The following is a 70,480-nucleotide window of genomic DNA, read 5'->3' as shown; positions in this document are numbered from 1 at the left end:
TTGAAACATACAAACTAGATATCCATTTACATTGTTGTCTTGTGCTTATACTCTTATCACTATCATGAGCTTCTATGATTGACTTGAACTAAATTGATTTGCCTAAGCTTTCAAGTCCGGTTTGAACCAATGACAAGCTTCTTCACACCTCTTGCAAGGGTTATCTTGCCAATGTTGTACTTGTCACTTGTTAGCAATCCAAATTAGATCAAGTACTTGGGATCACTAGCTCATGAACAAATTCATATGCTAACCACTAAATCAAGTAATCATTCAAACAATAGTGGTAGGCTATGAATTTAAATATTTCATTTGTTATGCATGATCCTATGAAGCATGTACTATATGCACTAACCGCATACTAGTAAGGGATGAAATGATCATGCACATTACAATGATACCTTTGCTATGTTGGAGTAGAGGATAGTCACATAGATTCCAATTCATTACTCTAATAGCAATGTAAAGTCCAATTATAAGCTTGGTGAAGACCAATAGATACCATATTGAATTTCATTCTTCACCCATATGAAATGAATACCACTTATGATCAAGTGCACTTTCTTGTTGTGGTTGACTTGCTTTATCTTTTGATCTTTGCTTGCATGAGAGTATCAATTTGAGAATACCACTTGAAATATCATGATTAGCTCTCTTTTGGGTGTTGCTTGTTTTTCTTGATCAACCCTTTTTATTGCTTCAACTAAGCATCTCAAATGTTCCTCGGATCACCACTTCCATGTTAGCCTTCCAAGTACCACACTTGGTTTGCCTAAACATAAGCGGCAAGCCCCTACACTAGGGAGAAGTGACCTTTCTCCAAGAATCATTCTTGATACTCACTTGAAATGACTTGATTGATTGATCCAAGTGATGGACTTAACTTGATGAGTAACCTTGATTCCTTCTTTAAGTCTTTTTCTTTCTTCTTGTTTAAGTTCTTTTCTTTCTACCAAATGATTTACAATAGTCACTAGAACTTAACCTTCAACTTCATCTTGAGTTTGATCTTGATCTTCCAATTTGAGTATCTAATATGTGCAAAGTACACTCCACAATCAAATAGCTTTATACTCGTATCTCGTCATGCTTCTAGATAATCTCAAAACCAAACTTAGGTACCTCAAACACTTATAAACATGTTTCTAACTTGAGGACCTTTCAATCAAAGTGACTCTAGATCAATCCAACATTTGTCACTTTTCTGACAGATTTTGTACCCTTCAAAGAAATAGGCATATCTCCCAAAGTATAAATCCAAATACCACGAAATTTGGTGGAGATGTTCTTTATTAAGTTGTCTAGCAGCTGTAAAAATTTGAGCTTCATTTGACTTCTAGATTGCTGCCATATTTCAATTCTTCCACCACTGCTACATGCTGAAAACTGCTGCACTATAGCTGACAAGATCCACTCCAAAATTGAAGCATTTTTTATCCAATTCTCATGAAAATTGTACATCATATTATACCATAAGTCTAGAGCATGTACACCAATTTTTATGCCAATCCAACAAGTTTTGATCACTCAAACATGGCTAAGATCACAGCTCACTCAGATTCTCAATTATAGGACGGATTTCAACAATTGAGCTATACTTCATCAAATATGAATCAAACTTGAAACTAACTTGTTTGAATACTTTCATAAGACATATATCCATTCAAACCACTTACTAAAAGTCATCTCATGAATTTATCCAACACAAATGAATCCAAACTTGATTACTAAGCAATTATCCATTCAATCAACTTATAGCAAGTAACTTTGCATATTTATCCAATTCAATCAACTCATATGCACCCAAATGAAATGATCAACAGAGATATACCTTGGTTAGCTTATGATCATCCAACTAGCAAGCTTCAACTCAATTATTTGCAAGTCATCAAATATATCCAATGAATCACCAACAACTTGAATTATAGCACTTGTATATTGGTAGCATTTGAACTTCACTCAATTTTCACTTGGCATTGGGTTTGTATGTGCACTAGGCTTCATAACTTGATTCAACATATGATGAACAATGTGAGATCAATTGAATCAAGTCTCCAATGCCGATGGTACCTACAAACAATCATCCACTTTTTGATGGTACCCAAATAAGTTTGGGTCCTCTCAAGTTAGGAGCAACATACTTAGGCAATACCTTAGTATGAGTAGCGGGATGTTTTGCAATAGCAACCATAGAGGTACCATTACCATCCTTTCTAAACACATTATTATCAACAATTGAAATAGGCTTAGAAATATCACCTAGGAGACATGAATGTGCCATGTGTCCCCTTTCCCGGCATGAGTAGCACTTTCTCTTTGATTGAGCCTTCTCTTCCTTGCTCATGTGGTACTTCTCATTGCCTTGCCTCTCATGAATTGCTTGAGCCTTCTTCTCAAGCTTGGTAGGACACTTAGAGGCAAAGTGTCCCATATTTCCACACTTGAAGCACTTGATGTGAGCATAATCTTTCTTCTCATCTTCATTCTTGCTCATCATCTTGGCATCTTGAGTTTGCATTGGATACCTTGCCTTTCCACCCCTTCTTGTTTTCTTCTTCTTTATCATCAAATCACCACCATCTTTATGGTTGATCTTGATTTGCTCTTGAAGTGTCTTCTCTTGCTCAACTTGTGGCTTTGGTTGAGGCTTCACTTGTTGCTTCACCAATTGCTTGGTTGGGCACATTGAGGTAAGATGACCCCAAGTGCGGCACTTGAAGTACTTCACATGTCTTAGCCTCTCTTCTTCTTTCTTCAACTTGAGCTTTTCTTCATTGGGGCAACCATTTGCAAGATGTCCCACTTCATGGCACTTGAAGCACATGAAATGAGAGAGCTTCTCTTGTTCTTGCTTCTTCATCTCTCTTTCATATATTCTCTTGCCCCATCTTTTGCCCTTGATCTTGCTCTTGTTGAAGCCAATGCCACTTATGTCATTGCGGCTTTCTTGATGATTGACTTTGCTAGTCTTGAAGCCGACTCCACTCTTGTCACCAAAGTTTCTTTGAGTCTTCAATATATGCTCAAAGGTGACTTGAGAGTTGTAGCACCTCTCTAACTTGTTGCTCAATTTCTTCACTTGTTTATTTAGCTCATTGTTCTCCTTCAAAAGGTTAGTCTCACAAGACATAGAAGTAGAACAAGCATCTAATTGTGAAGAGCATGACATATCTAATAAATCATCACAAGAGGTGGATATATGCTTCTTGCCTACATCACAAGGGTTAGCAACATTTTGCAATTTATCATTTGATCCATGTGATGAGCTCTCATTATTTTTAAGTTTCTTTGTAAACATTTTAATGAGAGAAGCATGTTGTTTTAATAATTCATCATGAGATGCAAGTAGTGTCTCATGATTCAATTTTAGCTCATCATGTGAAGATTTATAAGCATCAAGTAATTTCTTATGTTCTTCACAAGGGTTCTTTAGAAATGAGTTTTCACTTTCTAATTTCAATGTTTTAGCTTTCTCATTTTCTAAAGACATGATCATGCTAGCAAGTCTACTAACAAGCTCATCATATGAATCAACATGATCAACCACATTATCATTTGATACCTTGGTGTCACCTTATGACATGAAGCAATGTGATGATGTAGTTGGAGAGCTTGTAGTAGCATCTTCATCAAGGCTTGAGCATGAACCATCATCACCATCAAGTGTGCATGGGATAGCATCATCACTTGCAACACTTGTGGCATCATCATCAACCTTGTCAAGTGAACTTATAGTAGATCGATCATCATCATCATCACTTGACCATGAGGTGGAGCAATCTTCCACAATCACCAAATTATGGTTATGCTCAACACACTTATGCACCTCCTTCTTGGGCTCATCCTCCTTCTTGAATTTACCATCATCCCATGTGAAGGAGTCACCATAAAAGGCTTGGAGTGCTAGCCACATATCATGAGCACTCTCCAAGTCCCACACACGTCTAAAAATATCATCATGTATAGCACACGTTAGATAATAAAGAGCACGATGATCAAGTTGTAAGCAATCCTCTTGCGCTTGGGTGAGGTTATCCTTATCCAAGGCATCACGAGAAAAAACAAGAACAATGATCCACCATGCCTTGGGACCCAATTCACAGAAATGATCAAGCATATGACGTTTCCACCGTGCATAGTGTGTGCCATCAAAAATGTGTGTCACAAACAACTTCTAGCCCAAAGTTCGCCATCCTCTCGGGTCGGTGAAGACCACAAATGAGAGATCAGGCTCTGATACCACTTGAAGGGTCGAGATGGCGGACTAGAGGGGGGTGAATAGTCTTTTCTAAAATTAATTGCGTCAGCTAACCGAAACAAGTGCGGAATTATAACTATCGGTCTAGCCAAGACTATACCCTTCTATCTATGTTTTCTAGCACCTTCCGAACATACTAATCAACCAACAAAGGTGTCGGGCTAGCTAAAGCTCACCTAACCAATTCTAGGAGCAAGGTCACATAAACCTATGCCACTAGTACTTTAAGCAACAAGGGAGCTCCTACACATGCTAGTAAGCAAAAGCACAAAGCCAACTAAGCTCACTAGCAATACTCAATAACAAGACAACTAATACCAAATTAGAGAGCGCAATTACTGTCGATACGGGACCCACAGGATACCCCACAAAGGAAAGAGAAGATCTAGTCTAACTAGGATTCTTTCCTTGTAATCCTAGTAGTAGTACTATTTAGTAATCCTACTAGTAACTCTCATTATAAACCGACTAGGACTCTGACCTCCTGACTATATAAAGGAAGGCAGGGTTCCTGGTCGAGGAGACGACAATTGTACAACACAACATATCACAATCAATCCAACGCAAAGGCTAACGCCGACTGGACATAAGGTTATTACTTGATCCACGATCGAGGGCCTGAACCAGGATAAATCGACTGTCTCTTGCGTTAACCTTCGAGTTCAGCATACGCCGAAGCCCGAACATACTGCCTCGGGTACCCCCATGGCAGGCTATCGGTGGTAAAACATCGACAGCTGGCGCGCCAGGTAGGGGCTTTCGGCGACTTTGCATCCGAAAGCTCGATGGACCTCGATAACATGATCTTCCCGACGGGATCAACTTTCATCTTCGGCTCATGGATCTATGAGGTGGACAACTACGACAGGCTTCAAATCCATCTCCTCAAAGATCCGGATCATCATGAAGAATTTCCTATTTCGACAACTATGACGGATCAGCTCACCAGAAGATTTGCGCAGCTCATAATATCCGATTCGAATAAGATTTCATGGCTACACGCATTCGACTCGAATTCAAGCTCTGTGTCCAAGATGAAGTTTTATTCGAGTGCTTTCAAGAAACTGAGTTCTCTTTTGGCAGGATTCCAAAGCATAACCCAAAACAACTCGGATTACCCTCAGAGTTCTTTCAAAAAGTTGAGTTTTTTTTCATTTGGGCTCGACAACACGGTAAAATCCTATCAGGGACAGATCGAAAGGTCTTTCAATCCAATGCTTGGGATACCACTAACAGGAGCCTAGGAGGGTCTTGTGCTAACAATAACATCGCAAGACTGTATCATCCACTAGCCAGGTTCCGTTCCTGAAGATAGCGGAACCCAACTAGTCGGCACAACAACAACAGCTATTCTACCTTACCAAGAAGGAGACTCGATCTGTGACATCGAGGCGTCTACTGAAGTCATCAGCAACTCTGATAGTATGAAAACTAACACCAATAACAGAATGGCTCATGCACGGGAAGTGCTCATGGTTCGACGTCCTCGGTCACCATTAAACCCCCTAGAAGCACCCGATGTCAGGTCATCAGATGAATCAGAATCCAACATATCACCCTTTGCCTAGGGCTACGATGGGGAAACCAAGAGTCAGAGACAGGCTAGAGAAAGGAAAAACAAGTTGAAGCAAGGGCGCCAACACCACGCTAGGTAGCGCAGAGAAGCCTGGATCAGATATGAGTTAGATTTGGCTGAATACGATAAAAGAAAATCACAACAAGAAGCCGAAGAAAGACGCACGGTGAATACACCTTACGATAAGATTCAAGAAGCATTAGAAGAACTCAGGGCAACTTCACATCATGGAGAGAAGTATGAACAGCTCTAGGACTTGCTCCGATCGACGATCCCAAGAATGCATGAAGAGAGAGCCTGATCGAGACTACCCGCCAGATCAACAACCCACAGGCAAGAAGATCAAAATCAAAGGAAGTCCGCTTTCGAAAGACTTGGGCCAAGTGGAAGCCATAATGGAGAAAGTAGGAAGGAACATAATCAAGGCCACCAATTTGAACAACCAAGGAAGACTAGGAGTAGGGTGCCTACCCAGATAGCCTCACAGATTTATTCCCATCAAAACAACACTTGGCCAGAAGAAGGAGCCGAATCTGAATTCAAAGAAGCCAGAACGCACGACAAATTCCCCTATTTCGCGAATAGGTTGGCATCAGTACGATTACCTCACAAATTCAAACCATCTAACCACTCCAAGTATGATGGCAAAACCGAACCAAGGCAATGGCTCAGAATATATTCATAATCAATTGAACTAGCCGGAGGAGACAACGATATCAAAACCTTGTTCTTTCCCATGGCACTAGAAACTATGCCCCTCCAATGGTTCGACAAGTTAAATCCAGGATCTATCAGAAATTGGGAGGACTTGCAAAGAGCTTTTTGTGAAAATTTTGCAGGAATCATTACACACCCAATCACTCATGCAGAACTGAAAGGACTCAAGCAAAAGGGAGGCAAAAGTCTCAGAAATTACTATCGACGATTCGGCGAACTACGGGCTCAAGTGCATGACATCACCGAACGAGAAGTAATTGAAGCTTTCTCTCACGGAATCATGGCTACGTGGCAATTTCAAGATTTCTGCAAAGAAAATCCGAGAAACAATGAAGAATTTAGGCGAATAGTGGAAAAGATGATTATTGCAGAAGAAAAAACACGAGAGAGGTTTCCGGATAGAAGCAACCAGGACAACCCGGACAAGCAAAATCATCGAAATAGCAGACATCAAGAAAGGAAACGTAGACCAGACAATACCGTGGCAATGGCCGACAAATCAAAGAAGTTTTCCAAACCCAGAAGATATGATGACATTGAAAACATACGTTGCCCATTGCACCCTAATGGGAGGCACACCATCGGAAATTGTTACACTTTCAATGATCGATACGCAAGAAAAGATAGTAAGGAGAACACCAAAGAGGACAATCAGAAAAAAGACGAAGACAACCACGAGGACAAAGGATTCCAAAAACCTAGGGGAACGGTAGCAGTGATCTTCTCAGGGGCTCCAGATTGCAGAAGCAAACATCAAGAAAAACTAGCACTATGGACTATCATGACAGCAGAACCAGCTACACCAAGATATCTCAATTGGTCACAGTATCCTATCCAATTTACCAGAGAAGACCAATGGACTAGCGTCGGAAACGTAGGCCATTATCCACTGGTGCTAGATCCAACTATTGCTGGTATGACTGTCACCAAAGTATTAATCGACAGGGGAGCCGGACTCAACATCGTCTTTTCGGAAACACTAAGGAAGATGGGACTACAACTCGCCGGGATGATCACACCAACAAGCACACCTTTTTACGGAATAGTACCCGGCAAAGCAGCCATGCTGCTCGGACAAATTACTCTACCAGTCACTTTTAGAACACCCTCAAACTACCAAACGGAATTCATCAAATTTGAGGTGGCGGACTTTGAGTCATCATACCACACGATTCTCGGACGGCCAGCACTAGCGAAATTTATGGCGATACCGCATTACCCGTATTTGCTGCTCAAGATGCCAGGACCTAATGGAGTACTTTCCCTTCGAAGTGACTTGAAACGCACCTTTGACTGCGATGTTCAAGCAATCCAGATTGCAGCCAGAGCACAAGATGACCAAAGTAGAAAAGAAATAGCCACAATTGCTGCAGAGATAAGCCCAGAAGAATTAGAAATACCGGCTAAAAAGCCCAGCATCATCACGCCACCGAAAGAAGCCGACGTCAAGCAGATCGACCTGGGTACTGGCGATGCCTCTAAGACGGCCACTATTAGTGCTCACCTCTCGGCAAAATAGGAACGTGCGCTCACCAACTTTCTTCGGGACACAAAGATATCTTCGCTTGGAAGCCGGCCGACATGCTAGGTGTCCTAAGAAAGTTGGCTGAGCACAAAATTGATGTTAATGAAAGCTCCAAGCCTATAAAGCAACGACTATGATGATTCTCACCCGACAAAAAGGCAGCGATTCAAAAGGAAATCACAAAACTGATGGTAGCCGGATTCATCAGAGAAATCCTTCATCCAGACTGGCTAGCAAACCCGGTCCTTGTGTAGAAGAAGAACACAAACGAGTGGCGTATGTGCATCGACTACACAGATCTCAACAAACATTGCCCAAAAGATCCGTTCGGGCTACCACGCATTGACCAGATAGTCGACTCAACAGCAGGGTCTACACTATTATCCTTTCTCGATTGCTATTCAGGATATCACCAGATCGCATTAAAAGAACAAGACCAGAGCAAGACATCTTTTATTACTCGGTTCGGTGCTTACTGTTACAAGACCATGTCATTTGGACTAAAGAACGCCGGTGCCACATACCAAAGAGCTATCCAAACTTGCCTTGGGGATCAAATCGGTGAAAATGTGGAGGCATATGTGGATGATGTAGTGGTGAAAACAAAGAACCCAGACACTATGATTGAAGATTTAGAGCAAACATTCGAAAACTTGAAGAGATGGAGATGGAAGTTGAACCCAAATAAATGTGTATTTGGAGTTCCTTCAGGACAACTACTCGGATTTTTGGTCAGCCAGCGCGGGATTGAAGCCAGCACCAAGCAAATTCGAGCTATAACAGAAATGGGTCCACCTAGAAGTATCAAAGATGTGTAGAAACTAACAGGATGCATGGTGGCCCTCAACCGTTTCATATCAAGACTCGGCGAAAAGGGGTTACCTTTCTTTAAACTACTAAAGAAGACAGACAAGTTTGAATGGACAAAGGAGGCCGACGAAGCCTTCAAGAAACTTAAGGCATACCTCACATCCTCACCAATTCTCACACCCCCAAGGAAAGACGAAGACATGATGTTATACATTGCGGCGACTACTGCTGTGGTCAGCACGGCAGTAGTCGTAGAAAGAGAAGAAGACGAACACATGTATAAAGTGCAATGACCCATATACTACATCAGCGAAGTATTATCTAAATCAAAAATATGGTACCCGCATGTACAAAAACTACTCTACGCCCTATAGATCACTTCATGCAAGCTTCGCCACTATTTTCAAAGCCACCAGATCACAGTAGTGACAGACTTCCCGCTCGGAGACATCTTACACAACAGAGATGCAACGGGACGCATATCAAAGTGGGCAGTCGAACTCAGAGCTCTTAACATCAATTTCACCCTGTGGAAGGCAATCAAATCTCAAGCCCTTGCTGATTTTGTGGCCGAGTGGATAGAGATTCAACAGTCTTTATCAGATACAATCCTTGACCACTGGAAGATGTACTTTGATGGGTCACTCAAACTAGGCGGAGCCAGTGCAGGCGTCCTCCTCATTTCTCCAAAAGGAAAACAACTCAAGTACGTCCTTCAGATATTATGGCAAGCTACAAATAACGAAGCAGAATATGAAGCCCTCATCCATGGGCTACGAGTGGCAATTACCCTCGGAATAAAAAGATTACTCGTATACAACAATTCAATAGTAGTCATCAACCAAGTCAACAAAGATTGGGATTGCACCAAAGAAAACATGGGTGCCTACTATGCTGAAATATGGAAACTTGAAAAACATTTCTAAGGATTAGAAATTTTACACATCCTACGCGATTCCAACATTGCAGCAGATGTCCTTGCCAAGCTCGGATCAGACAGAGCGAACGTTCCACCCGGCGTATTCATAGAAGAGCTATCAGTTCCCTCTATCAAACAACCCGGTGAAACAACACATGAAATTCAGGCTAAAAGCGTTCAGATCTTGGTAATCAACACTTTATGGAGCCAAGTTTTCATCGACTATATCAAAGAAAATAAATTGCCAGCAGATAAAGTAGAAGCCACCCAAGTTGTTCGCAGAAGCAAAAACTACGTTCTAGTAGGAGATAGACTTTACAGAAGAGTAGCATCATCAGGAGTACTCCTAAAATGTGTCTTATTTGAAGAAGGCAAAGAGATCCTAGACGAAATACACTCAGGTTGCTGTGGAAATCATGCCGCCTCAAGGACATTGGTTGGCAAAGCATTTCGCACCGGATTTTACTCACCAATCGCTTTGAAAGACGCAGAAGAACTTGTTAGAAAATGCAAAGGTTACCAAATGTTTGCAAGACAAGCCCATGTATCAGCTCACAATCTTATCTGCATCCCACCCACTTGGCCTTTTTCCTGTTGCGGGCTGGATCAAGTAGGACCCCTGAAGAAAGCAAAAGGCGGTTTCGAGTACATCTTTGTAGCTATCGACAAGTTCACCAAGTGGATTGAATACAAACCACTCGCGAAATACAGCGCAACCAAAGCAGTCGAGTTCATCCAAGACATTACGCACTGCTTCGGCATGCCTAATCGAATCATCACAGATCTAGGCTCCCCCTTCACAGCTACAAAATTCAAGAGCTGGGCACAAGACTATGGTTTCAGTATAGACTATGCGTTGTTGCACATCCAAAAGCTAATAGACAAGTAGAAAGTGCTAATGGACTCATACTAGCCGGATTAAAACCAAGGCTATATGAAGAACTAGTGGACTATGGGTCCAAATGGATTGAAGAATTACCGAAAGTAGTATGGGGGCTACGAACTCAAATAAGCAGAGCAACAGGCTACTCACCCTTCTTCCTAGTTTACGGGTCAGAGGCCGTATTGCCTGCCGACTTGATCTGGACATCACCAAAGATAGAACAATATGATGAAGGAGAAGCAGAACACACAAGAAGATTAGAACTCGACAGCTCAAAAGAAGTCAGAGTAAACGCTACCCTCCAATCAGCCAGATACCTACAAGGTTTAAGACGACACTACAACAAGAGTACCCATCCTCGATCACTACAAGTCAGAGACTTAGTGCTAAGAAGGATACAAAAGACTGACGGACGACATAAGCTACTCAGTCCATGGGAAGGTCCGTTCATTGTCACAAAAGTCATCGGACCAGGCACATACAAGTTAATAACCGAAGATGGAAAAGAAGTCAGCAATACATGGCACATCAGCCAGCTAAGAAGATTCTACGCGTAAAAACAACTCAAGAAAAAACAGATATGCAAGCCACAAGGGACCAACGTTCACAATTGACGAAGGATAATATTCTTCAACAACATATGTATTAGTTTATATTCATGATCAATAAAGATGATATTCATCCACAGCATGTCTTGTCATGACTTCCAACGAGTTGTTTTCCTAAAACAAAAAGCAAAATGGCTGAAAACATTCCTGAGCATCCCGGCCGAGAGCAAATAGCTGAAAACACGCTTGAGCCCACTGATGAGGGTAGCTAAAAGCTAACACCCGAAACAAAAAGCAAAATGGCTGAAAACATGCCTGAGCATCCCGGCCGAGAGCAAAATAGCTAAAAACATGCTTGAGCCCGCCGATGAGGGTAGCTAAAAGCTAACACCCGAAACAAAAAGCAAAATGGCTGAAAACATGTCTGAGCATCCCGGCCGAGAGCAAAATAGCTGAAAACACGCTTGAGCCCACCGATAAGGGTAGCTAAAAGCTAACACCCGAAACAAAAAGCGAAATGGCTGAAAACATGCCTGAGCATCCCAGCCGAGAGCAAAATAACTGAAAACACGCTTGAGCCCGCCGATGAGGGTAGCTAAAAGCTAACACCCGAAACAAAAAGCAAAATGGCTGAAAACATGCCTGAGCATCCCGGCCGAGAGCAAAATAGCTAAAAACACGCTTGAGCCCGCCGATGAGGGTAGCTAAAAGCTAACACCCAAAACAAAAAGCAAAATGGCCTGAAAAGACGCTTGAGTACACCGATGAGGGTAGCTAAAAGCTAACACCTAAAACTAGTCGACCGAAATTGAACTTCAAAAGACCCTCTAGCTCTTCGTTCTGAAAAGCAAGAGGCTCGGGGGCTACATCCAGATAGGAATACTTTTTCCTCAGAAAAGCACAAGCGCCACTCAAAAAAGCATTCGGATGCCGAAGTTCATCAAGGCAACATTCTATGCCGAGTCATTTTTACATAGCGCGGACGAAAGGTTGTCAACACAAAGATTTACATCTAACAAGTCATAGCGTGGACAAAGCACTCGACGGATCACAAAAGAGGAAGAAAAGAAAGGTACTCGACAAATCGAGGGGTCTCGTCAGGATAACGCACAGAGTTGTTTTGCGGAGCAGAGACAAAAATGGGACAAAGTACTCAGCAAGTCAAGTAACTTCGACCACACCCAGGCAAAGAATACATCAATGAAAATAAAGAATCTTCATTTAAAGAGGAGTGTAATATTACAAGGGGCTGGTCAATCGGATCAGGCATTGTCATCAGGAAGGGAAATGTCAATATTTAGACTATCTACAACCCTACTGGCTAAACCTTCGACCTCAGGCTCCATCCTCTCAACGGCGTCAAGGTATTCTTGGCTTTCAGCTTCCTCTGCTATCTTGGACAGAGGCGCCTCTGGAGCAAGGACCCAGACCTGGGCCAGCACATTCTTGGTACATACTTGAGCACACTTCTTTGCGAACTCTTGGAAACGAGTTGGAATCTGGGGAATGAACTGCGCCCAAGATTGCCCATCATCCGCTGGAGTCCAGAGAACATCGGCTACTGAACGATAAGATTTCCACAAAACGTTCCAATTTTCAGTAGCTGTCGCCAGCTTCCCGGACAAGCCTTCAATAGTTTTTTGGGCCTGCACAAGATCTCTGTCAGCTCCGTGCCTAATCAGCTTAGCAAGGGCGAGTTCTTCCTCAGCATGAGTAATTACCTCCTCAGCCTTATTATGACTAGAGCGGACAAGAGCCTTCATTTCATCGATACTCTCCGAGAGCTTCTCCTTCTCAACTCGGAGAACTAGACAAGACACCCAAGAACAAGTCAGCAAAAAAAAGAAGTCAAAATACAAGAAGAAACAGGCAGAACCCGCGGCACCTTTGCATTCATTCTTCGCAGACTCCACCGTGGCATCTCTCTGCTTCTCCGTCTCCACTACCCAGGCACAAAGGGTTTTCTCCTCCTTTTGGTGCATTTGACGCTCTGTCTCTAACTCAGCCCGGAGAAGGTCGAGATCAGCTTTCAGAGCGTCCACCTCAGAAGACAACTTTCTCTCATTTTTAGATGAGAAAAAGAAGCCAGAATGATCACGAGAGAAAGACTTAGCAAAAAGAGGCAAAGAGAAACAAGGCGTAAGGATAGAAGAAAAACAAGCATGCAAAAAAGGAGTGGCAGTAAAACCTACCTGGAGATTTTCACCAAAAGAAGTCGCAAGGGTCGGCAAGCTCCCCCAGGCTATGGTCAGTTCCGATAACTGATGGGTGGCATCGAACTGTTGCACCACGTCACTAGAAAAAGAGGGACCGCCGGAAGCAAGAGAAGGGGAAGGAGAGGCCGGCTGGGGCGAAGAAGGAGTGACCAAAGCAACCTCGAGGGAAGTTGGAGCCAAACCCTCAGAAGGACCCGGCACGACGGCCACAGTCACCTCCGGAGCGGCCAAGTCCGCAACTTCGCCAGGTAGCTCTGAAGCCCCCGCAGCAACTTCATCAACAGAATGTTGTGAGTCCTGAGGCTCGGAACTCGTTGGCACGGCAGGAGGCAGAGAAGAAGTCGATGAAGAAACGAGAGAAGATGAAACACTGAAAAGTGATAAAAGGAAGCACCGATAAGAACCAGAAGAAGGAAGATAGAAGCCAAAAAGATAAAAGCCAGAATTTACTCACACGACCACTTTCTTCTTCGTGAATCCAAAAGAAGGCCTCGCAGGGGGAACCACGACGGGGAAAACGTCCCCGCCACCCAGCGACGGGAGCGGGATAGCTGACAACGGAGCCACGGAAGAAGCTGGGACTGGAGCCGTGGAAGAACTCCACACTAGAGGAGCGGTAGAGCTCGGGACCGAGGCTACCAAAGAACTCAACACCGGAGCTTCAGAAGAAGTCGGCGCGGGAGCCTCGGAAGAACTCACACCCGACCTCCGATTACTTCAAAAAGTTCAAGACTAAAAGTCAAGACAAAGAAGAGAAATTCAATGCAACAGGAATATGAAAAACAACTCATCGCCGCATGATGAGGGGTACTTCATCATCCTCTTCTCCCTCAGCCAAGAAAACCAGAGCACCTGCTAAAAAAAGGATAAAAAGTACTCGGTTTAAGAGGGAAACAGGAAAACAAAGGAACAAAGAGTATTAAATGTGCTCACCTAAGAGCATGCTAGCAACAACTGGAGTACCTGAGGGAGTACTTGGTTTGCGAGGCTTCTTGGAGACAGGCAGGCCAGATGAAGACCCATCCGTTCGCCCCCTCTTCGGGACACTGCGAGGACCGCGAGGGACTAGACGAGGAACATATTCTTCATATACATCAACAAATCCAGAAGAAACCCTAGGAAGGGCGGTAGAGGTTTGGGACTTACTAGTTGCAGGAGTTCCAGCAAATTTATCCCCAGTCTCCACCACGGTGGGGAGAACATCAAGAGGGATCGGGTCGACAAAGTTCCACCCAAGCTCCTACAAAAAAGGATAAAACACCAAGACAAAGAAAAGCTAAGCAAAAACGGATGCAGCAAGAGTACATAAAGTACTCAAACAAAAAGATAGACAACTCACAGCTAGGGGCGGGTTGTTGGCTGAGAACTCGGAGACAGCAGGAGGAATGACGCTCACTCCTTTCAGCATCTTCTGGAGATGCTCAAGTACCTCCTCACTGGTCAGCTCAAGAGCTGGGACCATGCGTGAAGGATCCTTGGCCCCAGAATACTCAAAGCCAAGATGCTCCCGCTCTTTCAAAGGCTGAACCCGGCGACGAAGAAAGCTCAAAACAATACCAAAGCCGGTCAAACCCTGCTGTTTCAGCATGCTAATCCTATCAAGGAGTGGCTGGATCACTTGAATCTCAGCCGGTGACTCAAGCTTTTTGTCCCATCGGTCATTCACCACAGGACTAGATCCAGAGTGGACGATAAGGGAAGGGATCAAATTGGCAGCGTAAAACCACTCGGCAGGCCAATCTTTTACAGAATTGACCAGGTCATAGTCAAAAAACTTAATCTTGAGACCCTGGCGAAACTGAATCCCGCAACCGCCAAGAACGCTGGTTTCTTCACAGCGGGGTTGAGGTTTCAGACAAAAGAAAAAGCGAAAAAGAGATAGAGAAGGAGGGATTCCAAGGAAAGCTTCACAAAGATGAACGAAAACAGAAAGATGGAGAACGGCATTGGGGGTTAGATGGTTCAGACTAACCCCGAAATAACCAAGAAACTGATGAAGGAAGGCGGAAGTAGGAAGGCAAAGTCCGGCACGGACAAAGGAAACGAAGAGGACAATCTCACCAGGACCCGGAGCTGGAACCCGATGCTTGCTCGGAACTCTCCATTCAGCAATGACTTTGCTTTGGATCAAGCCGTCGCTAACGAGCTCACGCAGCTGGTCTTCGCTTGTTGTTGGAGCTGGCCAAACCTTCTGAGCAACCCTCATGGCCACGAACTCCTGATTTTTGATCAAAGAAAGGGATGACTCCTCGTCCACGAAGGTCGCCTAGGACTTGCTTGCGGTTTTCTTCTTTCCCATGAATTGGTAGAAGCAAAAAAGGCACTAGGGAAGATGAAGCTAGGATGATGGTGCTCGGGTGACAGCGACGATGACGGCGGTGGATTTCTGAAAGATAGGGTTTAAAGGCAAGAGCTAGGCAGTAAGGGAAAGGAAGATAAAAGGTCTTTAAATAGATTTTTCAGTAATAAAAACGGCCCACAAGGCCCGTTAAAACACAGTGTGAGAACGCAACGGTCCATTTACCGACGCAGCTAAAACGACGGAGGGCACAAATCCACACAATTGTACAAACCAACGGGCAGATTTCAGACTTATCTGTCCGACACCACGGTAGGGCTATCAGATCGCTACAAGAACAACTCGTCGAACCAAGAAGAAAGAAAGGGCTACCTCACAAGGAACAAAGGAACCTGGTTATTTAAGAAAGAACTCGGTAATCTTATGAACGAACAGGGATCACAGCAGAAAAGTAAAAGACAACTCAGAAGACAAGATTCGTTCCATTACAAGTGACTTCAAAAATAGAAGATTATAAATCTTACAAGACCCAACGAACTCGGTACCACGAAAAGCAAAGTAGCAAAGAGGAACACGGACACGGCTAGGCTCTGGAACGACTACGTGTCCCAAATTGCTACTCGGAAGGACAAACCGCCATTAGCTACACTGTTTTCTTCAAAGGACGGACACAGTGCATCCAAGGCGGAAATCGGCAGCACGGCAGGACAACATGGAGTAGAGAAGGCCGGCGGGCATCTGTCTACCCAAGACCGATGTGATGCTGGATATGGTGTTGATCTGTACTGGACAGTCTCAAGACAGGCGACGAGGATCAACCTAGAACTGCCAGATGAAGGAACGAAGCCCACATCACAAGACTTCCTCCAACTACCGCCACGTACATCCTGGCACAATGCTGTCGCGGGATTAGCCTACCTCTAATCCCTATCACAAGACTTCCTCCAACTACGACAAGACGTAAAGGAACTACAAAATATGCCCGGGAGCTGCTCTACTTCACAAACTACCATGTTTATGACCACGAAGGTTTAAACAGAATGTCCAATGGATGAAAACAAGCACTCCGGGACAGTATTTATAGATCAAAGGAGCAGCGCACATGGACTAGGAGTACCAATGAAATAAGCCTAACAAAGGACACAGTGAAAAGACAGGACTCAATAATGGATGACTCAGGCGAGAGGGAACAGTACTCGAAGACGAGCATATTCGGAAGAATATACCAGCACAGTACAACCTGTGAATAAAAGGCATTTACACTCAACCACCACCATACAACTACCTCTGACAACAGCAGACTATCAAAGAATACACCAAGACCTCGTATCCGAGTTCTTCCAGAACAAAACAGCAAGAAGGTAACTAGCAAGCTACACAAACTAACTAATTACAAAAGCAACAACACAAGCTTAATGTATATGAAAATAATCATAAGCTTGTGTAACGGGGATGCAATCCAACGGGAAGAACAATGTTGACACGATAATTTTCCTCTCGAGGTTCACGTGTTTGCCAACACGCTAGTCCCCGTTGTGTCGACCGCTCACTTGGTGGTTCGGCGGCTAATTGGCATCACCCGCCAAGCCTGCACGTCGGGCACCGTAAGAACCTACCCCAAAAGTGAGGGTAGCTCAATGACACGCTTTACTAAAGTTGCTCTTCGCGGCTCCCGCGGGGCGAGCACAATGCCCCTTACAAAGCACTTCTTCGGAGTGCCGCACAAGCTTCTTGCGGGCTTCGACGGAGACCACCACCAAGCCATCTAGGAGGTGGCAACCTCCAAGAGTAACAAGCACCGCCGGCTTGCAACTCGATCACCTAGTGCCACTCGATGCAACCTCACGATGCAATCACACTAGAATCGCTCACTCACACAATCGGATGATCACTATCAAGTATGTGTGAGATGGAGGGCTCCCAAGCACTACCACACAAGCCACCAAGGCTCTAGTGTGCTCAGCTCTCGGCCAAAGGCGGACCATGACTTTTATTTATAACCCCATGAACAAATAGAGCCGTTACCCCTTCACTGGGCGTTTTTCGGGTCAATCGGACGCAGCACCGGACACAGCACCGGACGCACCGATCGTGAATACCGAACATGTCCGGTCGCTATACCGGACATGTCCGGTAGCTGTCTGACCGCCACGTGTCCTACCATTGCTTCCAACAGCTCACTGACAAGACGACCGGACGCTCAGCCGCTGTGTTCGGTCGAGTCCAGTAAGCCTCCAGGGCCGACCGGACGCATCTGTTAGAAACTGACCGAACGCTGAGCCTCAGCGTCCGGTCGAGTACAGTAAGCACCCACGGACGACCGGACGCGTCCGGTCACACCGGACCGGGCGCAGCCAGCGTCCGATCAACTGTTCCACTGAACATCAATTTTGCTGATTCACACCGAACGCGTCCGGTCGCTGAGTACGTCGCCAAATACCGGACGTGTCCGGTCACCATACCGGACGCGTTCGGTAGCTCTGTAACCAGCGCGACTAACTCGTTTTCAACTCTATCTTCTTCACCCTTGCTCAAATGTGTCAACCACCAAGTGTATCACCTTGTGCACATATGTTAGCATATTTTCATAAACATTTTCAAGGGTGTTAGCACTCAACTTGCCACGCCACTCGATCCTAGCGACGATGCAAAGTTAGATCACTCGAGTGGTACTAAATGACCGATATGCAAACAAGTTTGCCCCTCTTGATAGTATGGCCATCTATCCTAAATCCGGTCATAAACTTCTCTACACACCTATGACCGGTGAAATGAAATGCCTTAGGTTATACCTTTGCCTTGCGCATTCCATTTTATCTCCTCCAATGTTGATGCAACACATGCATCAATACGATCAACAATGATATGATCCACTTTATATCATCACGTGATCATATTGGTTCATCGATCTTGACTTCACTTGCTTTTCACCGTTGCCTTCGTCCATCGGCGCCAAGTCTTGCTCAAGCTTCACCGCCACGCGGTCCATCGCTCCAAAGCCTCCGACTTGCCCTTCACGCTTGCAACCGGTCCATCAAGCCAAGTCTTGTCTTGATCTTCTCCACCTTTGATCACATGACTCAATGTCATGTCTCATGTGCAATGAGCTCCTTCATCTTCACATGTGTGAGCTTTGCAACATCTCCAAGACATTTTTCACTTTCATGGCATATGTTGCTCACACACATGTACCTGTGGACTAATTATCTGTGTATCTCACATAAACACAATTAGTCCACCTAGGTTGTCACTCAATTACCAAAACCACGCAAGAACCTTTCAATCAACCAACAAATCTTCACTATATCGGGTGATGTTACAAACATTGGGGATTTATAACTTTTCTTATCCCAAGACGACGGCTTACAGAAAGTATATATGGAGATGGAAAAACCCTATTCGGCCCAAGCCTCCCGGCGACGGGCCTCACTTCGCTCCGTCAGAAGTTGGCCTTTATCTTGTACATAACTGAATTTGGATCACAACTCAACAGCTCGACTGTATGGCGTTCATGCTAGAGATGCGCTGAAGGAGGAAGAGAGGAGACAAGGGTACTTTGGTTTGTACAAAATGATCTAGTGCTGTAGGTGGGCCTGATGAGGTCATAAAAGACGTATAAAATGACAGATTTGAGAAAACATCTGAATTATAATAGCGCATCTCAAAATTATAATGGTACCGATCCAAATAACCCTAAAGAATTACAGTAGTATAGGCTTGCTAGGGCAGGGCCCGTTCGATTTTGGGGCTTGGAGCAATGGCCCGCTCACCCCCACCTCCTCCGAGGCCAACACTAAAATAAAAAAAAAAGACAGCAACAATAGGTCTGAAAATAATTTGATTTCCAATAGTACAAAATCATTTATTAGATTTTTATTATTTTTAAAAAATAATCAAATCAGCTTAAGCTTGTATAAAATCAATAATAAATCATATACATATTAAAAAAAGTGAAACAATCTTTTTTTAATTTCTATAAGATAGATCTAATATGTAACTAGATTTGTAGATTTCCTTATATGTTGGTCTACAAACCACGTGTGTCCTATAGGCGTGAGAAAAAACTTGTAGCCTCCGTGCAATGCACGGGCATATATCTAGTAGATATAGATAAAGTAATATATTAAGTTAATCACAACCGTTACCACTTACAATCAATTGCGCCGATATATTTTTTTCACCACCACAGTCATCCATAACATTATCTTATTCAGAAATGCTATACAACACACGTGTGTTTTTAGTAAAAAAACACATGGATTTCACCCGAGTGATATCTGGGCATCCGTCACTTGATTTTTCCAGCCATTTGGTCGTCGGTCTGATATCGTGCATCCTTATGCCAGTGGAGTCTGACATTGTGCCGTGTTGGAGACCGCGCCTGCATGCGCCCTTGGATCCAGTGTAGCAGACTACTCTATGGCTACGGTCCCCCACAGGAGAAACGCTGGTCCATCGTGGCCACAGAGGATCCTGAGCGGGGATCCCCATGAAGGGACCAGCCTGCATGCACGGCGCCATTCATGGATGTCAGCCAGGGCGTCGGCGGCGGCTAGCTGCAGCGACCGCGATCTGTGCTTGTTGTGGCTGCGGATCTGTGATTTGTCCTTCCATAGAAAAAAAAAATTATTTGTGTGATCTGTGATACGTGATCTTGTGTCTAAAGGTACAAGAAGACTGGAGGTAGAAGAAAGGTGGAGGCTGTTGGATCTTAATCTTATGGTGTAAAAAAATTCATGTGTTAAAATTACATAAAATTGAGGTAGACAGACTCTGGTACAGTATAGATACAGTCATGCATCGCCGGCGCCAGCCTGCATGCATCGCGAGGTCCTCAGCGCAAGATGCCGGGGCTGCAGTAGGTGCCCTTGAGCCACCCATCCGCGATGGAACGGTAGGCGGCTTCCGTGAGATGGATGCCGTCCCACACCAGGTGCATCTCCGGGTCGCCGCACGCGCTCGACCCGGACATTCCGCACTGCGCATTGTTGTTGTAGTTGTAGGAGCCCTGCCCGCCGGCGCCGCAGCACACTTTCAGCCCGTATTTCAGCCCGAAGGTCTCCGGTGACCGGACCATGTCCACGACCTGCGCGTAGAAGTCGGCGTACATGAGCCGGACGCCGGCGTGCTTGCTCTGCAGGCCGGACACCGCCTGCTTCAGCAGCTCGTTGTGGTAGCTGGACAGGTTGTTGTAGCTCTTGAGGCAGCCGATCTCGTCGTAGTCGTCTTTGCTCGAGCTCTGGTACAGCGTCAGGTACAGCGGGAAACACCCGATCGGCAGCACCCCCGGCACCACCACGTCCACCGCGCCCAGCCCGATCAGCGTCTGCAAAGCGTACGTGCCTGCGCGTTCAAATCGGCCGGCGGTGACGACGACATGTTGTGTTGCTGTTGCAGATGATACGTACCTCCACGCCGCTTGCGATCCGGTCGACGATCTGGGGCACGTAGCTTCTGACCTCGGCCATGGCCTTGCCGCCGAAGAGCGGCGCGTTGTAGTCGTTGCCCCCGAACTCGCCGACGACGAACAGGGAATTGTTGAAGTAGCTCTGGCAATCTACACGGCACGTTCACGGTTCAGCATTATTCACTAATAATCACTGGATCTTAGTGACGAAACGATCGAGAGTGAGACGGTCGTCACCGGCACCGGTGCCGCAGATGGAGGGCATGAGCTGCTGGAACCACTGGATCTGGGTACCCAAGGGGCCGTTGTTCCAAATGTTGTTGCCGAGGCCGTGCTTCTTCAAGAATTCGAAGTCCATGGTGGTGGCGCCGATGATGGCCATGTTCGCGCCCTTCTTGACGTCGCCGGCGCCGATCGCCTTGGACGGCGGAAGAAGCGGCAAGACAAAGTGATCAGCTGCGTATGCGCGACATGTCAGTATATATATCGGTGCACGACATGCATGCCACGCATGCATATAGCTGTGGATAAAGCACAGTGCACACACCGAGGAAGTCAACGATGACACGGCCGTCGGTGCACCGGCCGGTGGGGTGCCCGAAGTGGGTGTTGCCGTAGGGTGGCTGCCCGGTGGTGAGCCACGACGGGCAGCCGCCGGAGCCCGTGCAGAGGTTGCCGGTGTCGGCGATGGAGTCCCCGAAGCTGTAGATCGCGTTGTATCTCTGCGAACACCCGTAGTGCCGGGTGACGGAGAGGAGGAAGAAGATGAACACCACCGCCCTCAGCATTGCTGGTCAGATGCGTGACGCCCGGAATGGCTGCAACTCTGACACTCTGTGCTTGGTTGCAACGTTCAGCGAACAGACGCTGCCATTTATAGGCGTGAGACTGCGAGCCATCGTCACTGTGGCCATCGGCTGAGGTGTCATCTTTGGATGGTTGCTCTGGTCTTCAGGAGTCAACTCTCATGCATGAGCAGAGCACTTCTTTAATCTATTGATGGGAATTCTGTGTACAATAACAATACAGTGAGAGGACCTGAAAAAGAACAGAAAACAATAGTGTGTACAGGAATTGGTCCTCTTTTTTAACATAAAAATGCGCATGAAAAAAAAAACATTTTGGAGCGAAACTGGAAGACAATACAGTTTATCTCGTTTCGTGCATGTATCTGTCGGTTTGTTTCTTATGTTACTATTAGTGCGTCGATGATACACGGCACAGACTGAAAATTTGAGCAAGCTGATTGGAAAACCAGATGTCATAACAGTGCATGTTTGATACTGAACATACAGTTATTAAATGTGTTGACCATGTGTCCTGCTCTTAGAGATGAACAGGTGGCAAGGATGGCCATTATCGCTCAAAGTCATACCCAAAGCATGGTAAAGGCATGATACTTCTAGAAAAAGGTCTCAACTGCAGTTGAGTGAGCCTACAATATGCAGTCCTGATTACTTGCACAGTGAATTATTTAGCCTTGCACCAGTTATGATATAGTGGCCTGAAACAGAGTAAACCATATACGTTGTAAGGATAGGAGAGCAAGGAAGTTAGTGTTTTAAGCATTAAGGGTCCATCAACGCATTATAGAAGGCATTAGTGGTAAGAGATGAAGAGCAGAAAGCAATGAGAATGACAAGCATTAAGGGTCCATCAACGCATTATAGAAGGCATTAGTGGTAAGAGGTGAAGAGCAGATAGCAATGAGAATGACACGCAGCATAGGACCGGTGCATGCTTTGATGGAGTGGATGGGATGTTAATGGGAATGGTGGCGCTTCTGAATTTGATAATGGAAACGTAGCAGGTTAGTTTGCAATGAGATAGAACTGTAAGAACTGAAGTACCAGAGCAAACTCTGTCGTCCAAACTCTTCATGGAGAAAGATCTCTGACGAAACTGGTGCGGTTTTTTTAAGGGGGACTGGTGTGAAATTTGAATGACTCTGCAATGAACTTTGTATCAACCTACACTACACACTACAAGCTTATAACACTAGACCTTCAGACCGACCTATTTGGCCGTGTGCTGCTAAAAAGTATTCTGCACTAGCAGTACTGCGAGATCAGTCTTGTTGGCTTTTAAGCTGTAACCACGTCAGCGGAAATAAGGTCAACACAATTGTAGGCCTGAATCTGAATTGCTAAACCGAAACGCGGTTACTATGACAGGTAAATCTGACATAACATTTCCATGTAGCATGCGACGATGGAGCTGAGCCAGTGATCGATCCTGAAGAGCTACCAAACTGTACGACATCAGAGGAAGTATATGAACTAAACGGCAAAAACTCTGTCATAGCTCGCCAAGCACCAAATTCTTGCCTCTCCCTGCCACAACATTCTTTGCAGTGGAGCTTTGATGCCAGAAATTTCTTAACTTGTGCTCTTTCAAAATCTCTCAAATTACTATAACATCATGGACCTAAACGCCTCCACGGGTCATTGTACGGGCCCTTTTACCACGACTTCCGAGAAGAAAGGAAAAAGTCTATTTTACCTGCTTGGAATGTCGTCGTAGTTTGAATTTCCTCTTAAAACTTCTAAATCAGACATCACACATACCGAACTATCAAAACCCTTAAAATCACCCATTGCCCTGGTTTGGAGTGGTTTTAAGGCGGTCTTGTCTTTTTTTAGTTAAAAAATCTGGTTAATATTTTTACAAGGTTATTAAACTACAGAAAATGTCTCAAGCTTCTAAAAATTCTAAGAAAAATCCTAGAGATAGATTGGGATACAACGAACCCCAAATAGAATATTTAGAGCTCAAGAAAATATCTCTAGAAGTTGAACTGCAAGACATTTATGTGTTTTTAAGTTATAGATATTTCTAGATACTTTGCTATTTTCCAAGGGCTAAATCTATTTTTGAAGCTTCTAGATATATTTTTCATGAGCTTTAAATATTTTATTCGTATCCTTCACATCCAATATCTCTATGATTTTTCTTGAGTTTTTTAAGAAGTTTAGAGATGTTATTTTGTTGTTCTTAAAACCTTATTATGTATTTATTGCATTTTTGAAATAAAAAAAGACAAAACTACCTTTAGAACCACTTCAAACCAAGGCATAGAGGTAATTTAAATGTTTTTGAGAACTCCGAGGATGTAATATATGGTTTTAGGCCCTATCTTTTTCTACTTATAATCGATTCGCTTATAATTGTTGTAGCATGGGGATTTTTGGATCCTTGTTCAAAGTTCTAAAGCGACGGTTAGAAGAATCAGAAATAATCGAAATGCTTGGTGGAATTCTCGTTTTTTCATTGAGAATCCGATCATAAGTAGAAACAAACAGGGCATTAGAATTAACAAGAAAATTGAAACTACTGTTTAAAATGGACTTTTAATGGGAAGGAAAGAAGGCACCTAGCCCGGCCCCGGCGGCACGTCGGGCAGTTGAACACTGTGGAGCAGTTGCTTAAACCCAACTACCCAAGCGACCCCGAGGCCCACTCGGCGCCGGCACCCCGCCGCCGCCGCGGAAGCGCAAGTGGAAGGCAACCGGCTGACCGCCTGGAACCGCCCGCCCCGCTCGTGTTACCCTCGCAATTTCAGACGATTTTCTTGCGGATTCCCTGGGCTAGGACTGGGAAACACACGCAAAGACTTGCGAGCCGTAACCAAAGTCAGTGTGTGTGCCGATCGTCATAGTCAGGGCACTGGTACTCCATGCATTCAATTCAAGAACAAGAAGTTGTGCTACTGGTACTTTATCACAAGGTCACAGTCACCAAATCTGTGGAAAAATCAATCGCAGATCCCAAAGTACTAGGATGAACCAACCGACGACGAAACGAAACGAATGTACAGCAATCTCTCCGGCTAAAGCAAGAACGTATGATCGGGGACAGCTACTGGGACTGGGATGAACTGAATCGGCACTCAGCAGGGTATCTTGGAGGTGAACCAGGTCATCACATGGAGCGGCGCCTTGACGAGCTCCACGGCCACCTCCAGCAGCACCGTCACGCAGAGGCAGCAGGGGCAGATGCACGAGATGGGCAGCCTGCAATTGCATGGATGCGCATCACAGAACAAACAAATTAAAGTTAGTTAATTTACTTTAATGGCGGCGCCGATCGATCCAGACGAGAGAAGAAAAGGGGAGCAAGAAGATGAAGAAGGAACCCAGGCTGCGAGGCCAGGGCACGCACGCACCCGATGATCCAGATGATGGCGCCGACGAAGGAGACGAGGACGGCGAGCAGCGCGAAGGGCAGGCCCAGGAGCCACCCGAGCGGCCGGCAATCCCCGTCGCAGCAGCACATCGCCTCCCCTCCGACCTGCTGCGGCGTGGATGTCAGATGAACCAACCCGGTGACGGTCCGCCGCGTTGCTGCTTTGCTGGTGTTGGGCTGGTTGCGACTCGCGAGTACCAAGGCAGACAAGAAGCCCAACACGCTTTCTCGTCTGACTTTCCAAGCGTACTAGACGCGGCCGTGTGGCAATCAGGCAGCCGCCGGCAGCGGCAGGGCGGTTTCCGTCAGGATGGCTGGGGTGTTTAGTTGGGTGAAGTTTAGGATTTTTTTTTTTTTTACGGTAGCACTTTCGTTTTTATTTAATAATTAGTATTCAATCATAAATTAATTAGGCATAAAATGTTCGTCTCGTGATTTTTAATTAAACTGTGTAATTAGTTTTTTTTATCTATATTTAATGTTTTATACACGTATCGTAAGATTTGATGTGATGACTACTGTAGTATTTTTTGGGAAAAATTTTTGGAAGTAAACATGGGAGCTCCCAACGCAATCGGTCACGTTGCGGGAGTTGGTGACCGGACTTTGACTGGTGGCACACATGAATTGATGCCGGCGCGGCGCCAGGGGGCGCGTGGCGTCGCGCGGTTTGGCCGCGGGGGTTTCGGCATTTCGCTGGCCAGCCGCCACCGGCTGCCTCCTCTCCTGCCACGTTCTCGTTGAATTCTAACAAACCCAGGTCCACCAGGTGCTACAACTGCCAGATCATCCAACCAACCTCAATGATTTCACAATCACCAAGCGCAGAAAAGTATATAATACTCAACTATATAAATCCCCCGTGGCGCATACGTGCAACCAAGAATGGTTTTATTATGATGCTGAATCCCATCAAGGGGTAACCATCATGCCCAGCAGTGTAATGCTCATTCAGCAGGGACGTTTACACAGCTGAGACATCCTGTCAGCTCACTGAGCTGGCAGGCAGAGGCAGGCAGCAGGCAGCATCAGGCTGATGAACAATCAGTCCTTTTCCCGATCTAGCAATCTCTGCGCCCTCTTCGTTAGTGTGATAAGTCAGGACTGAAAGTACTGTTGGCTGATTTGTTGTGAGAGAAAATACTATTCGTTGACTGAAAAAATATGTCTTATAAGCCCAGCGAACAAGACGCTGACTGATACATAGGTGGTGATCTTCCAAGTTCCAAGTGATCCGGCATTCTTACAAAGCCTGGTCCACACTTGACAGCCGCACTAGTACTGATGGTAACTATAACATACAGGGCTACTCTCTACGGTTACATGGAGAAGGAGTGACGGGGAAGCAACCTGCAAGCTAGCGACACCACTGCCACCAGCCTAGGGAAACAATCACACAAGCACGGTTACATGGAGGTGAAAACGGAGATACTAGATGCTCAACAGCATGTGTTTGGTTGCTAGCCTCCACTGAAGCCTTGTGGCTAAGCTAACGCTATTTACAGAAAGTGTGTGTGTGTGTGTGGGGTGGGGGGGGGGGGGGGGGGGGGGGGGGGGGGGGGGGCACTGCAAGCTGGATTGGCATGATTGCAGCACCTTCACTGCAAACTACTCCAGCAGATGGTACTAGTAGTTAACCCATACAAGCCGGACATGCTCCTCCGACAGAACCACCGTCCACGTCGTCCCGAAATTTTATGGCCGTCCGATCTGCTGATCAACGGTCCAAAACGCTTGAAGCGGGTTCCGTCGGAAGCAGCTTCTCCTGCTTTATCCGGCTTCTCAGCTGCTTCGTCTCGGCTTTCCTGGCTTCTCATCCGAATCCGGCCTGGCAAATATATACTTGGCCTTCCGCTTCTCATTCCAGAGTCTTCTCCCAACTTCCTCTCTCCCTCACCCGGCGGTCTCTCCCTCTCCCTCTTCCTCTCAATCTCCACGCGGACAGGGGCGGCGACGGCACGGGCGGGCACGGCGGCTGCGGCCGGCCTCCTCCTCCTCCTCGTCCTCCTCTCCCCCTCCTCCTCTTCCCCTGGCCTCGCGCCGTGCCGGCCGTGCTCGCACCGCCTGCTCACGGCGCGAGGCGCTGCCAGGGCGCGGGGCTGCGATGCCCGTCCCCGGCCACGGCGCGGCGCAAGCGGGCGAGCCGGTGGCCGCAGGCGTGGCTGCCCCTCGGTGGTGCCTCCTCCCTCTGCTCTGTGTGTGCTCGTGTGCTACAGGAAACCCTAGCTGTCCGTGCTGGAGGTCGCGGGCGCCTAGCGCCGACCCCACCCCTGGCGGTGGTGCCCTGCTTCCGCGTGGAGACGCTCGCCAACGACGGCAGCGGCGGCTGCGTGGACGACGAGGTAAGCTCCCAGCTCTCCTCTCTCTTGCCCTCACTTTCTCTATCTTGATGAAGCTCACATCTCGCAGCATAGACCTTGTTTGTGCAAATATGGCTTCAAACTGGCCCAGGGAAAAAAGTTCTGGGAGTTTGGCTCTGTTTAGCACGAGCTAATACAGCTGTTTTCAGTGCCTGATCTACGTGATTGTTTTCAATGTGTGCACAGATTGTGCTAAATCTCCTTTCTTTGGTGTGCAGTTGTATGAACTATGAAATACCTGGCTCCTCGCTTATTGATATGTTGAGCCTCAGTTTTCCAATGGAATCATTAGTTGGCGCTATTTGTATGTTGTCTTCTAAGCACCTTACTTTCAGAGCTAAACTAACTGGTTATGGTCTTGCCTTCTCTCAGGACTACACTGAAGATTATACTTCCTGTATTAACAATTACATGCTTTAGTTTCCTTTCTCAGTTTTATCTTTTATGTTAGAAATGTGTTTGTTGATTTTCATGTCACTTACAGGTGTAATAGTTTATCTGTCATTCTACTCTACTGCTCCAGGCTTCTACAGGCAGATCTTGTGAAGTTATGGAAGAGCTCTTTTTTTTTTGGCAACTAACTTCTCCCGTGCACGTGTCTTATGTATGAAACCGCTTGAGGCTTTCTTCAGCTAATAGCAGATGTCGCTTGGTAACCGGCTGTCCAAAGATTAATTTTCTTTACTGTTTTTTTATTTACTTCAGTATATGTGTCTTTTGTTGTAAATTTGGAGGTCTTTAATTTACTTGCTTACCTCATAATTCTGATTGCTATTTCTGCTTCCTCTCCAAAAATGATGTAGATCAAGGAATTTAGCGATAAATGATCCAGAGCTGAATTTAACAGTTCCATAACAAGACCATTTGTTCTCTCAGTTGGAGCTCAGCCCCACATTTTTTTTCCAGATGCAGCTAGGCGCACACACTGAGGGCTTTAGTTGTATACCCACCTTTTATTTACTTCAATTTCTCCTCGATTGCAGCTTCAAATAACTTGGAACGAATTAACGATGCCCAAGTTTTTGTGAATTTGGGAACAACACTTTAGCTCCATATGTCACTATCTTATTTATTTTTTAAAGATTCACACTGAGGCCTTTAGTTGTATACCCACCTTTTGTTTACTTCTGTTTCTTCTCTATTGCAGCTTCAAAAAACTTGAAACAAATTAACGGTGCCCAAGTTTTTTGAATTTAGGAACAGCACTTTAGCTACATAGGTTACTATCTTTTTTTAAAAGATTTTGTTTAGGGTCTCTTTAGTTATATACCCACGGTTTACTAACTTCTGTTTCTTCTGAACTGCTGCTTGAAACTACCTGGAAATCATTGAATATGCCCAAGTTATGGTGAATTCGGGATCAAAACTTTTACTACGTAAGTTACTATCTTTTTTCTTTCTTTTTCCTAGATTTCCTTTTCGTTCTCTTTCTGGAGTAACACACAAAAGCCTTTAATCTTCAGTGCTTGAAATGCAAGGGTGATTTTGCGAATGTAAGGTCCGATAAAACATTTCGATCATTATGGAGTAGTCATTCAGTTGTGTAGGTTGTTCCTATATGAGCTTGTACAGGTTTTCAAATTCCTGACCCATGCATCTAAGGTCTCGTGATCCATGCAGTTCATACCAGCTTCTATATGACCTTCTGTGGGCATTTAGTTAGTGTTGTTTCATACTTTAATCCTGACTGAACTGGTGTCGTTGTCCTGATCTTATCCTCAGTTCCTCTAAGCTCCCTTCGCTCACCGAACTTTTTTCACCTATTCTTAGAATTTGAGTTCTGTTTCAAGCAAGAGATTAAATATTAGTTTACTATGCCTTTGCAGGAGTATTGATTTTTTGGTGCTATGGACAGTCCTAAAAGACATGGATGTTCAGTACACCAAATTGCACAGTTTCTTCGCCAGGTAAAACTATTTTCCATTACATTTTACAGCAAGTAATGCGCCTGAACCATCTTCGCAGTGGCCCGTTTGTTTTAGCTTTTGGCTGTATTAGTCAGTCTTCATGTGTAACAAACTTAATAGTTATCTTCCCCTGCGCTGCATCCTTCCGCCAATCCACGGGCGCTCGACGGAACCCTAGCTGCCTCTTCTTCCTCGCCGTCGGCGGCGACGAAACCCTACCTGCCTCTTCTTCCTTGCCGGCCGTGGCGCCAGCCCTCAGCGCCCTCCTCCTCGACGCCCTTTCCCCCGCGCCGCAGGGGCAGAGCGACGCCGCCCCCCGCCGTGTGCTGCGCTGGTGGCACTGGTCGCCTCCCGCTGCAAGGGCCCCAAAGGCTGTCGTCCTCGGGCACGACGCAACAGATGAGCCCCGCCGGTTGTTTTACGGCGCGGCTGCTCCCTTCCATAGGTATGTATGACACTGTGATTTGTTGTCCCCACATCTTCTTCTTGGGATGGTTCATTAACATGTTTTGATTTGGCTTGCGTACCACAATTCCAGGTTCTCAACTATTTCGATTTTGTAGTTATGATTTTGTCGATGCCTATGTGATTTCTACTTCATGAAATAGCCTCAAATGATTGTGGAATTTACATCCTTGGTCGTCTCTTCATTATGTCATTTGTGCTTTCCAAACATATCTAAGTTACATTCCTTGACGCTTCTTCTCATATGTCCTGTGTGGTCGATTTCCAAACATAAATGCTATTAGTCAACAAATATATTAAGTATAAATGACAGTGCGGTGGACTAGGAATAGCCAAGGTTTCTTGAAAATTTTTTGATTACATATGTCCTCTATTCTTGTTCCCGGTCATGAATACTAACAAGATTATGAAAATGGATATTAGCTATAAATGTTAATGCAGTGCATTTGGATTTACCAAGGTGTCTTGAATTCTTTTTTGGGTGATACAATTACATAATATACATACATTTTCCAAATGCTACTGCATTATACTTATTATTTGGGAGTCCAAAGCATTTAAGCATGTACCATAGGTTCATTAAAATTTTAAGAATCATATAGATATAGATTAGAAATGGGCACTGAAATTTTATAGCCACAGCTTATTTATTCAGAATCATATTCTGGTACCAAGCCTGTATATATTTCTTGTTGTTGTCATGTGTTTTTCCACTAATGCAAATGAACACATGGCCTATTCCCAAAGATGACGTTGTCAGGCTTTTGGTTCTCCTTATTCTTTGAGTTTTCCCTGCAATTATGTGCACTGTTGTTCTTTCAAATCTGTTGGAGTCCCTGGCCTGCTTGTTAGACTTAGAGGTATTACTGTATGAGACCAAGGGAAGCAACTTTCCAAGTTTATTTGGGTCTTTCGACACACATATTTATCAGGTGCATGATCATAGTGTGCTTGCAAAAAAAACCTCCCATTTCAATACCAAAGGTTAGCTTCAATAAGGCAACGACATGAACGTTTCAGGTTTCGCGGTTCGATAGCTGTAGATACCTAGGAGTTCCCTAATTTGTCTGCTAGATTTTATTCGTGGTTCGATACCTGTACATACCTACGAGTTCCCTAATTAGTTTGCTGGATTTTCTCGGTCAGGTAATATCTAGATTCATTCAAAATAGTTTGTGCATGTGAGAGTGTCTCTATGACTACATACATTGTTGGTAGACAAATGGATTCCTATCAGAAAATTAAGAGAAGACTGAAAAAATACCTACCTCCATGTTATATGAACATCCATCGTAAAACCTACAACATCACGGATATTCATTTTAGATAGAATAACTAAATTTAATTGTAGGGGTGATCTGTCTGCACCCCTAATTCTATACCCAGCAGTGGCATTTTTTTAACATCCCTTGCAAGACAAAAAAAATAATATAAGAGGCGGTCATCATCCTAGCTACCATGTTTCATTTTTAATACAGCTGTCGCATAAATGTGTACATGCCTATTGTTACGTCGCGTTATATGAAATTTACTTTTACATATGGGCAGTTGGTTCATGACATGTTAATATTTTAAGCAAGGTTCTTGCTTCTTTATGCTATTCCCAGGTCGGATCTTGTTGGCTGTGATCTGACTGACCGCCTGATGAAGATCCTCAGAGAAAAAAAGCTGGCCTTCGTTGCTCTACATTACGAGCAGGAGCTCGCGACTGCTTACAACATAGGTCTTTCTTTTCTTGCTTTGGAAGTTTATCTAATCTTAAGTTTATTTTCAATTTGGTCTAACAAAGAGTAGACTAGCTACAGCAACTCAAGCATTATGATTGACAGTTTTTAATGCGACCTGTAAGGATATGTCTTCGTAGGAGTTTTGCATAGGCAATGGTGTCTCAATGTGCCCATATCGAGTGAGACTGCAACCTGCACACCAGATAGCTTAGTCATTGCCACACATCATCTGCAATATGTTACATGTGTGAAATACGACCTACTTATATTATTCTTCTCTGGTCTCTATAAGCAAGGTTCTTGCTTCTTCATGCTATTCCTAGGTTGGATCTTATTGGTTGTGATCTGACTGACCGCCTGATGAACATCCTTAGACAAAAAAGCTGCCCTTCGTTGCCCTACATTACGAGCAGGATCTCGAGACTGCTTACAATAAAGGTCTTTCTTTTCTTGCTTTGGGAGTTTATCTAATATTAGGTTTATTTCCATAGGTTTCGTGGTTCGATAGCTGTAGATACCTAGGAGTTCCCTAATTTCTTTGCTAGATTTTATTCGTGGTTCGATACCTGTACATACCTACGAGTTCCCTAATTAGTTTGCTGGATTTTCTCGGTCAGGTAATCTCTAGATTTATTCAAAAATAGTTTGTGCATGTGAGAATGTCTCTATGATTACATACATTGTTGGTACACAAATGGATTCCTATCAGAAAATTGAGAGAAGACTGAAAAAATACCTACCTCCATGTTATATGAACATCCATCGTAAAACCTACAACATCACGGATATTCATTTTAGATAGAACAACTAAATTTAATTGTAGGGGTGATCTGTCTGCACCCCTAATTCTATACCCAGCAGTGGCATTTTTTTAGCATCCATTACAAGACAAAAAAATAATATAAGAAGCAGTCATCATCCTAGCTACCATGTTTCATTTTTTATACAGCTGTCGCATAAATGTGTATAAGCAGGTGTAGAGTCTAAATTTACAACTCTACAAGGTTCTACAGATGAAGATGCCCTCCTTCCATACAATCTTGATGCAATCTTGAACCCGTACAGCGCTAAAGCCATTTTCACTCCTACCAGCGCCCCTAGCCTGCGGCGCTGCTAAGGGCCCTACTCAAGTCATTGTAGCCTTTGATTTCATCAGAGGTGCCTCTAAGTCCTGATGTGTTATCTTCTCCTTGATTGTTGCTTTGGTTTTCTTCTTCCCCCAAATTATTGTCTGCCTACACTGTGATTTGATACTGCTGCTTCCTAGCCATGTGAACTCCTGCCTGTGATCATATATCTGTATGCACCGTGTAATATTTCCTACCTTGCAAATATGCACCCTAGGCTACATTCAGGATTATAGCACTCATATTCTCTCTTTTAATTGCAGTCTGGTAATTACTTTGAACTAAGCTCTGATGAACTTATTTTTCAGCAAAGAAGCTACTGAGGGGACCTCCAACCCATCTTCCACATCAACAGCAAAGGGCAAAGCCAGGAGAATGGGGTTTCAGCTTCAGCGCAGAGCTTTCATGGTTGGTAAATAAAACACTAATATTCTGAAACGTTTTACTGAATCTTGCTCACTTTGGCTCAGACACCTCACCTGAATTATCACCTGAAAACAGGTCAGTTACAAGAAGACCACACGAATATGGAGTTCTGATAGTCAGCATAGACCAACAACCGACCGAGGCAGCAATCTTTACATAGCAAAATCTCCATATTTAGAATCATGTATCGTTGCACGGGCGCGCGACCCCCTCATACTAGTATACAAACAAAGACAAGAAACCACCCGATGCTTGCCGCGTGCACAGGCGTGCTATTTTAGCTTCCTATTCCTACAGATGGCACTCCAGCAGTCCAGCTGTACAAGAATGAAACGGCCAGGACTGTCTCAAACTGAAAGCTCTTCTAACAAGAAAAGTAATGCTATAAGAAGGGAGAGTCCTGCTAATTATCATTCTAGTTTGAGCAGGGTACTGCACAATCAAAATTCAAGGAGCCCTTATGATTTATGGAACAACAACAACTATGGGGGCTGGTAAAACAAACTGGACCAGCGACGATTTGGTGCTCACTGTACAGCCAATAGTTGTTCAGATCATATATTGCAGGGCTGGAGACAACATTTGGTACTCACTAAGCCTGCAACAGAATGAAGAATTCATCTCTGTCCAACAAATCCACTGTTAATATAATGCTTTCCAAGTAATCCAGCATCCTACCCAATTCAGGGCTGCCGGCCTACAATATCTGGTTTCCCACTTGATGGCAGAAAAATTTCCACTCATGAGTTGTGATTACTCCAGCCAGAAAAAAAAATCTGAAATGGTCAAGATTAAAGACTTTATTCAATGTTACTCAACAAGAAATATGATACCATACTAAGTTAGCTTGTGGTGACGCCCTCCTACTGTCATCCAAATATGGGGCTATCGGCAGGGTGCATTTTAGAGAGAATTTCAACAAGGCCATTAGCAAGGTTATAGACTGGAATATCTTCTTAGCTTAGGGGGTTTGAATGACACCTGGCAGTGACAGGAAATTATTATGAATCATGTGGCCACAGTTGAGGTACAAAAGGGGTTTTCCTTCAAGATTTCCCCCCACGTTTGTCTCTACAGATAATCCAATTGTTCACAAGAATTATCTAAGAAAGAAACAAGTGAATTGAATCCAGTAATGGGCACTATCACTATCAGTCTACCATATGCACAAAGCTTCTTAACTATTCGAGGCAACAGATAAGAGTAGATAGTCATGTTCATCTATCTCAAAGTGAAAAGATAGCACGTGTCACTCAAAAAGGATATGAATGGCAGGTATGGCCAATGAGACATTCCACAGTTTTTCTGGGTTAGGAAGACAATTTTAAATTAGAGTACCTACCCAGTCTATCATGTACATCAAGTGGCACTTAGCATTCAAACTTGCATTCTCTCAGAACTAGACAGTCTCTCACCTCTGAAAGTTTTTGTGCAGCTTCTGGTTTGAACTTCTCATCATACTTGAAACTATATGAACATTAACCTCCTATAGATGCGAATGCTTGCAGACTTATGCCGTGCTAGTCAGAAATTACCATTCTCGGGGTATACCAGCTTCATCATGAGCCAGATAGTTGAATGGTCCCTTCAGTACAACGTCGTATTCAAGTCTATAATGTTGAAGTGAGCATTCCATTAGTCAGCATGATCTTGTATAAGCATAGATCACACTAGGAGATGGGCAAACCTTTATAAGCATATATCATGACACATCATTTGGCATAGCATACTTTGAAAAACCCATACAGACCTAAGGGAACATGTGCAAGCTCTTCCTCTGGTACACTTGCCACAATGTCTGCAGATCGATGGTCCCCAGAACCAAATAACATTTGGACTAATTTTGGTCCAGCATCAAGGCCTCTGCCTTCCTATCAAGGTTCTAAAAATCAAGAATCGGTCGATTTTAACAATGTAAAGTTCTTCAGGAAGCATTCTCACCTAAAACATGGAACCTACACCTACTAGTGCACATAATAACAGAACATTCAACTATACAGAGACATAACATGTAATATTAATCTCCTGAACTCAATATTTTTTAAACATTATGGAGATAGAAAAAATATAAAACATTTAAGATTAGCAAAGTACAGAACATAACCCGATTACCTGATAGACAAATTCAGGCTTGCTCACTAGCTCATGTGAGTTATCAATCAGCAAAATTAGCATCCTCTGTAAGCCAGGTGAGAAATATTCATCCAAAATCTTTCTAGAATAAACAATTCATAAATTAAGCTAGTTCCATGAAACATGAATTTTCTCTACACTCTTAAAGAGTCTGCTGATTTTGAAGAATTTACCAAAGCTATTGGCCATTAATGCAAATGATTGCTGCATTAATGTAAAATATACCTGGCCCATATATGCTACGTTCTGGGTGATTGCACAGCATCAGAACCATCTGCTGATGAACTTATCTGTGCCGTATCTGCACATGCTCCTTAAGGTAAATTCATGTCCTCCAAATACTTCCGAACCAAACTTTTATAAAGAAAAATACAGAATTCAAAAGATTTTCTTGGTACAATATATTCAAAGTAAGAGAACATTTACCCAATGTTTTCAAGTCGTCCGATTAATCGTCCTAATCGGTCCCTGCTGACTGATTAGGGGTACCGTCGACTTGTACAAGTCGTCCGATTAATCGTCCTAGTCGGTCCCATGGCGACTAGGTTCGACTGGACGACTTGAAAACATTGCATTTACCACTAGAGGACAAGCCTGAGTCACTACCACAGCTTCCAGAACTACTTGATCTACCAGCATTCTCTCCCTTCTGATCTTCCAAATGACCAGGTGATGATTCACCCACGTATCTCTCATTATCATCTGTAGTTGACTAAACTGAGTTGGTTCTTTCATATTGATAATATCCCAAGCAATTTTTCTATTCTTCTTGTTCTCAATTATCTGTTGGCGGTATTTATGTAGTTGAGTCCTTTACGTTCATAATAGCATCCAAAAATATGATGACATTATCACAAGAAATGCTCAAACTACCAAGAAAACATTTGGTAAAATATTAACTAGAAACAGAAATATAGAAGTTAACCAAATATTACAAAATTGTCAATACGGTTATTCTGGTCTAGTAACAAGCAAACATACATGACACCATATTCTCACACACAGCCTTTCAGCAGTTACAGTGAACTAGAAACATCAACATATTGAACACTGCTTCAACAGAAGATATTACAGCACAAGCAATAACAAGCACAGACGCTGTTAGGCATCTACCAGACAGAGCTAGTACATTGACTTGTATAGCTATTGTTTGCTTCAGTGATGATCTAGGAAAATGGAATGAATCATGTTGTATAATGCATATCATAAGGATATCTTGCAAATGTCCTCGTATTCGACAGCCCTAATAACCTTCCCATCATAGAGGCCTTTCTCAACCTGCACTTTTGCACAGAATTTCTCTGTGTCCACTGAGAGCAACCTGGCATTTGACCCCCGATAAGCCCCATTTACAATCCGAACCAGCCCACCAATCTGAGGGATCACAGTCTCAAGCTCATCTTGGTCGACCCTAACAACATGCTTGCTCTCCAACATCTCAATCTCCCCAACATATTTGTCGATAACTTTCTTCACCGCCCCTTTCTGCTTGTAGTACCCCTTCTCTGCCAATGACTTGCTCATCACCTTGACCACAATCCCAGGGCACAGCCAGTAGTCCTTTCTATTGCTCCTCTCCTTGGCCTTCTCCTCTTCCTTCATCAGCTCGTCCAATGCTGACCTCCTTGCCTCTGCTGCCTCCACATCATTTCCCTTCTTCTTGGCCACCTCATCCTTCTCCTTCTCTTGGGTACCCAATTCCTCCTCTTCGTCAAAACCGAATTTCATCTTTGGCTTATCCTCAAAAGGATTTACCTTGGGCCCTGGCATAGCCTTCTGAAGTGCAATCGCGATCTTCCCTGTTGCCTTGTTTGCCTCTTGCGAGTCATCCTCCCGCTCCTCCCCATCATCATCCGAACCTGAATACTCTTCTTCACTGCCGGACTCAGACTCACCCTCAAGGACTTCTGCGCACGCTCAATCTGGCGGGCAATCATGCGCTCCTGGCGCTCGTCCTCAGCCATGTCTGACTTGATCCTCTTGCGCTTGAGGCGGTCCTTGACGGCCTGCTCCGAGTCACGGTCGATGTAGGTCATAAACCATCCCTTGGGCGTGTCCTCGACCTTGCAGTATCCCTCGCGCCCCAGGAACTTGACGAACTCGGTGAGCGTGGCCCACCGCGTGGAGTTCATGTGGACATGGTGCCGGTCGGCGATGTACTCGTTGTAGACGACGGTGGCGGCGACGCGGGAGTGGCGGTGCGCGCGGCGGATGAGGGAGACGAAGGACTCGAGGAACTCCTCGGAGAAGCCCTCGACGACGCGGTCGGGAGCCATGCCGAACACCTGCATCTGCCGCTGGTGCGACTCCGACATGCAGTGGCACTTGAACCCGTTCTCGTCGCGGCACTGCTTCTGGCACATCTGGCAGTACCACCGTAGCTTCTGCAGCCCCTTCGCCTTGATCCGGTTCGCAATCGCCTTCGGCGTCAGGAACTCGTGCTTCCCCATCGCACCGCCGCCACCGCCCCTGCCGCACAAGTAGTAGAAAGAGGAGAGTAGGTTAGTTCAGGAGACGTGAGGCGACCAGGTGAGCGCTGTTAAAGCAGCGGTGGGGGCGACCGGAGAAGAGGCCGGCGCCGGCGAGATTGGGGAGGCGTGTGTGAACGGATTGGATTGGCCGATAGGGTTCTTTTTTTTTCTTTTTTGATTGAAGCCGACGATGGGGGGGGGGGGGGGGGGGGGGGGGGGGGGGGGGGGGGGGCGGGCTTTTAGACCTGAACGACCTAGACACAAGTTTTTCTGCCTAGAATTTTTTTTCGCGATCTAAACCTGATCCGAAATATTTATTTTAATTATTTTATCACTGAAAATGCACCGACGGCCCAAGCCTGACCTAAAAAATCAGGCTCCATCCAATAGGACAATAGCTGGGTTTTTTTTTTTCCCGACCCGCAAAATATAGAACCATCCAATAGCCCATAAAATGTAGAGGCTTTGTTTAGACGTTGGGATTTTATGGGCTCCTCGGGCGAGCAAAATGTAGCCCCCGCCGCTCAAAGATGAGGGGACTGGTTCTATATTTGGCCTTACGAGTGATAAGATGTGAACTATAATTTCTCCACCGTTTATAGAATTGGGGTGGAATCATATACCAGGTGGAGGCAAGAGAGACTGTGAGAGAAAATATTTTTTTATTTCATATAACCTGGTTTCGTGCATAGGAGCTATTCCTCCATGGAGTCAGCCTCACAATGTAGCAGAGCATTTTATTGCATAGGTTCAACATAGAACCTCCCATGGTGGAGGCATGCAGCGGTCGGAGACGGAGAGGAATGGGTGGGGAAGATGAGGTGCTCAGAGGATAGAAAAAACAAGTTTGGAGGAAAAAAATAAGGTCTAAACACAAGAACTTTACAACAGATAACGTAGAAATTTTACATGAACTAGTTTTTTTTTTTAGAAAAAACACAAGAAACGGACCAAAAAAAAAACTACAATCCAAAGGGGGTCTTAAAGAGAAAGTCTTATTGAACGACAAATGGACCCCAAAGAGGACTTAAAAGAGAGTTTTATTGAACGATAGATGGACCCTACATTTCAGATGAGATATCCCTATTAGAGCGGAAGTCTTTTAATAAAAAAAATAGGGGTAGCCTTTCCGATAACTAGTTTCTAGGGTTAGGATTTTCTACTACTGATGGAGATGCTCTTGTTGCTCCTAAAAAGTGTGCAAGGGGACAAATACAAATTTTCAGTGTTCAGTGGTAGTACATCTACATATTACAGATGCTTTCAAGCAGAACTGGGGTTGTATGTAGTAGCATATAAACATAAAGAATGACCAAAACATGGATGTATTTAGCACATAAACATAAGGATGGCAATTGGGTCACAGGACATATGCATATGAAAAGGGCCCTATAATTAGATTATTATTATCACTGGACACAGCAACCACTGGTCAGCACAGTAACTAAGACCTTATCTGCTAGTGAGGAATTATGTTAGCAGTTTAGCACTAATATACAAGGGCAAGAAGGACCCCAGCTGTACAAAAACTGAAACGGTCAGGACTATCAAAACACCTTGTTGAAGGCTCTTCTAACAATAAGAGCAATGCTAAAAGATTGGAGAGTCCAATGTGACATTATAATCTGAGCAGGATACATCTTATCTTAGAGATGAAACAAAAATCAAGGGGGCACTTATATATGATTTATGGAGCATCAACAACTTTGGAGGCTGAAAGCTACAGTTTAAAACAAACTGGGTCGAGTCAAAGACCAAAAAAAATATAGAGGGTGGGTTAGGGCGATAGGCATCATGGCCGCACACGAGCATTTGGTACTCACTGTACAGCCAATAGCACTGCTTGTTCACATCATAGATACAGAGCTGAACACAACATTTGGTACTCACTAAGCCTGCAGCAGAACGAAGAGTTGACGTGTGTCCTACCAATCCACTGTTAATTCTGTTCCAAGTAATACAGAGCCCTAGTTTCAAAAAAGAAAAAGAAAAAGGTAATCCAGCATCCTAATGGTACCAGTTCACTGCTTCCGGTCCAGCCTACAATATCTGGTTTCCCTGTTATAAAAAAAAAAATCTGGTTTCCCACTTGACGGCAGATAACTTTCCAAGCATCCACTGATAGGTCTAACACGCTTTGATGATTCCTTATCTTTTCACTCCATCCAGACAAAACCTGGAATGGTCAAGTTTAAAGACTTTATTCAATGCTACCCAACAAGAAATATGACAATATACTGAAGTTAGCTTTTGGTAATGTCCTGCTATTTGTCATTCAAATATGGGTCTATGGGCAGGGTGCATTTAAGAGAGAATTTCAACAAAACCATTAGCAAGGTTAGAGACTGGAATATCTCATTGGCTTAGGGGATCTGAATGACATTGACGGGAGATCATTATGGACCATGTGCCCATAGTTGAGGCACATAAGGGTTTTTCCTTCAAGAGTTCAAGATTTTCCCACTTGATTTGTTTCTACAGATAATCCAGTGTTCACAAGAATTATCTAAGAAACAAGTGATTTGAATCCAGTAATGGGCGCTATCAGTCTACCATATGCACAAAGCTTAACCATTCGAGGCAACAGAATATAGTAGATAATCACGTTGATCTATCTCAAATGAAAGTGAAAAGACAACATGTGTCACAGGATATGAATGGCAGGTATGCCATGGCTAATGAGATATTCCGTAGTTTTTCAGGGTTAAGAAGGCTAATTTAAATATGGTAAATAATTAGTAGAGTACCTACACAGTCTCTCGTGTACATCAAGTTGCACTTAGCCATTCAAACTTGCATTCTCTTTCTCCATCTCAACAATACAAGCTAGTCTATCATGGACCTGTCAAGGACATGTTGCCAGTTTAGGTTCATAGCAAAACATCATCATAAAAAACTAGACAATCTCTCACCTCTGAAAGCTTTTGTGCAGCTTCTTGTTTGAACTTCTCGTCATACCTAAAACAATATAAACATTAACCTCCTATAGATGTGAAGCCTGAAGACTTATGCGTGCTAATAAAAAATTACCATTCACGGGGTATACCAGCTTCATCGTGAGCCAGATAGTTGAATGGACCCTTCAGTACAACGTCGTACTCCTTTATCAAGTCTATAATGTTGAAGTGAACATTCCATTAGCCAGCATGATCTTTTATAAGCATATATCGCAGTCTACACAATTAGGAGATAGGCAAACCTTTAAAAGTATCACCCGGTTCACGACCCATCATTTGGCATACTTTGAGAAACCAATACAAACCTACAGAAACATGTGCAAGCTCTTCCTCTGCTACTCGTGCCACAATGTCTGCAGATCGATGGTCCCCAAAACCAAATAACCTTTGCACTAATCTTGGTCCAGCATCAAGGCCTCTGGCTTCCTATCAAGGTTCTAATAATCAACATATTGGTCAATTATAACAATGTAAACTTCTTTCAGCAAGCATTCTCACCTAAAACATGGAACCTACACCTACTAGGTGAAGACTGAAGACTATTAAGTTCAACTACAAAAATTAAAGCATATACACAGGACAAGCATCACACAGAAGGAAGTGGCAGTGATGTTGGCACCTGGACCAAAGGAATCACTGCCATTCGTGCAGAAACGTCACTTGAGGACTTTGCACACTCCCTCCACAGAAGATTGTGAACAGGCATATCACCATAACTGTCCACAAAGTAACATAATGACTGTGAGATAGCTCATTGTTCATTAATTGTATTTATTACACTGTTGTAATAACATAAGGCTACAGTACTATCGGTGGATAGTCAATTGCCTCGTCTGACGCAGTGACACATGAATACATGATAGTACAAACAACATTCATACAATGGAATCGAAGAAGCAAGTAACTGGTGCTGCATCTTTTGCGCCACTAACCTGAACCCGAGCTCGGCGAGCCGCTGCGAGTACCACCGAAAATGTCGGCTATCGTCATCCGCCACACGCGCGAAATCGGCGAAGAACCCGTCCCCCAGGGTATCCCTGAGCGGCGCGAACCGCACGACGGTGTCCCAGGCGAGGTCGATGGCGTTGAGCTCGACGTGCGCCAGGTTGTGCAGCATGTACGCGTTGAGTGGCACCCCCATCTCCTTGTGCGTGGTAATCTCCTTCTGCGTCACCTGCACAGGTGAGCAGCAACGCCCAATCATCCACCACCCACCTCCTGCTCGACGAAACGCCTCAACCTAAGACGAGGATCGGAGGACGTGCACGAGCAGCGCGAGAGGGTTTACCACGAGGGGCTTATCGGGCCTAGCGGGGTGGTCGGGGGCCGTTGCCTGTCCGACGGGGAGCCCGGCGGCCCACCGGGAGAAGGCGGCGTGGGTGAGCCGCGCCTTGGCGACGGGGTCGGCGGTGGACAGCACAAGCGCCCCCATCTCCGCCAGAGACGAGCCCGCGCCGGCGTCATCCGCCGGCTCATCGACGTCTGAGGCGCAGGGACCGTTCGGGCCCCACGTGCGGAGGTCGCTGGGTGGCGCACGGCGCCAGGCGTGGAGGCCTGGCCATGGAAGCGGCGAAGCGGCGGCGGCCGATAGCAGGCGGCGGGGTGCGGGACCGCGTGGCAGTGGGAGCAACGGTAGGCGGCGGAGCGGGTGCATTTGGCCGGAGCCGGGATAACGCGATGCGCTCGCGTTTGCGTCCACCGAAGGGTGGAAGTCTGGAAGAGGCCACGGAACAAACAAGCCCCACAGGCCGGCCACAGTGGCCTGCTTGGGAAAATTTCACGAGAAATAGTACAATTGCTGCTAGTTTTCTGGGAAATGTGACACTCCGACCCTCTTGGACGTGAGAGTTTCATGAAAAAAATTGTGAGTTCCTACTTGGGATGCTTTCTTTATAGCAAAGAGTGCAAGACAATAGATCACCATTCAAACTGTCAGATGCTTCTCCTTCACCACTGCAACTGCAAGGTGCACTACTGTACTCTGAGCCGCTTGGGTGCTGACCTGATTCCTAACACCGATCACAAACTACAGAGATCAGACGGACTCCAGTTGGAAAGTTGGAACACGAGCAGCTCAATCAGAAGAAGGCAGGGCAACAAGAGAGGAAGATCAATGGCAATGCAAACCTTAAAAAAAACTAATGCTGATGCAAACACCAACAGAAATTACACGACTATAGCAATTGTACAATCTTACAACAGGGCGAGGCCTCCAGGTTCCTGGTCTTCACCTCACCGCTTGTTTCACTGCCCCAGTTTTCAGGTTTCCTCCTATCCAATCCCAATGTTGAGGTAACTTCCAGCTCGACGACTAGGTAAACACGGCACTCTACAGTAAGTAACAACTGCAGATAGTTGTACAGGTGAATCGGTGCACGTGCTATCTCGGGCATCCAATTTGTGCACAAAACGACAAACAGCATGGCACTGGTTAGAGTTCCTACATGACCAAAATTTACAACAATCTCTCGCCTGACAATTTCATGCTAGAATCCTTTGTTGAACTAAGTTGTTACGGCCTTTCCAGTGCCCCATCAACATCTGCATAGAAGGGAGATTTACATGTCAGATTCGTCATTCATGATTGTGATCATGAAACTAGTAATAATTTAATCAGTTTATTCCATAACAAGATTTGCTAAAAACTTGCTTCAAGAGCAACAAACTTTTATGTAAAATGAGTAGTGAAACAACCTCACCGCGCAATAAAAATACCTAAATAATAACTATAAATGACAAAAAAAAAAGGAGCAAGTAAGGCATAAGCGCCTTGCAATAACACTAGTAAATAGAACAAATTCCAGTCACTTAAACTTAGAGCAGCTTGTGGTAATTTATCAAATCAAGCAATCTATGCTACATTTGGCTTCAGATCTGCACCCCATTATGTACTAACTAGTCAACGACTAAAATTGCTGAACTTATTCTAATTCGAAAAAAACGCAATTAAACTTCGTTTAATCGAGATTAAACGATAAACGGAGGCCCAACGTCTCGTTTAGGGCCTAGGCGCCCAATTAAACGCTGGGCGCGCGTAGACGCTGCGTCTACGCGCTAGGCGGCGTGTAGGCAGCGTGGACGCGTGAAAAATCGGCGCTAGGCGTCGCTGGGCGGGTGGGCGGCGGCCATGCGCGCACGGAAAACGTGAGCAGGAGAGGGCGCGCTCACCCGGGAAAAAGCGCAGGCTGCGGGTGGGCTGCGCGCGAAAACAGAGCGGGCGGGAGGGATTAGATAGGTATGGAAATTACTCTGCTCCTTTCCTTTCCTCACACACACGAGGCCATGACCCGCCGCCGCTCTTGCCGCTGGTAGCGAGCGGAGCCCCTGCTCGAGAAATCGCACAGCCTGGAGGGGAATCCAGGAGCTGCTCAAGAAATCGGCACATCCTGGAGGGGAATCGAGTGCAGGAGCAGCTGGTGCAGGCCGCGGCGTTCTCCTGCGGCCCGGCCCCTTCCATTGTTGCCAGCAAATCCCTGCGCCCCTGCTGCACACCCACATCCCTCCTCGGCTCCTCAACATAGCTGCCTCCAATCTAGGTGTTATTACTTAGTACTTACTACTAATCTTGCTCCCAGCAAGAGGTATGGTCACTGTTATTACTTCTAGTTGTGTTATTACTACTGATTTTGCTCTCAGCATCACAAAAATAAATAAAAAACAAAAACTTTTAATCATGTTTAATCTACGTTTAAACTTCCTAAACTCTAAACCATAGGCTAGCGTTCGCCTAGCGTCTAGTGTTTTTTTGAACATTGTACACAAGGTGCTAATATAGTTTCACAGAACAATGGTATCACTTGCCATCTAGTCAAATTTATATGCCTGGTTCAAAATATAAGCTTCTAGGTGTAATTAAATTTAAGAAGTGTGAATTATAAAAGACGAGCAGTATCAGAGCATGTACAGAAGTTCATCATTTTGAACGTTTTGAGTTTCGAACAGTTAGGTTCATAACAGTAGACTAATCAAATATATTGCGAATTAACAGAACAACATTAAACTAGCATATATCAACAGACAATGTGTCACTTCAAATATGAGCATGTGACACTAAATATGCAAGAAAATGAGCAGTTGACACCCACTGTCCACTTTTGTGGTACCCTCTTGTCACAGAGAATGCCAGAAGCTTGTCGCCACTTGATCCACTCTGCTTTGATTCTATGGCTAACGTCCGCATCAATATCTCCATCCCTCTGTAGCATCGATCCCAGATACCGAAAGGTAGTATCCTTCTTAGGCAATACTTGACCTTCCAAACTCACATCTCTCTCCTCCTGTGCAGCTCCGCTAAAGTCGCATCTCATGTATTCGGTTTTCGTTCTGCACAATCTAAAACCTTTAGACTCAAGGGTCTGCCGTCATAACTTTAGTTTCCTATTTACTCCCGCCTGGCTTTCGTCCACTAACACTACATCATCAGCGAACAACATACACCAAGGGATATCCTCTTGTATGTTTCTGGTAACCTCATCCACTACCAAGGCAAAGAGATACGGACTTAAGGTTGACCCTTGGTGAAGTCCAATTTTAATCGGGAAGTAATCTGTGTTACCATCGTTTGTTCGAACACTAGTCACAACATTGTTGTACATGTCCTTGATGAGGGTCACATACTTTGATGGGACTTTAAGTTTGTCCAAAGCCCACCACATAACATTTCTTGGTATCTTGTCATAAGCTTTCTCCAAGTCAATAAAAACCATGTGGAGGTCCTTCTTCTGCTCTCTAAACCGCTCCATAACTTGTCTTATTAAGAAAATTGCTTCTGTGGTTGACCTTCCGGGCATGAAACCAAATTGGTTTGTTGATATCTACGTCGTTCCTCGCAGGCGCGGCTCGATGACTCTCTCCCATAACTTCATAGTGTGGCTCATCAACTTAATTCCCCGATAATTAGTACAACTTTGGATATCTTCCTTGTTCTTGTAGATTGTTACCAATATGCTTCTTCTCCACTCCTCAGGCATCTTGTTCGATCGAAAGATATTGTTGAACATCTTGGTTAGCCATACTATAGCTATATCCTCGAGACATCTCCACACCTTGATTAGGATACCATCAGAGCCCATCGCTTTGCCCCCTTTCATCTTTTCAAGGCTTCCCTGACCTCCGATTCTTGAATCCTCCGCACAAAGCGCATGTTAGTGTCATCAAACGAGTCGTCCAGCTAAACGGTGGTGTTCTCGTTCTCACCATTGAACAATTTATCAAAATACTCTTGTCATCTACGTTTAATCTCATCCTCCTTCACCAAGAGCTGCTCCCTCTCATCCTTTATACACTTGACTTGATTGAAGCCCCTTGTCTTCCTATCGCGAGCCCTAGCCATCCTATAAATGTTCTTCTTTCCTTCCTTCATACTCAAACGTTGGTAAAGGTCCTCATAGGCCCGTCCCTTTGCCTCACTCACCGCTCGTTTTGCAGTCTTCTTTGCCATCTTGTACTTCTCTATGTTGTCTGCACACCTATTATGATACAAGCGCTTATAGCACTCCTTTTCCTTAATAGCCTTTTGCACATTTTTATTCCACCACCAAGTGTCTTTCGAGTCGCATCTGCTCCCTTTGGTCACTCCAAGCACCTCTGAAGCAACCTTCCGAACGCATGTTGCCATCTTCTCCCACATGCTGTTTGCATCGCCTTCGTCCTTCCAAGGGCCCTCTTCAATGACCTTTTCCTTAAAGACCTTTGATGCCTCCCCTTCTAATTTCCACCACTTCGTTCTAGCAACCCTAGCATGTTTGTTCCCACGAGCTTGCACCAGAAAGCGGAAGTCAGCCACCACCAGCTTGTTTTGAGCGACCACACATTCTCCAGGTATCACCTTACAATCCACGCATGTTCGTTTATCCCTCCTTGTAAGGACAAAGTCGATTTGACTAGAGTACTGACCGCTACTAAAGGTCACTAAATGGGATTGTCTCTTACGAAAGAAAGTGTTAGCTATCATCAGATCAAAATCTATAGCGAAGTCTAAGACTTCCTCTCCCTCCTGGTTCCTACTACCATATCCGAAACCCCCATGAACCGCCTCGAAACCTGCACTTGATGTACCTATATAGCCAATAAGATCACCTCCTATAAAGAGCTCGCTACTAGGGACAACTCTAACCAAGCGATCTAAGTCTTCCCAAAAAAGCTGCTTAGCACTCTCATCATGACCTACTTGGAGGGCATACACACTAATTACGTTTAAGACCATATCACTAATGACAAGTTTAACTAAGATGATCTTATCCCCTTGCCTTCTCACCTCCACCACACCATCCTTGAGGCTCTTATCAATCAAAACTCCTACTCCATTTTTATTTGAAGTTGTCCCTATGTACCATAGCTTGAAGCCGGTATTGTCCACCTCCTTCGCCTTCTGCCCCTTCCATTTAGTCTCTTGGACGCATAAGATATTTACACACCTAACCGATGTGTCCACTAACTCTCTTAACTTACCCATAAGGGACCCTACATTCCAGCTACCTAAATGGATCCTAGTTGGCTCGACTAGCTTCCTTACCCTTCGCACCCGCCGAGGTAGGTGTGAAAACCCTTGCTCATTTTGCACCACACCCAGGCGCCGATGTGGAGCGCCACTAAGGATGCGACGACCCGATCCTTGCTCACTTGACACCGTGCCCAGATCGCGACACGGCGCGTCACGGGGGTGATGACCCGGCCCTTGCTCATTTACCTATGAACACTTGGACAACCATATACAATTTATCTAGGGAATATCTCTAATCCTTATCCTAAAAAATGTTTCTGTAACCAACAGATATACTTTCTAATAAGTTGGGAAAACTACTGTGTCATTTTAAGATTGCAGTAGTAAAAGCCTTATCACATTAAATCATGCGAACAGAGACTCTAGTCAAACCATAGTTACTTTTATTCAGTAGATCAACGTCACTGATTATAGAAATTATAAGCACTACTTGATTTTACTTACAAGCCAACAACAGAGGCTATTCTTTCATGTGCCCTAGTCAGAACAACCAAGCAAGTCACCACCAAGACTACACATTTATTTCTTACCCATGTTCTGTGCAAAGAACTAGAGGACGAAGCCAATGAGTTACATTTTCGCTAGTGTATATATAAACTTATACAACGGCATAAGGTATCACATTGGTCTTCCGACTTCGAGTTTTTTTTAAAAAAAAGCTTATGCAGCTAGAAAAAGGGATAAAATATTAAGATTCATGGGTGAGCAAAATACAATAAGTGAGCCAGAAGATGAATTTGGCTTGCTCATGTGAGCTTAACAACCAGAAACATTAGCATCCTCTGTAAGTCAGACAAGAAAGTTACACCCAAAAGCTCTCTAGAAAAAGCAAGGAACTAATAAAGCTAGTTCCATAAAGGACATGATTTTTTCTCTGCGCACTTGGAAGTTATAGTGGTTTGCAAATCCAAAAAAAAAAGGTTATCTGATTTTGAAGAATTTACCAAAGTTATTGGACATTAAATGCAAATGATTGCTGCGTTAATGCAGAATATACCTGGCCTATAGATGCTACGTTCTGGGTGATTGTGCAGCATGCCAGCATCAGAACCATCTGCTGATGAACTATCTGAGTCCGTATCTGCAAATGTTTCTTAAGGTAAATTCATGTGTTCTCCAAATATTTCCAAACCAAACGATTATAAAAGAAAAATACAGAATCCAAAAGTTTTCTTGTTACAATATCTTAAAATAAGAGAACATTTACCACTAGAGGATGACCCCGAGTCACTGCTAGAGCTTCCAGAACTACTTGATCTACCAGCATTCTCTCCCTTCTGATCTTCCAAATGACCAGGTGATGATTCACCCACAAATCTCTCATTGTCATCTGTAGTTTGAGTAAAGTTAGTTGTTTTTTCACAGTGATAATGGATTATAATAAGAAACGACTGTTGCATTACAAGAATGATTATAATGATACATTTGTTCTTTTCTTAAACAGAAAATGACGAATATAGCAATCATAACAATGGTCTAAAGACACACTACTGGCCCACCTGCTGCATTTTCCTTAGGTAGCTCAACATCGACTGCTTCTGGTTCAGGAATCTGTAACGGAAAGACAACAGTAAGAACCGCACGTGCTATATTCCATAAAATTTAGTGATGGCACCGAATACTATCAACCATAATCATACCGGCTCTTGTACTGCAGGAATTTGATCCTGATCTGGCTCGTCCTGCCTCGCATGTTCTACCTTCTCTGGCTCCTGATCAGGATCAGCTTCATCCGGCCTTACCGCAGAAAGCTCAAGCTCAGCCTTCCGCTTATTCTTAGTTATACTCTTCCTATAGTTTGTCACAAATCTATCAAGCTCCCATAATGTTTCAACATCAAAGCTATCGATATCAACCTCAATCTCATCGTCATGCTGGCTGAGTGACAAGTTCCTCTTCTTTATGATCTGAACAACATTGTCTAGCTTCTCCGGTGGCAAATCCTGGAGGTTATTGCTAAGCCGCTGCTTCTCCCAGAATGTCATATCCCTCTTATTGGGCTCCCTTGCCTTGGGCTTCTTTAAAACTGGGGGTCTGCCAGTGTGTGTCTTCAGGGTAGCCTCCATCCCAGCAGCATGAACTGTGGAATCCGACCTCTCTAATACCCTAGAATTATCTATCTCCTTTGGCTTCCTGGGTGCCGCTGAGGACGGTGTGGGAGGCTGTGGTGATAGCTCAGCTACCTCAGCCTCAATCTCTGGCCACTTCTCCTCAAACATGTTCAGCAGCTGCTCGGCCATGAAGTGCACGTCCTGCCCCTTCGGGTTGTACGTCATGGCATTCTGGAACGTCAGACGCACATCACCTGCGAATTCCCGAGGTGACTTGTACTGTCCGGCCCCTAGCTTTGACTTGACTGTGCCGAGGTCCATGGGCTTGGTGATGACTGTATGGTAGTCGTGCAGGCCAAGCGCGCTCGCGTCTACCGGCTTGTTGAACACCCAGCTGTGCTTGTGCTTCATCAGCCTCTGGAGCAGCGCAGAGCAGGTCTTGAACACGGGCGCGTAAAGCTTGCGCCGCGCCTCCGCCGAGAGGTGCGGGTGCGGGTGCGGGTGCGGGGCTCCCCCGCCCTTCTTGGACTTGTGCTTGGACGCCGGCGGATGCGGCGGGAGCGGCGTGGAGGGGTCGGTGGCGGAGAGCGCCGAGGAGGGGGCGGGAGCCGGGAGGGAGTTGAGGCGCTTGGCGGCGGCGCGCACCTGGGAGAGCTCGGCGGAGAGGCGGCGGCGCAGCTCCCGGCGGGAGGCGGTCGTGGAGGGCAGCGAGAAGGTGACGGTGGGAAGGAGCGGGCCGTTGTGGGCGTCGAAGGAGGGGATGCTGGGAGCCTTGGAGCTGGCGTGAGATTTGCGGGAGTAGGGTTTGCCGGACGGCGAGGGCGGCCCGGAGGCCATTCTGGGCGGGTCAACGGCTGCGGCGGATCGAGGACGGCGGCAGATCGGAGGCGGGGATTCGGGGATTTGGGGCGGAGGAGGCGGAACAGGGAGGGGTTCGGTGTGGTGGTGGTGGTGGGGGCAAGGCAGGCAGCTGCTAGTACTGTGCAAGTGCAGGTGAGAGAGGATCATTTTTTTCTTTTTCCTTGCTCTGTTGTTACCCCCTCTTTTGTTCCTCTCCTTTCCATTGCTGGTAAAAATTTATTTTGATCTTGGTTCCTTTTATCTGAACCTAGTATAACATTATACCCTCCCGGATTCAGAATACAAGTCGATAAAGACATCATCAATACGGTCACAGTACATCATATTCGTTAATTGCATTGCACATGTTATCTTATTAAAAACCTTGTGTAAAAAAACTTAGATAAAAACTCACATAAGGAAAAAGAACACAACATTTAATCTTCTTGGTCATGTATACTTGATATTCTATTCTTCATGAATAGATTTTTATCTTTATGATAAACGCATAGAGGTTCGGCGTGGGCAACAAGGCTTAGAAACGTCCGTACTCTCTCTCCCTTTCACTTGAAAAGCCATCCCCTTCTTTTATAAAAGGGGATGCGCTCCCTCCAAACACAGACAAGTGAACCCAAGTCGACTTCTTCAAGCTCAGACTTACTAGATCAACATCAACATCTTACAACCGCAGGACCATCAAGTTCCGACCGCAACCCTTCCGGTCGGAGCCAACCGAACCTCTTGTACACCCCCATCTCTCTCTCGTTTGTACCCCTACTACAGGCTTCGAGCGCCTGGGCTCAGGAATAAAGTCACCGACCGACCCCGATTGGACGTAGGGCACGTTGCCCGAACCAGTATAAATCATGTGTCATTGAGCATTAGGCCACAACCGATCACCACGTACAGCAAAACTACAAATTTTTACTAGTTGACCACTTTCTATACCGACACTAACTTAATAGCATTAAGTTACACCGCCGTTTTCACTCAAAAAACTAAGGCATTTAAAGAAAAGGATATCGTTACAATAACACATCACTCGACATGTGTGCTGGCCGGTCGCTACGCCCATGTGTCTATCACTAACGCGCACATTGTCTTTCTTCTACTCTAGGGCAACGCACGCTGATCTTTCTACTACATAGGGGACTCTTCCGAGCCCTAATAATTATAGTGATGCTATAAAATTGAAAGAACTTTGCGACAAAATATCGAAACTAGTGTTCAATACCTTTAAGGTTTTCTAAAAAATATATCCATCATAATATATAACTATATAAGAGAAAATAGTGCTATATATGCTTCCATCCATTGAAAACTGGACTAAATAAAGGTGTCTAAATCTAGAAGTAATGTTTGGAAATTCTATTGATGTTTCACCGACATTTTATCCGCTCTCTTTTTTTTTTTTTTTGAAAACGTATACACCTCATCTTCTCTCTCTTTCAAAAATAGCCACACTACATTTCATCCACACATGTATAAAACTTCCACACATTCAAACCAAACCAAACCAAAAAGTTGTCAAGGGAACTGAATAAAATCATTGCTGGTGTGGTTACATGTGAAGCTCGAACAACAACTGTTATCTTTTTGGAAAAAGATTTTATTTTCTTTGTTTCTGAAAAGAAAAACAAGAGTTGGATTGTGCTAAAAAGTCAGGGACTCGTGATAACGATGCGCCTGCTGGAGGCTAGTCAATTTGTAAATTCGTCACGACGACTTCACGAACTCACCCAAGATTCCCTTCTCATCCAGATCACGGACGGCCAGTCGGCCACCAAACCTGCCCCAGAGAGACCAGATGACGAGGTAGCCCAGCCGCCACTGCACTGCCAGTCCTCTCCTAGAGCCTCCAATAACTGCATCAGATCAGAAGGGAAGCGCCCCGTGCTCACTGCTCGCAGTCCTGTTCTCGGATCTCGCGGCGGAAGTCGTCGGTCCAGTACTCCAGTCACAGTCAGCGAGCGAACGAGCCCTCTCGGTGGATTCCCCGATCCGAGCAAAGCAACCCGACATGCGGCCGCGGTTGGTGCTCTTCGGCGACTCCATCACCGAGCAGTCCTTCGCGTCCGGCGGATGGGGCGCCGCGCTCACCGACCGCTTCGCCCGCCAGGTACGTGCCGTGCGCGCTCCTCCATTGGCCCTGGCGGCGTGGCGATTGAGCGTGGGCGTGCGTGGCCTTGATGTGGCGAATTCTGATCTGGCTGTGTCTGGGCTTTTTGGTCAGGCGGACGTCGTGCTGCGCGGGTTGAGCGGCTACAACACGCGGTGGGCGCTCAAGGTGCTGCCACGGGCCATGGAGGGCGCGGCGGACGCGGGCGCGGACCCGGCGGCGGTGACCGTCTTCTTCGGCGCCAACGACGCCTCGCTGCCCGACCAGGTGCAGGCGCACCAGCACGTGACGCTCCAGGAGTACCAGAGCAACCTCCGCGCCATCTGCGCCTCCTTCAAGGTTATGGTTATGGACTTATGGTTTATATATAAGTTGCGGCCTACGCTTGATGCGATTCTCGGATTCGGATATGTTGGATTCGTCGCTCATTTATTCGTCGTTTGGTTCTTCGATCGCAGGAGCGATGGCCCTCCACTGCTATCATACTCATCACTCCCCCACCGATTTATGAACCAGCGAGAATCCGGTAAACAAATAGATCCACTCTGAAGATACTACAAAAGTACAAATCAAATCAATCCACCGGTATCACACTCTATTCGCTCTACTGATCTTAGCTTTCTGAGGGGAATCTGGTGGCCGATCATAGCAAAATCAAATCATTGGGTGCCTTTCACATGCTGGCCCCCATTTTGTTTACCTTTTGCTGCGACGCATATATGCCATCCCTCCCTGCTTTGCGGTCATGGCATGCTAGTATGATACTATAAATTCCACTATCTGCAGTTTGCCAGTTCGATAGTGAATTGCATCCATGCACACTGCTGCTTTCAGTAAGTCAGAAAAGTTGTCAGCATTTAGATCCATACTGCTACTGCTACTTATCACTCTGCCACCGTTCTACGAACCTGCAATAGTCGGTAAAGAGAAAACACCACTTTTGTATATCTACTGTGCATAACTTTATGACGAGAATCTATCAGCAACTGCAGATAAGTTTATGAGTCCTGTGGATGCCTTTTGGTGATCACCATATTGCCATTTTAGTTGCTATGCACATATGACATTCATGTTGCTTCTTCTCGTAAGTCATAACAGTATATGTCACTATGTCATAGCCCTCTTTCTGTATATGCTAATATTTGTACACATATCTCGAGGGGAGGAAAAAAAGGAAAATACTTCATTACGCAAGGGGCAAGCCTATAGTAGCAGTTTTATTCAGTAAAGTTTAACCAAAGTGGCCGAGTTCATTGTATCTATTGAGGGAGTCAACATGCTTATTTTGGACCTACATGTATTTTTCCCTAGAATCCATGGGATAGGATTCCTTGAATGCTGCCTATTTTCCGTTCAAATTATGTGCATTCTAGAATGCTGGATTGTTTATACCTGTATTTCTTGACATGTCCAGTAATCCAATTACCTGGACTGATCTAGTGACTTCTTCAAGCATCGAGTGCAAATTGCACTTTTCACTAAAGTACTTATCTCTGTGTTTATGCACATGTCCAGTGATACGATTTCCTTGTCTGACCTAATGGCTTCTTCAAGCATGCAGTGCAAATTGCACTTTTCACTAAAGTAGTTTTGAAGCCAGCCACACTGATTGTCCTTGGCTCCTTATGCAGGGACATGTATGGAGAAGACGACCCTTCACGCCAACCAGAAAGAAGCAATGAGGCTGCTGGCGCTTATGCTCAGGCATGCATAGCTGTTGCCACAGAATTGAATCATCCAGTTATAGACATCTGGACGAAGATGCAGGAATTTCCAGATTGGCAAACATCTGCACTGAGGTAAGCATATATTTCAATTACCTCTATGACCAATGCAAGATCCAGATGCGCTGAGCAGCAGTTATTTTTATTCCCTTTTGTGTTATCAGCTGCATACCTCGGTGGTTCTGGAATAGTCAATCAGATAATGGTTTAGTTGCACACAAAAGCTTGTCAACTAGGGTAGGCTGTTACATAGAAACTATGCGACCCCCATATCTGAAATACGAAATTTCAAGTTGAGTGAAGATGTCGTATTTTCATGTGTACACCTGAGACAATAAGAAAAATGATAGACAGAGGTCATCGAACTTGATTCTCTGTTGTGCAGATTATAGGTGCTATACTTGAAACACCACGACTCCATGAGTCCACGACGTCAAAGGCTAGGGCCAAGTAACATTACATACCTGAATATTATAAGATAATGAATTCCATGACCTTTTTTTTTTGAGATGTGTGACCTTGTTTTTCTAGAGCTTCTGCGGTGTCAAGTAAAATTCTGCATCCTCAGATGGATAGAACACACATAGTTACTATTTTTGCGTGTCTAGTTTTTAGGTTGTTTACATTTCTTTCCCACACCATAGCACTGTGCACTGAATATTTCCAGACGTGATAGGGAAGGTGGAGGAACTTATGCACATTTTTTATTTTTCTGTTGGCTGTTGCTACGACTTGCTAAGATCAGTAGGCTTTGTTCTTGTAATGCTGTTTGGAAATTTGTAGAAGGAAACTTTCAGGATGTAGTTCAGTTGATTTTCCTTTTTAGTGATGGTATGTACCTGGTAGCACCGGTGTTTTTGTATTTGTAAATAATAATGCTGCGTTTCTAATTTCTTACCTGGAAAACAATTGTGATTCTAAATCGGTAATGAATGGATTACAGTCCTGATTATTAGTGTATTCTTCAAAGCGAAAGCCTGGGATAACATTTTGATGCCACGATGCAGCGACGGGCTCCACTTCACGCCGGCAGGAAACAAGATCCTGTTCGACGAGGTGGTGAAGAGGCTGGCGAGCATCGGTTTCAGCCAGGAGAGGCTCCCATCCGACCTCCCCCTGTTCCACGAGATCGACCCCAAGGACCCCATGAAAGCCTTCGGCGCTTGAACAAGACGCCTCAGCACACGGTTGGATCAGTGATGTTTGCTCGATCGTGTCAAGTGACGTGTTCCGCTCCGTGTGTGGTGCTGCGTGTGCAACTTTTCCTTGTGGAGATAGATGTTTTTTTCCCTTCTTTATGAGTGCATTAGTGTGCATAAAGGACTGCTGAGGTCATTACAGGAACAGTGAGGTTTAATAACTGGCACTTTCAGTCCCGTATTATGGGAACATTGTGGTTTAACAAATGCCATTACAGGAACAGTGAAGTTCTTTTTTTTTTGTCTTGGATGGAGTCAGGCCTGACCTGATGTGCGAAAAGTAAGGGCTCAAAGCTTTGGGGCCAGTGAGCGGAGGCCCATGTGATGTGAGCAGAAAGAGCTGGTCCATCTAGACAGGCGCGGTCCGGCTTCATCGCTGTTTGGGCCCTTTTGTTCCTATATAGATATGGGCCGATTGGCGTTTAGCCTGGGCCTGGGCGCACTTGATTTCACCGGAGGACGAGAGAGATGAGAAAACAACCCGGTGACGGTGAGCAGCCAGCGCATCATCATCTCCTCTCGGGATGGGTGGGAGTCCGCTACCACGACATCCTCCACGCCTCTGCCTCAAGATGCAGAATTTAGCACACCAAGACCCTCTCTCTCTCTCAGAAAACCACGCCACGGCTGTGCGTGCCTGCGCGCTGCTGCTACTGTTAAAAAAGAGTCACGCTTCCCGAATCAGTAGCTGTTGCGGGGCCCACAGCGCAGGCCCAGCCCCCCAGCCCGCGTGGGTTACTGATCCCTAGCTAGCCCAGCTACGGCGGCCTATGTTGGTTAGGCCCGGTTTAGTCGCCAAAAAATTTTGCATAGTAACTGTCACATCGAATCTTGCGGCACATGCATGAAGTATTAAATGTAGACGAAAAAAAAACTAATTACACAGTTGGTCGAGAAATCGCGAGACGAAACTTTTGAACCTAATTAGTTCATAATTAGACACTAATTACCAAATACAAACGAAATGCTACAGTGAGCCAAAATCTAAAATTTTTTGGATCTAAACGCACCCTTAATCAAGTGCCAGGAGGGCGTACTAACCAAATTGGATTACATAAACAAAGCCGCCTATGTGTACGGCAAAGATCTGCGACTGCGAGGCGAGGCGGCGACCATAGCTGAGGCTGACCTGACACGTGGCCGCCGCGAGAGCGAGGATTGATCGGCCATCCAGCTCGCGCTCGCGGCCTGTGCATGCAACGACGACCCCACCTGCACGCCTTGCCCAGCTGCCCTTCCTTTGTGCTGTCATAAACTCGGGTTCCTCGTGGACCGGCTTTTCAGCAAAAGCTTAGCCAAACAGACAACGTCGCGAACCAACGCGTAACTCTTGGACCGGCCCAAATACCTAAACAGCAGACCAGAGGGGCGATCCAATTTCCGACCGGAAAGCCTGGCCGAGGAGGAACGACGCCCGCTTCTGACCCCGTCCCATCTCTCCGATCGGAACGCTCGCTTCGGTCTCCAGCCCGCCACCGGACGGTCTCTCCGACCGGAAGGCCTGAACAAGACACCGCTTCCGATTCCGACCCGCTTCTCCGACCGGGAACGCACCGAACCTTTGCTTACAACTCCTCTCCGACTGGCACAATCAGAGCCGACTAGGACCAACCGATCGGGGACGCCCGCTCGGTAAGGACCAGAAAACGGACGGAGAAAGTAAGGCAGGACGCACAAGTCAAACCGCTATACCAGGGACCGTACCCTGTGCACCTGCAAAACAGTACCCTGCGACCTCCCTGACATGACAGAACCCAAGCAGTGTTGTGGGCGCCATCAACTCCCATACCGGACAAGTACGGTAACGCCCCCCATGTGCCTCTGAGGCATCAACAGTATCGTGGGCGCCGGTATTTACCGTCCCATCTCTCCGATCGGAACGCTCGCTTCGGTCTCCAGCCCGCCACCGGACGGTCTCTCCGACCGGAAGGCCTGAACAAGACACCGCTTCCGATTCCGACCCGCTTCTCCGACCGGGAACGCACCGAACCTTTGCTTACAACTCCTCTCCGACTGGCACAATCAGAGCCGACTAGGACCAACCGATCGGGGACGCCCGCTCGGTAAGGACCAGAAAACGGACGGAGAAAGTAAGGCAGGACGCACAAGTCAAACCGCTATACCAGGGACCGTACCCTGTGCACCTGCAAAACAGTACCCTGCGACCTCCCTGACATGACAGAACCCAAGCAGTGTTGTGGGCGCCATCAACTCCCATACCGGACAAGTACGGTAACGCCCCCCATGTGCCTCTGAGGCATCAACAGTATCGTGGGCGCCGGTATTTACCGTTGAAAGCTCTAGTTTGGTTTTGGTGAGTTGATGAAACCCTAAGTGCTAACCTAGTTCATCAAGTGATCATGAGATAGGTAGCACACTTCAAGTAGAGAAGCAATTGAAGATCATAACATGACAATGGTGATAGCATGGAGATGATCAAGGGCTTACACTTGAAGAGAAGAAAGAGAAAAACAAAAAGCTCAAGGCAAAGGTATAAACCATGGGAGCTATTTTGTTTTGGTGATCAAGACACTTAGAGAGTGTGATCACATTTAGGTTTGATAGCCGTACTATTAAGAGGGGTGAAACTCGTATCGGAATGCGGTTATCAAAGTGCCACTAGATGCTCTAACTCATTGCATATGCATTTAGGATCTAGTGGAGTGCTAACACCCTTGATAATATTTGCGAAAATATGCTAACACATGTGCACAAGGTGTTTGCAGGGTTGAGATGGGTTTGGGTCCCTCTCTCCCTCCCGCCGAGCTTGCGAGGCGGGATTCGGCGCTTTCGGGAAAATGAAATGTCTATTTTCTATTGCGCCGGATGCAAAATTCTTGGTGATTGGCACATTTGAGCAAGGGTGAAGAAGTTAGAGTTGAAATGGAGTTGGTCGAAATGATGCTGGCGTCGGTCTACTGACCGGACGCTGGGTCACTCAGCGACCGGACGCTGAAAGGCTGCGTCCGGTCGAGCTGTCAGACGGCACAGTAGGCTAGGGTTGAGCACCGGACGCTGGCTGCGTCCGGTCAAGGTGGACCGGACGCGTCCGGTCGAAAAAACTTGCCTTGGGGAGCTTACTGGAAACGACCGGACGCTGGGGCTTCAGCGTCCGGTCAGTTTTATCGGACGTGTCCGGTCATGGTCGGGAGCTTACTGTAAACGACCGGACGCAGGGGCTTCAGCGTCCGGTCAGTTCGAAGGAGCAGCGTCCGGTCGAGGCTGATGACCGTTGAGTCTGGACACGTGGCTGACATCGAGCGACCGGACGCTGAGAGCCAGCGTCCGGTCAGTCTGACCGGAGCGTCCGGTCAGAACGCGTTTTGCCCAGTGAAGGGGTATAACGGCTCTATTTGATTGGGGCTCTATATATAGCCCCATGGCCGGCTCAAGCTTGTACTCTTGGCCATTTCTATTGACATAGCATACTTGTGAGCTTAGCCAAAGCCCTCCCACTCATCTAGATCATTGATTCATCATCATAGTGAGATTGGGAGTGAATCCAAGTGCATTGCTTGAGTGATTGCATCTAGAGGCACTTGGTGATTGTGTTTCGCTGCGGATTTCTCTTGTTACTCTTGGTGGTTGCCGCCACCTAGACGGCTTGGAGCAGCAAGGATCGTTGAGTGGAGGAGGTGATTGTCTCCGACTCCGATCGTGGTGATTGTGAGGGGTTCTTGACCTTTCCCCGGCGGAGCGCCAAAAGGTACTCTAGTAAATTGCTTGTGGCTTGTGTGATCCTCAGCTTGTGTTGGTTGTGCGGCACCCTATTGAGGGTTTGGCGAGTGATGCCAATCAGCGCGTGAACCTCCAAGTGAGTGAATCGCCACAACGAGGACTAGCTTGCCGGCAAGCAAGTGAACCTCGGTAAAAATCATTGTGTTCATCCTTTTGATTCCGAGGTGATTGGTCTCCATTGTTATTCATCTCTTTGATTGATTGGTACTTCATCTACACGGCGGTATAACTATCCTAATCACTCTCTTTACTTTACCGCAAACTAGTTGACAAGCTCTTTAGTGTAGCTAGTTGTGAGAGCTTGCTTGCTTGGTTAGTGTGGCTCTTTAGTTAGTCTTTGAGAGCACACTAACATAGGATAGTGTCTTTGCTATTGTGTGAATAGACACTATCTAAACTGGAATTGTGGTAGGTGGCTTGCATTTTGAGTAGGCTAGCGCAACACTCGCTTCGCCTCATAATTGTCTAACCACTTTGTTAAGTGTTGTTGTAGAAATTTTATTAGGCTATTCACCCCCCCTCTAGCCATTAGGACCTTTCAAGTGGTATCGGAGCCGAGGTCACCGTTATTTGAGGCTTAACAACCTTCGGTGTTAAAATGGCTCAAATCAACAACACCAAGAAGCCACCCCAATTTGATGGATCAAATTATTCTTATTGGAAGTCAAAGATGGCCACACATATCAAGTCAATCAATAGAAAGGTGTGGAAGGTGGTAGAAACCAAAATTGAGATTAGTGATCCGGAAAATCCCACTGCCGCCGAAGAAGTGCTTCTCCAAAACAATGACATTGCTCTAAGTGCCATTCATGATGCAATTGATGTGAGAACATTTGAGCAAATCAAAAATATTGAGATGGCTCATGAAGCTTGGAAGAAATTGGAAGAATCTTTTGAGGGTACTCAAGCCGTGAAGGGTGCAAAGGCATACATCCTCAAAGAAAAGTTTGCAAGCTTCAAGATGAAGGAGGATGAGAGTGTGCCGGACATGTTCCACCGGATGGAAGTGATTGTCAATGATCTCAAGGCACTCGGTGAGAACATAGAGGACAAGGACTTCTCAAATAAGTTCTTGAGATGTTTGCCTGCAAGATTCAAAATATTGGTCACCTTGCTAGTAAGAAGTGGTTTGAACACAATGACACCAAACCAAGTCTTGGGAGATATCATGACCGATGATGCCTATAGAGATGATGATGAGAAGGAAGAAAAGAAAGAAAAGAAAGATGAGAAGAAGGATGACAAGAAGAAGAGCGTGGCTTTCAAGGCCACATCATCCAAGGGCAAAGCCAAGCAAGAAACATCAAGTGAGGATGATGATTCATGGGATGATGATGATGATGAGAGGATGGCTCTTTTTGTCAAGAGGTTTGGCAAGTTCATGGTAAAGAAGGGCTATCGAGCTAGAAGAAAGAAGTATTCATCCAAGAGCAAGGAAGAGGCAAGGAGGTGCTTCAATTGTGGAAGCAAAGATCATCTTATTGGCAAATGTCCATATAATAGTGAGAAAGATGATGACAACAAGAACAAGAAGAAGGAGTGGAAAGAAAAGAAAGATAAGAAGGACAAGATGTCCTTCAAAAAGAAGAAGGGTGGTTCATATGTAGTCACTTGGGATAGTGATGCTTCCACAAGTGATGATGATGATAGTGATGACAACAAGACCACCAAGAAGAAGGCACTTGCAAGCATAGCAATCAATGAGAAGCCTTCTCTCTTCGACTCTCCATCATGCTTCATGGCTAAGGCTACCAAGGTACAATCTTGTGATGATGGAAGTGATAATGAACATGATAGTGATAGTGATAATGATGATGATGAACCCACTAAAGATGAATTAATTGACATGCTAGAAGATGCTAGAGAACACTTTAACATGTCAAGAAGGGAATGCAAAAGCTTGCGTAAGGAAATAAAAGCCCTTAAGCAAGCATTTGATGAGCTAAATGCATCTCATGAGAGGCAAGAGGATGCCCATGAAAAGCTTGGCAAGGCTCACAAGAAGCTTGAAAAAGCTCATTCCTCTTTGCTTAATGAGCAAACTAAAAAGAAGAATGTTGAAACTTGCAATGTAGGTTTAACTTGTGATTTAATTGATACATCACTATCTATGCCTATCATTGTTCCTCCAACTAACCCTTCTTGTAGCACTTCCACTTCTACCTCATCTAGTAGTGATGGTCACACTTGTGATACCTCACTAGTGGTTGAGAATGAGAACCTCAAGAAGGAGGTAACTAAGCTCACTCACACCTTGGCTAAGGCTTATGGTGGTGAGGACCGCTTGCTTATGGCCTTGGGTAGCCAAAGAGCTTCTCTCTACAAAGAGGGATTGGGCTATACCCCCAAGAAAGGCAAGGCGGCCTTTGCTCCTCACAAGACAAGTTTTGTGAAGAACAATGGTCGATTTTGCACTAGTTGCAAGCAAGTTGGTCATAAAGAGCACGAATGCACCAACAAAAGCAAAAATGCTAATGTATCCTCCATTAAGCTTAATTCTTCCTATATGCTTGTTAAGGGTACAAATGGTGTGAAGGCTAAGTTCATTGGCAAACCATGGATGGGCTCAAAGAAGAAAGCCATTTGGGTGCCAAAGAGCTTGGTTACTAACCTTCAAGGACCCAAGCAAGTTTGGGTACCTAAAAAGAATTGATCTTCTTTTGTAGGTCAATTACAAAGCCGGAGGAAGGCATTGGGTTCTTGATAGTGGGTGCACTCAACACATGACCGGTGATGCAAGAATGTTCAACTCAATCAACACCAATGGCAATGATGGTTATGATAGTATCACATTTGGTGACAATGGCAAAGGCAAGGTCAAAGGGCTTGGTAAGATTGCAATATCCAATGACTTGAGCATATCCAATGTGTTGCTAGTAGAGAGCTTGAACTTCAATTTGCTATCCGTGGCTCAATTGTGTGATCTTGGATTCAAATGCATATTTGGGGTAGATGATGTAGAAATCATAAGTGTGGATGGCTCTAACTTGATCTTCAAAGGCTTTAGATATGAGAATCTATACTTGGTTGATTTCAATGCTAGTGAAGCTAGATTGTCCACATGCTTGTTCACTAAGTCTAGCATGGGTTGGTTATGGCATAGAAGGCTTGGTCATGTTGGAATGAAACAATTGAATAGATTGATTAAGCATGACTTAGTTAAAGGCTTGAAAGATGTTGTGTTTGAAAAGGATAAGCTTTGTAGTTCTTGTCAAGCCGGCAAACAAGTTGGAAACACCCATCCTAAGAAAAGCATGATGAACACTAGTAAAGCATTTGAGTTATTGCACATGGATTTGTTTGGGCCAACACAATACACTAGCATTGGTGGAAATAAATATGGATTTGTGATAGTGGATGACTACACTAGATACACATGGGTATTCTTTCTAGTGGACAAAAGTGATGTATTTGCAACATTCAAATCATTTATCAAAGGCATTCACAATGAATTTGAAACAACTATCAAGAGAGTTAGAAGTGACAATGGTAGTGAGTTCAAAAACACTAGAATTGATGAGTTGTGTGATGAATTTGGAATTAGACATCAATTCTCGGCCAAATACACACCTCAATCAAATGGCCTTGTTGAGAGAAAGAATAGAACACTCATTGATATGGCAAGGTCTATGCTTAGTGAGTACAATGTGAGTCAATCTTTTTGGGCCGAAGCTATCAACACGGCTTGCTATTGTAGCAACCGCCTCTATTGTCACCGATTGAAAGAGAAGACACCATATGAGCTCTTGAATGGTAGAAAGCCCAACATTGCATATTTTCGGGTCTTTGGTTGCAAATGCTATATCTTGAAGAAAGGCACAAGATTAGGCAAGTTTGACAAGAAATGTGATGAAGGATTCCTACTTGGTTATTCCACTACAAGCAAAGCATATAGAGTTTGGAATTTGGATAGTGGTACTCTTGAGGAAGTTCATGATGTTGAATTTGATGAAACCAAGGGTTCACAAGAAGAGAATGAGAACTTGGAAGATGTTAGAGGCATTCAACTTTCAAATGCCATGAAGAACATGGATATTGGTGAATTGAGGCCTAGGCAAGTGAATGATGATGAAGATGATCAAGTGCAAGTGCTCTCCAACTCAAATGTGCAAGATGATACAAATCAAGCTAGTGCAAGTAACTCTCATGATATTGATCAAGATCAAGTGGCTAGTACATCATCTCAACCCAATGATCTAGCAAGTGCAAGCAATCAAGTTCCATTGCTTCAACCAACAAGTATTGCAAGAGATCATCCTTTGGATACAATCATTGGTGATATCTCAAGAGGTGTACAAACAAGATCAAGATTAGCATCATTTTGTGAACACTTCTCTTTTGTGTCATCCATTGAACCAAAGAAGATAGATGAAGCTTTGAAGGATGTTGATTGGGTGAATGCTATGCATGAAGAATTGAATAACTTCACAAGAAATCAAGTATGGGAATTGGTAGAAAGACCAAAGGGACACAATGTGATTGGTACCAAATGGGTCTTTAGAAACAAGCAAGATCAAGATGGGATAGTAGTAAGGAACAAAGCAAGATTGGTAGCACAAGGCTATACACAAGTTGAAGGTCTTGACTTTGGAGAAACTTATGCCCCGGTTGCTAGATTGGAAGCAATTAGAATCTTGCTAGCCTATGCTTGTGCTCACAACATCAAGCTCTATCAAATGGATGTCAAGAGTGCATTTCTCAATGGTTATATCAATGAAGAAGTATATGTTGAGCAACCTCCCGGTTTTGAAGATGATAAGAAGCCCAACCATGTGTACAAATTAAAAAGGCATTGTATGGCTTGAAGCAAGCACCTAGAGCATGGTATGAGAGATTGAGAGATTTCCTACTCTCTAAAGGGTTCACCATGGGCAAGGTTGACACCACTCTTTTCATCAAGAAGATTGGAAAAGATCTATTTGTGTTGCAAATATATGTTGATGATATCATATTTGGCTCAACCAATCAAGAATTTTGTGATGAGTTTGGAAAGATGATGGCTAATGAGTTTGAGATGTCCATGATTGGAGAGTTGAGTTACTTCCTTGGTCTTCAAATCAAGCAATTGAAGAATGGTACATTTGTGAGTCAAGGCAAGTACATCAAGGACATGATCAAGAAGTTTGGAATGATTGATAGCAAAGTCATTAGCACACCAATGGGAACCAATGGCAACTTGGATAGTGATGCAAGTGGAAACATGGTGGATCAAAAATTGTATCGGTCTATGATTGGAAGCCTACTCTATGTGACCGCATCAAGGCCGGATGTCATGTTTAGTGTATGCATGTGTGCAAGATTTCAAGCCTCACCAAGAGAAAGTCATTTGAAGGCTACAAAGAGGATATTGAGGTACTTGAAGCATACACAAAATGTTGGTTTGTGGTATCCCAAAGGAGCAAAGTTTGAGCTAGTTGGTTACTCCGACTCGGATTATGCGGGATGCAAGGTTGAAAGGAAGAGCACATCGGGCACATGTCAATTGTTGGGAAGATCACTTGTTTCATGGTCATCAAAGAAGCAAAATAGTGTTGCATTATCAACCGCCGAAGCCGAATACATATCCGCCGGTAGTTGTTGTGCACAAATACTTTGGATGAAGGCCACTTTGAGTGATTTTGGAATTAAGTTCAAGAAAGTGCCATTGCTATGTGACAATGAGAGTGCAATCAAGTTGACAAACAATCCGGTGCAACATGCAAGAACAAAGCACATTGATGTCCGCCATCATTTCATAAGAGATCACCAACAAAAAGGGGACATTTGCATTGAGAGTGTAGGCACCGAAGATCAACTTGCCGATATATTCACCAAGCCATTGGATGAGAAAAGGTTTTGCAAGCTAAGGAATGAGTTGAACATATTGGATTTCTCAAATATGTGTTGATGCAACCCCCACTCATATGACATGCCTCTCCTTCGAGCAATCTAAGGTAAAAGTTGATTGGCATAACATACATCTTTGCTAAGGACATGTTTAGTGCATCTAGTCATATTTTCAATCTTAGTACGATCTTGCATATGGTTCTATCTTATTAGGCTCATTCATGAAAATCAAATGATTTTGATGTCTATATGGTATCACTATTGCTTCTATGCTTGACTTGATCTAGTGATGGCGTATGACATGTTTATGGGCTTGTAAACCTAGTGTTTAATCTAGAAAATGAACTATAAGTGTTTAACTCAACATGGTACAAGATAACCCTTATTTAGAGGTGTGAAGAAGCTTGTCCTTGGATCAAACCGAGTTAAATATTTTTGGGAAATAATCTAGAATTGAACCAAATTTTGGGAAAATAACCCTCACCCCATTGATTGACATTGATAATCTCAACCCTACAAGTAATTCTATTTAGAACCTTTGTGGTCATTGATGACAAAGGGGGAGAGAAACAAAGATAAAGGGGATAAGGGGAGAGAAACAAAGGAAAGGGATCAACTAAAATATTGAGCACACAAGTAGGGGGAGCAAGCTCATGAACTTGTATGGTGCATTTGAATGTGCATTTCATATGTTTGCTTGCATGGCACAAGTTTTAAAATTCAATATCTATGCTTGTGTGGTGTATGCTAGTTGTCGGTTTGAATGATGAAATGAAAACTAGCATGCATAGGATATCTAGTGATTTCACTTCCAAATATTTCTAAGTAGTATTGAGCTAACCATGAGGTTAAGGATGGTATATTGGTGTACTCCGATTGGTATCACGCTTCAAAGGTCCATTTTTTATACCTTAGCATCATATGGTAGACATTGACTCCTACATTTCCTATCTAAGCATATGTGCAAGCTTCAATCCAAACTCGTAGCACATATGTAGGGGGAGCAATTGCTACCACTTAGGGTTCATGAAACTTGTCTATATCCTTTTACACATAGTAAATATGCTTGGGCAAGCAACATGGATTCAATTGAATTTCAATTCATATCTTTGTATAAGGGTTGTCATCAATTACCAAAAAGGGGGAGATTGAAAGCTCTAGTTTGGTTTTGGTGAGTTGATGAAACCCTAAGTGCTAACCTAGTTCATCAAGTGATCATGAGATAGGTAGCACACTTCAAGTAGAGAAGCAATTGAAGATCATAACATGACAATGGTGATAGCATGGAGATGATCAAGGGCTTACACTTGAAGAGAAGAAAGAGAAAAACAAAAAGCTCAAGGCAAAGGTATAAACCATGGGAGCTATTTTGTTTTGGTGATCAAGACACTTAGAGAGTGTGATCACATTTAGGTTTGATAGCCGTACTATTAAGAGGGGTGAAACTCGTATCGGAATGCGGTTATCAAAGTGCCACTAGATGCTCTAACTCATTGCATATGCATTTAGGATCTAGTGGAGTGCTAACACCCTTGATAATATTTGCGAAAATATGCTAACACATGTGCACAAGGTGTTTGCAGGGTTGAGATGGGTTTGGGTCCCTCTCTCCCTCCCGCCGAGCTTGCGAGGCGGGATTCGGCGCTTTCGGGAAAATGAAATGTCTATTTTCTATTGCGCCGGATGCAAAATTCTTGGTGATTGGCACATTTGAGCAAGGGTGAAGAAGTTAGAGTTGAAATGGAGTTGGTCGAAATGATGCTGGCGTCGGTCTACTGACCGGACGCTGGGTCACTCAGCGACCGGACGCTGAAAGGCTGCGTCCGGTCGAGCTGTCAGACGGCACAGTAGGCTAGGGTTGAGCACCGGACGCTGGCTGCGTCCGGTCAAGGTGGACCGGACGCGTCCGGTCGAAAAAACTTGCCTTGGGGAGCTTACTGGAAACGACCGGACGCTGGGGCTTCAGCGTCCGGTCAGTTTTATCGGACGTGTCCGGTCATGGTCGGGAGCTTACTGTAAACGACCGGACGCAGGGGCTTCAGCGTCCGGTCAGTTCGAAGGAGCAGCGTCCGGTCGAGGCTGATGACCGTTGAGTCTGGACACGTGGCTGACATCGAGCGACCGGACGCTGAGAGCCAGCGTCCGGTCAGTCTGACCGGAGCGTCCGGTCAGAACGCGTTTTGCCCAGTGAAGGGGTATAACGGCTCTATTTGATTGGGGCTCTATATATAGCCCCATGGCCGGCTCAAGCTTGTACTCTTGGCCATTTCTATTGACATAGCATACTTGTGAGCTTAGCCAAAGCCCTCCCACTCATCTAGATCATTGATTCATCATCATAGTGAGATTGGGAGTGAATCCAAGTGCATTGCTTGAGTGATTGCATCTAGAGGCACTTGGTGATTGTGTTTCGCTGCGGATTTCTCTTGTTACTCTTGGTGGTTGCCGCCACCTAGACGGCTTGGAGCAGCAAGGATCGTTGAGTGGAGGAGGTGATTGTCTCCGACTCCGATCGTGGTGATTGTGAGGGGTTCTTGACCTTTCCCCGGCGGAGCGCCAAAAGGTACTCTAGTAAATTGCTTGTGGCTTGTGTGATCCTCAGCTTGTGTTGGTTGTGCGGCACCCTATTGAGGGTTTGGCGAGTGATGCCAATCAGCGCGTGAACCTCCAAGTGAGTGAATCGCCACAACGAGGACTAGCTTGCCGGCAAGCAAGTGAACCTCGGTAAAAATCATTGTGTTCATCCTTTTGATTCCGAGGTGATTGGTCTCCATTGTTATTCATCTCTTTGATTGATTGGTACTTCATCTACACGGCGGTATAACTATCCTAATCACTCTCTTTACTTTACCGCAAACTAGTTGACAAGCTCTTTAGTGTAGCTAGTTGTGAGAGCTTGCTTGCTTGGTTAGTGTGGCTCTTTAGTTAGTCTTTGAGAGCACACTAACATAGGATAGTGTCTTTGCTATTGTGTGAATAGACACTATCTAAACTGGAATTGTGGTAGGTGGCTTGCATTTTGAGTAGGCTAGCGCAACACTCGCTTCGCCTCATAATTGTCTAACCACTTTGTTAAGTGTTGTTGTAGAAATTTTATTAGGCTATTCACCCCCCCCTCTAGCCATTAGGACCTTTCAACCGTACTGAGCGAACATGGTAAAACAGTGTGGCAGGCACCGACGTCTGCCATACCTAAAGAAGACGACGCAACCGCCCGCGTGCATCTAACATTCAACAGTATTGTAGGCGTCTACCATCATCTTGTACCCGCCAGCGTGGGCAGCAAGACTTAGCAGCATACGTGCTCTCTCTCTCTCACTTGTAAGGCCATCCCCTTCATCTATAAAGGGGATGAGCTCTCTCCCAAAAGACTAAGTTGATTCAGACTGATCAAGTTCACTAGGACACAACAATAGAACCACCAGGTTTAAACCTCGAGCACTCGCTCGAAACACTTAGCTCATAGCGGAGCTCCCATCACTCTCGGTCCTTCTGACCAGAGTCCGACCGGACCTTTTCTACCCCCCATCTTTCTCCTTCTCATTTGTAACCCCACTGCAAACTTTGAGCACCTGAGCTTAGGAATAAAGTCACTGACCGACTCAAGCTGGACGTAGGGCACGTTGTCTAAACCAGTATAAACCCTGTGTCATTGAGTGCTAGGCGACCTCCGATCATAACGTACGGTAAAACTATAAATATTTACGTGTTGGTCACTTTCTGCACCGACAGTTGGCGCCGTCCGTGGCCACATCTCCCCCCGGCACTGCCAGCGCTGACCAGGAAGGAGAGCGATGTAGCCCTCCACCTGGCGAGGCAGGAAGCCCTTTCTCCCTCTCCTCTTCCGTCGTAGCTGGTGGAGGAGGGGCCGCAAGGGACACCTCCGACGCAGCCTCCGCCGTCACCACCGGGATCGCCGCCAGCACCGTCGTTGTCGCTGCCACCGTACTAGTAACCGACCTAGGGAGCACCACCCTCGGAAAGGGAAGGACTCGCCACCACCACCCTGCTCTCCCCGCCGCTCTCCGCGACGCGCTGCAAGGTGGGTCTCCAAATCTCCTGCACGGGAGTTGGAGCGATGCTCAACCCCGTCAGCGTCCGACCGCTATGAAAAGCGCAGATCAGTCATACTCTAAAAAGACTCAACAGCAAGATCGAAAAGAAACAAAGACAGACCGGGATATAAGCGGTACGACTCTAAAACCAAGACACGACATCGATGGGCCCACAGGGCGAGGACCACTCCTGGGCTGTGACCCACGCCCCCTCACTTCAGCCAGGGGCAGAGTCGACCCAACCGGCTCCTGCCCGGCCCGCGAGTCACCACGACCTTCGGCTCAGGGCACGACGACCGGAGCAGCCCAGCAGCCGGTGGGGCATCCTCCCGCTATGGGTCGTGCGCTGACGCCGGCCCCGATGACGCGTGGGTGCGAGCCCGCTCCTCCGAACGTCGGGCTTGTCCCGTCGCATCCACAGTAGGCGGGGACGAGGCCAACAATGCCGACGAAGGGCGTGGTGAACGCATCCGCTTCGCCTCCCGTTCACCGATGGCGTCCATGCTCGCAGCACGCTTCCTCGGTGTGGGGACATCACTGCGCCTCTCAGCCTCCTGCTGACCGCCAGCGGACACGGCCGTGGGATCACAACGCTTCGCTGGGGTCGCAACGACCTCCTGGTTTTCCTCCTCCTCGGAGAAGATCATGTCATCCCCCACCTCTATGGGGTCCTCTGACTCGAGCTCTAACTCAACGTCGCTCCTGTTTTCCCCGGCCTTCATGCGCCGGGCGATCTCCTTCTCTTGCTTCCGCTAAACCTCCTCGGTTTTCTTCTTCTTCCTGGCATCCGTCGCCTCCTTTTGGACGGCCTACCGAGCCACGCCCCTCTGGCCCCTTTGGAAGGTGTGGCCGGGACTTGTAAGCTTCAAGTCCCTACAAAACAGGTGACTCCAAATCAAAAAGCAGGAAAGCAAAGGGGAAAAAGAACATGGAGTAAAGCGAGGGGAGCATACCAGTTTGGGCACTATCGCCGCATTGAGAGGTATGGGCTTTCCATCAATGTCCTCCTTCGGCTTCAGCTGTAGCACCCGGTCAAGGCAACTCCAGACCTCGTTGTTCGGCAGCTCCTCCGATGACGAACAGTCCGGGTTCGTCGGGCCGTTGTACTTCCACATCGGCCACGCCCTCTCCGCCAATGGAGCAACCCAACGGTGGTAGAGGGTGTGGAACATCCGCACCCCATCAAGGCTGTGCCACACGAGCTTCTGGAGCTTCGCCTCGATGATCTCCACCTTCTTCTTCTCTCGATGGGAAGGGCCCCACGACCAACTTTCCCACCTCTTCGGCCTTCCACCGGTGAACGCCGGGAACGACGCCTCCACCGGGTTCCTGATATAGAACCACTCCCCGTGTCACCCCCGGTTGGAGTCGTAGGGGATGTACGTGGGATACGAGCCCCCCACGCTCGGTTTCTTCTACAGGGCAAAACCCCCACCGACAAAGTTCGCCCAGAGAACAACCGCCAGAAGAATCAAGTTTCCTCCCTCGACGACCAATCACACACAGGTAC

General features: G+C 45.4%; 6 protein-coding genes across 10 annotated transcripts; 1 reads left to right on the top strand and 5 right to left on the bottom strand.

Moving 5' to 3' along the window:
• Nucleotides 1-19,909: 19,909 nt before the first annotated feature.
• On the bottom strand, nt 19,910-22,021 carry LOC136457479 (GDSL esterase/lipase At1g28600-like). Its single transcript, XM_066457513.1, has 4 exons — nt 21,706-22,021; nt 21,396-21,614; nt 21,160-21,308; nt 19,910-21,077 (listed from the first exon to the last, which is right to left on the bottom strand). The coding sequence occupies exons 1-4, from the start codon at nt 21,944-21,946 to the stop codon at nt 20,586-20,588; spliced, it is 1,101 nt and encodes a 366-aa protein (XP_066313610.1). The 5' UTR covers nt 21,947-22,021; the 3' UTR covers nt 19,910-20,585.
• Nucleotides 22,022-24,816: 2,795 nt separating this feature from the next.
• On the bottom strand, nt 24,817-25,557 carry LOC136457478 (signaling peptide TAXIMIN 1-like). The gene is made up of 2 exons (XM_066457512.1): nt 25,324-25,557; nt 24,817-25,171 (listed from the first exon to the last, which is right to left on the bottom strand). The coding sequence occupies exons 1-2, from the start codon at nt 25,431-25,433 to the stop codon at nt 25,048-25,050; spliced, it is 234 nt and encodes a 77-aa protein (XP_066313609.1). The 5' UTR covers nt 25,434-25,557; the 3' UTR covers nt 24,817-25,047.
• Nucleotides 25,558-36,504: 10,947 nt separating this feature from the next.
• LOC136457477 (KIN17-like protein) lies at nt 36,505-38,142 on the bottom strand. The gene is given in 3 exon segments (XM_066457511.1): nt 36,505-37,389; nt 37,392-37,957; nt 38,050-38,142. Coding segments are annotated over 2 exon segments (1,245 nt in total). The 5' UTR covers nt 37,939-37,957; nt 38,050-38,142; the 3' UTR covers nt 36,505-36,691.
• Nucleotides 38,143-39,117: 975 nt separating this feature from the next.
• On the bottom strand, nt 39,118-42,876 carry LOC136461555 (uncharacterized). 4 transcript variants are annotated; one of them, XR_010760352.1, is made up of 8 exons: nt 42,205-42,876; nt 41,849-42,090; nt 41,536-41,632; nt 41,159-41,342; nt 41,006-41,071; nt 40,872-40,917; nt 40,707-40,801; nt 39,118-40,135 (listed from the first exon to the last, which is right to left on the bottom strand). XR_010760352.1 is itself a non-coding variant. In XM_066460831.1 (8 exons), the coding sequence occupies exons 1-7, from the start codon at nt 42,568-42,570 to the stop codon at nt 40,739-40,741; spliced, it is 1,080 nt and encodes a 359-aa protein (XP_066316928.1). In that variant the 5' UTR covers nt 42,571-42,876; the 3' UTR covers nt 39,118-40,135; nt 40,707-40,738. The 4 variants fall into 4 exon arrangements, 2 of the variants coding, with proteins under 2 accessions (XP_066316928.1, XP_066316929.1); XR_010760353.1 differs by having other exon boundaries at nt 40,711-40,801; XM_066460831.1 differs by having other exon boundaries at nt 40,990-41,071.
• A 152-nt stretch (nt 42,877-43,028) lies between these two features.
• Nucleotides 43,029-50,451, bottom strand: LOC136461554 (transcription factor GTE4-like). Of its 2 annotated transcripts, none has more exons than XM_066460829.1 (5): nt 49,059-50,451; nt 48,918-48,969; nt 48,626-48,748; nt 48,416-48,499; nt 43,029-43,457 (listed from the first exon to the last, which is right to left on the bottom strand). In XM_066460829.1, exons 1-5 carry the CDS (start codon nt 50,304-50,306, stop codon nt 43,429-43,431), a joined length of 1,536 nt encoding a protein of 511 aa, XP_066316926.1. In that variant the 5' UTR covers nt 50,307-50,451; the 3' UTR covers nt 43,029-43,428. The 2 variants fall into 2 exon arrangements, with proteins under 2 accessions (XP_066316926.1, XP_066316927.1); XM_066460830.1 differs by having other exon boundaries at nt 48,626-48,751; nt 48,924-48,969.
• A 1,605-nt stretch (nt 50,452-52,056) lies between these two features.
• On the top strand, nt 52,057-55,574 carry LOC136461556 (GDSL esterase/lipase At5g45920-like). The gene is made up of 5 exons (XM_066460833.1): nt 52,057-52,428; nt 52,543-52,767; nt 52,887-52,954; nt 54,060-54,227; nt 55,160-55,574. The coding sequence occupies exons 1-5, from the start codon at nt 52,330-52,332 to the stop codon at nt 55,317-55,319; spliced, it is 720 nt and encodes a 239-aa protein (XP_066316930.1). The 5' UTR covers nt 52,057-52,329; the 3' UTR covers nt 55,320-55,574.
• The last annotated feature ends 14,906 nt before the right edge of the window (nt 55,575-70,480 follow it).

The sequence above is a fragment of the Miscanthus floridulus genome, chromosome 6, assembly GCF_019320115.1.
Source record: "Miscanthus floridulus cultivar M001 chromosome 6, ASM1932011v1, whole genome shotgun sequence".
NCBI classification, from domain to species: Eukaryota; Viridiplantae; Streptophyta; class Magnoliopsida; order Poales; family Poaceae; genus Miscanthus; species Miscanthus floridulus.
The sequence above is the reverse complement of the archived record's forward strand: the minus strand, read 5'-3'. Positions and strand labels throughout refer to the sequence as shown.

Bases quoted from the DNA above. Each gene is read 5' to 3' on its own strand.
- LOC136457479 (XM_066457513.1), bottom strand. From the start codon at position 21,946: ATGCTGAGGGCGGTGGTGTTCATCTTCTTCCTCCTCTCCGTCACCCGG. The intron at 21,309-21,395 runs GTGACGACCGTC...CGTGCCGTGTAG, and splicing joins CATCTGCGGCACCGGTGCCG to ATTGCCAGAGCTACTTCAAC. The intron at 21,078-21,159 runs GTACGTATCATC...TACGCTTTGCAG, and splicing joins GGATCGCAAGCGGCGTGGAG to ACGCTGATCGGGCTGGGCGC.
- LOC136457478 (XM_066457512.1), bottom strand. From the start codon at position 25,433: ATGTGCTGCTGCGACGGGGATTGCCGGCCGCTCGGGTGGCTCCTGGGC. The intron at 25,172-25,323 runs GTGCGTGCGTGC...ATGCAATTGCAG, and splicing joins GCCATCATCTGGATCATCGG to GCTGCCCATCTCGTGCATCT.
- LOC136461555 (XM_066460831.1), bottom strand. From the start codon at position 42,570: ATGCACCCGCTCCGCCGCCTACCGTTGCTCCCACTGCCACGCGGTCCC. The intron at 41,343-41,535 runs GTGCCAACATCA...GAACCTTGATAG, and splicing joins CAGTGATTCCTTTGGTCCAG to GAAGCCAGAGGCCTTGATGC. The intron at 40,802-40,871 runs GTGAGAGATTGT...TGTCCTTGACAG, and splicing joins CTGCACAAAAGCTTTCAGAG to GTCCATGATAGACTAGCTTG.
- LOC136461554 (XM_066460829.1), bottom strand. From the start codon at position 50,306: ATGGCCTCCGGGCCGCCCTCGCCGTCCGGCAAACCCTACTCCCGCAAA. The intron at 48,500-48,625 runs GTAAATGTTCTC...AAACATTTGCAG, and splicing joins CTCGGGGTCATCCTCTAGTG to ATACGGACTCAGATAGTTCA. The intron at 43,458-48,415 runs GTATATTCTGCA...CCTTCTATGCAG, and splicing joins ACGTAGCATCTATAGGCCAG to ATGTTGATGGGGCACTGGAA.
- LOC136461556 (XM_066460833.1), top strand. From the start codon at position 52,330: ATGCGGCCGCGGTTGGTGCTCTTCGGCGACTCCATCACCGAGCAGTCC. The intron at 52,429-52,542 runs GTACGTGCCGTG...CTTTTTGGTCAG, and splicing joins CCGACCGCTTCGCCCGCCAG to GCGGACGTCGTGCTGCGCGG. The intron at 54,228-55,159 runs GTAAGCATATAT...GCCACGATGCAG, and splicing joins TGGCAAACATCTGCACTGAG to CGACGGGCTCCACTTCACGC.